General features: G+C 33.6%; 1 non-coding gene and 1 pseudogene across 1 annotated transcript; both read right to left on the reverse strand.

Annotated features, from left to right (window-relative positions):
- Positions 1-22,481: 22,481 nt before the first annotated feature.
- Positions 22,482-26,439, reverse strand: LOC120114430 (annotated as a pseudogene).
- Positions 26,440-42,190: 15,751 nt separating this feature from the next.
- On the reverse strand, positions 42,191-42,307 carry LOC120114460. The gene has a single exon (XR_005515392.1). It is a non-coding gene; the product is annotated as a U5 spliceosomal RNA (small nuclear RNA).
- Positions 42,308-72,089: the final 29,782 nt, after the last annotated feature.

Raw genomic sequence — 72,089 nt, forward strand, 5'->3', positions numbered from 1 at the left:
GTTAATTTCAATTCTAATTCCGGGCTCAAATTCAAGTTAACATAAAAAATTAACTAACATATTATATCAAACTAATAAAATTAATAATTTAATGGTTAAAATATAAACAATCATCAAATAAATTATTAAAATTTAATAAATTAATAATATAAATCATTAAAAAATATTTTTTTATTAATTTAAGTTGATTACAAGTGATAATACATGTTCTTAAGACTCTTAGACATAAGGGTGTTCATAATTTGGTTAAAATCGAATTAATCAACCAAAACAAAATTTTGGTCGGTTAATTTCGGGTTTGATAGATTAACGATTAATGATTTTTTTAAACTTTAATTATCAGTTAATTCGATTCGAAATCGATTAATTAAACGAAATTATTAAATATTTAATATATATATTATATATATATTATTTAACTTTAAGACTACTTAAACTTCAATTTCAAACGAATTAACCGAATAAATAAAAAATATAGAATATTAATATATAATATATATTATTTATAAATTTTGATTAATCCGGTTAACCAACCAATTAATCAAAATTAATTAGATTTCGGTTAATTTTTAAAAAAATTGATTCGGGGTTAATGGTTAAATGAAAAAAATCGGTTAATAAATTTTGGTAATTCGATTCGATCAATTAATCGAATTACCCTATTGAACATTCCAAATTAACCATTTGACAATGATTACTTTAAAAAATGATAATGAATACTCAAATACTTTATAATTGTTAGTGCTCAAAGTTATAACCTTTAATTATAACAATTATCCCTTTAATTAGTGAGGTAACTTAATTTATGCTAAGTATAACTTTTTTTTAATTTAATATGTAAAAAGTATATAAATATAAAAAGAAATGCTTAATACACTTTTAAGTGTCTAAATTATACCTCAAAATATGATTTGGTGCTTAAAGAATATTTTTGTTAAAAATAGGTATCTAACGTTTTCCTTGTTATACTTTTAGATGCCTAATATTTTTCATTATACTTTTAAGTGATTACCGTTATGTTTTTAATTTTTTAATAATAAAAATACAATTTTTTAAAAAAATTAAAAAATAAACCCCTCCCTGCATTCCTCACCCTTCCTCCCCAGCTATCACCTTTGCAGAACCCTTTCCCAAATCCCCTCCCCTGACATGTTAGAATTTTGTTTATCATTTTCAACATTATGTCGTTCTGCATCAAAGTACGGTTTACTTTTTATAATCATTTATTGGATAATTTGATTTTATAAGATTTATTGAATTATCCGAAATTTTAGGGTTAGAAATTTTAAGTTTAAAAATTCATAGATTTAGAGAAATTCAAATAATGATAAAAGAGATGATCGACAATGAAAGTCCGACTACAGGTGGATAGTCGTTTAATAATGACGAAGGTGGCCGGTGATGATCAATGATGGTTGTTTTGAGAGTTGGAATGAAGGATTTTAGAGATTCAATGATATTTTTGTAATTTCAGAAAAAATAAGATTTTTTTAAATTAATAATATTCTTAATTTAAAAAATTCAAGAAAAAAATGAGGACAACACGTATTAGATAACGGTCAAATTTAACAAAGGTTATGATTCATACACTTAAAATGTATGAAAACATTAGACACTTATATTTAACAAAAAAAAATTTAAATACTAAATCGTATTTCAATGTATAGTTTAAAAATTAAAAAGTGTATTAAGCCAAAAGGAAAATGGTTAATCAAATATTTACTCTAATTTAATCTAGTTTAATAGACACCTACAAATGACGTCATATGAATGTAGTTCAGAATATAAAATTCCAATTAAGTGGAGCCAAACGCATCCTCTGTGCATCCACCGTCACTCAGTCGTGCCCATCACCCTTACGCCCCATTGTTTGCAACTCTTCAAATCGATCCACTCCTTTCCTCCATTAAAATTAAAAATGCGAGGTTTTTGCACTGAATAAAAACCCAATTTCCTTACAAGATCAACAATCTCTCTCCCTCTCTTGAAGCACTGTAAAAAGAAAAGAAAAAAACCTCAGGGTGTATTGGCAGAATTCGAGTGGTAGTGTGTACTAGGCAGAAACAATGGAGCTCTTCTATTTCATGGTGTTCGGTGCATTGGGAGCGGTGGTGGCAGCATTAGAGCTGGGCAAGAATAACAAAGATCGAATCAACACTTCCCCTGCCTTCAATTCCTTCAAGAACAATTACCTTGTTTTTTACTCTCTCGTGATGGGTAACTATCTCCCACTCATTTTTATTATTCACCCAGATCTGTATTTCAATTTCTATGTTTTAGATCTCACTTTTATTTTACTATGACATGTCTCTGATCTAGTTCTAGTTTTTTGTTTGTTGCGTGTATATCCAGAACCTAGTCCCTGGATTTGCTTTTTTAGAGTGTGATTGGATTTTTTTTTCTCTTTGTGATTTGGTTTTACTTTTAGTGGATGATGTTTTCGTTACATTAATCGTTTACCTTTTAATGTCCTTACTGTTTTTCTGTGCCTTGGAAATGTAGAACGGGTTCGTCAAGAAAAGTAAGTGGAAAATGGGGGACATTAATGGGGTTTTTTTTATAAGAAAAGGGAAGCTTAAATAAAATGACTTCCAATGAATATAATGTGGCTTTTCGGCCCTTTTCTGTTTTGTGGTTGAGAAACTAATTTTTTTTCTTTTCCTTTTTTTTTGGGTGGGTTGGAGATATGTCGCTATTGCTTGGTTTTACGGTTTGCCTGGTCGATGATGGATTCGATAAAGAAACAACCAAAATGTTGAGGATCATCAAACTATGCAGTGTTCTCAGAGTGGAAGTCATAAACATAAACTCCTGATTCTTGCCAAGTTTTTTTCACCATCACATTAGCTTAATAAGTTTCAGGGCAATGGGTGTAGGAATGATACTCTAATATAGTTGTCTACTTGGGATTAAACAGCCTGAGATGCCATTAATCATGAATTTGAATGCTATAAAAATTGTGGTTATTCGAGCTTTTGATACAAGTCTTTCATGTTGATGTATTGGTAACAATCTTATTCAAGGGCATCATAAACATATTGCCACTTATGTTTGAATGATATTTCTTTTAAAAGAAAATTTCCTAATTCCTATATAGTTACTATCTTAGTCTTATTAGTTTTAGAGGTATGATCTAGTAACTGTGAAGATAACCTTCTTATAATATGGCTATTGGACTGATAAATGGTTGTTTATGTATCTATAGCTGGAGACTGGCTGCAGGGTCCATATGTTTACTATCTTTACAGTACCTATGGCTTTGGAAAGGGGGAGATTGGACAGCTTTTTATTACTGGTTTTGGGTCATCCATGTTGTTTGGTACAATTGTTGGAACTCTAGCTGACAAGCAGTAAGCTTTTACTCTGGCTTCTGTTGCGATCTTTTCATACTTAATCGATGAAAGGTATCATCTTAAATGTTAAAATGTCTTATGTTCTATTCAGGCCCGAAAGAGGGCATGCATTACGTACTGCATAACTTACATACTTAGCTGCATCACCAAGCATTCTCCTCAATACAAAATTTTGATGATAGGTCGTGTTTTGGGAGGTATCGCCACCTCCCTTCTTTTTTCATAATTTGAGTCATGGCTTGTTGCTAAACATAATAAGATGAGTAATTGCTTCTGTGCTCTTCTCTTAGTGCGTATCAGTCTAGCTTACAACTTTCATCATGTTTGTATTCACTTTTGTGCGCTTTAATCATGTTTCTTTAGTATTCTTGATGCTGTCATGCTTTGTGTTGGTTTCTTTCAGGTTTTCCCCCATGCCCTTTTTTTTTGGGGGGGGGGGGAATAACAATTTTAGAGATATATAGTTTACGTCTCATATCACCCATATGTGCCATACAAATATTGTTCTTACTAAAAAACATGAGTGAGAGAGACAGAGACGTGGAGAGAGAAAATTTGAAAGGAAAGTCATTTTCCGATGAAGTCTGGACGGTTTTCGTTGACAATCTTAGCAGGAGAATGTCTCGACGAGCGTTAAGGGAATTATTTTTATTCCAGGGCCATTTAGAAAGAGTATTCATCCCCAGAGAAACAAGAAATCCAAAATACAAATTCTCCACTTTCGCATTTGTGTAGTTTGTTAATGAGGGAGGTTTGAAAAGGGAGATTGATAACTTAAACGGTTCATGGATAGATGGGAGGAGAATTGCAGTTGGAGCTGCAAGATACAGGGAAGTTCGTTCAAGGACAGTTGGGAAGAAAAGCTCTTTGATTACAGCTTCAAAGCCGAATACAGAAGAAACATCGAAGTCAAAGGTGAAAGAGGATATTAGCAGGAGTTTAAGGGATGATAGATCTTATAAGGATGTCTTACTTTCTAACAGAATGAAGAGGAGTGTATCGGAATATCAGGAGATGTCAAATTAAGGTCTTCACAAGGGGAAAGGAAACAAAAATATTTGGGAAATGCATATTCCCTCTGAGAGCTCAAGTTGGGTCAAAAGGTCATTAACGGGGACCATTAAACACTTTTTCGAGTTAGAGTTGGTTCAGAAGGCTTTAGTTGATGAAGGTTATGATGTCAAGATTGCTAGATGGGGTTATGTTTGGAATTCCTGTGCAGTAACTTTTAAATCAACGGAAGAGATGATGGAGGCATGGACAAAGAAGAAAGAAGAATTAGATTTCTGGTTTGATCTATTGACACCCTTGCTGAATAAAGATGGTGTTCCAATGGCATTCTGCCTGGTTGAGCTATTTGGGGTTCTTCTTTTATGCTGGCAGAATTCATTTCTTGAACGGTTAGCAGGGAGATGGGGTACAGTCAAAGACAACCATAAAGACACTAAAAACAGGGAAGACCTCTCAACGGCGAGAGTTCTGATTAGGGTGGCGAGCCATTTTGATGTCCCGGAGCTGATTACTCTTGGATCATATGGAAGGTCTTTCAAAGTGAGTATAAAGCTTGGATCGACACAAGAGTTTTCGACTTTTTTTCCTAACAAATCGCCGGTGGTTGGTTTCGATGGAAAACATATTGGAGAGATGTTGTCTGAGGAAGAAGATGTCAGGGTGATGTCTGACAGTGAGGAAGGTTCTGTTCGATCATCAGAAAATATTAGATAGAAGGTTAACACGAGGATTGAACAAGGTTCTTCTTTAGGTTTTGTTGGAGTTGGTGGGGAAAAACATTTTTCAAAGTTTAGCAAAGATGTGAAAGGCATTAAAAGAGGGGTGTCAGACTTTCAGATTTTTGGGAGTAACAAAGTGGGGGAGTTTGCCTGTTTGGGCATCATAAATTCAAAAATTTCGGCTGCTGGGTCTTAGGCCCAATCAGTATATAATGGGCAATTTGGCTCTAAAGATTTAAAAATAATTCCTTCTGGGCCAACAATCAAACTTGATAAATTTGGGAATATGGAGCAGAAACATAATATGGTTGTGTCTGGCAGTAAAGAGAAAGAAGATAAGGGAGGGAATTCAAATACCTGTTCATCTGATCATGCTGGAACAGAGGATAAAGAAACTGAATTAATGGTGATTGGGTCTAATACAGATTTTACAGAGAGGAATTTTAGGGGAAGATCGTTTTATCTGTCTAAAAGCTCCTTATCTACACAGAGTGAACCGATGGAGAGGAGAAGAATGTGTAATTATAAAAGGGTTTACAAAAGGTTTAGGGAGAGAAAGTTCTGGTTTGGGAATGAATATAATCTTATATCTGAAATATAGGTAGTTCCAGGCAGGCAGAAGGAAAAGGATGTGGACCTAAGCTCAGTTCAACCACTTAATTCAGAAGCAATTTTGAATAAGGTAGGTTGTGTGGAAAATTCTTTAGCGAGATTAATAGCTGACAGGAGCTTGGATTGTGAGATTGAAGGGTGGCTTTCAGAAGGAGACAGTTCTGGTTTCAAATCTAAGTCCTTAAACAGAAGAACTAAAAGACTATTGTTAAGAGAAGCCTTAGTTCAGGTTAGTTCTTCAACAGTATCCTCATCAACCTTCTCGGAGCTATTGGAAGAAGCTTTAGCTACTTGGGAAATTAGTAAGTTATTGGGGGTATTTTTTAAGGAAGGGAAGACCTTTTTGGAAAAAATTATCAACTTGGAGAAAGGCTTGAACTTGGTCAACTAAGGAGTTTTTTGGGGGTAATTAGTTTATTGTTTAATTTATGATGAAGATAAAATTAGTCATAGTTTCATGGAATGTTAGAGGTTTGGGAAGAAAGGAGTAACAGAGGGCTGTTCAAAGATTGGTTTCTAAGAATTCCCCTTCATTACTTTGGCTGCAAGAAACCAAATCTGAGAAGATTCAGAGATCTTTTCTTAGAAGGAGTGGGCTGAATAAACTTCCAGGGTTTTTAGAATCTTCAGCTATTGGTTCATCAGGAGGTTTGTTATGCTATTGGGATGACAACACATTCGAATTGGAAGATCAGTAAATTAACAGAAGATTCATTGCTATCTTTGGGAAATTTCAAACAAGCCAACTTAGGTGTTGATTCATCAATGTTTATGGGCCTTTCGTGGAGGATGAGAAAGCCAATTTTTTTGAAGAGTTATGTGTCTTCCTTAATGGACAGAGTCTTCCTTTATCTATGGGAGGGGACTTTAATGTATACTTATCAGAAGATGAGAAGGTAGGCAGAGTTCAAAACAGGAATTCAATGGGGATCTTCAACCATTTTATTCATCAAACAGGTTTAATTGATCTAACTTTGAATGGGGGTAGGTTCACTTGGTGCAATAATCAAGATATCCCAACTTTTGTAAGATTGGATAGGTTTTTGGTTGATGCTAAGTTCCTGGAAGCTTTTCCTGAAATTGTACAATCCATACTTCCCAGGCCTGTGTCAGATTATAATGCTATAATTCTTGAGTCTGGAGGAGTAAGTTGGGGTAAAAAAATCTTTTAGACTTTTTAATTATTTGATGGATAAGGATGGCTTTGAGGAGCTGGTCGGTGTGTCGATTCGAGATTGTAAGAAAAATCAGAAAAGAGCTGAAATTCTTAGTATCCTGAAAAAAAAAACGAAATTCGCCATAAAAAATTTGGTTGGGAAGAGAGATCAGTTTCCAGGGGAAGTGATTACAGATGTAGAAATGAAAATTCATAAGTTTGAGGAGGAGGTCCATCAGATGTAAGATGTGAGTGGAAGTGAAAAAGTAGTAGAGTAAAATTCCCTACGAACATAATTATGGAGACTTTATAAAATAGAGGAGCAGATTTGGTTCCAAAAATCTAGATCAAATGGGTGGAAGACGGGGATCGCAACACAAGATTTTTCCATACATGTGCTTCAGTTAGGAAGAAGAGGAATTCACTGAATGCACTTAATGTCGAAGGTGAGATTATTCAAGACCCGAATTTTATCAAGGCTACTGTCAGGGACCATTTCTTCAAAATTTTTAATATCCAGTCTACCTTGGAAGTGGAAGATATTAGGCTGGATTTTTCTAGTATTTCCTTGGAGCAAAGTCTTCTATTAGAAAAAGAATTTTCGGAGGAAGAAATTTGGGAGACTTTAAATTCGTGTGACAGTAATAAAACTCCCGGGCCAGATGGATTAAATATGAGTTTTTTTCAAAAGATTCTGATTTGTTCTTAAGGAGGATATTCTGAAATTTTTCACAACTTCTATTTGGGGGAAAGAATGGGAACATGGCATCAATCACACCTTCATTACTCTCATTTCGAAGGACTCTAACATTGGTGGTTTGGATGATTATAGACCTATAAGCTTAGTTGAAGGGTTATATAAGATCCTATCAAAGTGTCATTCGAGGAGATTAAGAAGTTGCATCAGTGATATAATCAGTTCGACACAATTTGCCTTTATCCCTAGTCGTCAAATTTTGGATTGTTCTCTTATTGCTAATGAGGGAGTTGACTTTTAGAGGAAAAAAGGACTTAGGGGTTGTGTGTTTAAGGTGGATTTCAGGAAAGCCTACGACACAATGGATTAGCCTATCCTTTTTATAGTGATGGAGAAGATGGGCTTTGGTTCCAAATGGAGTGGATGGATTAGGAAATGTGTAACAACAACCTCGTTGTCAGTTTTGGTCAATGGGGTTTCTTCTGAGGAATTACCAATGGCAAAGGGTTTTCGTCAGGGCTGCTCTCTTTCTCCACTATTGTTCAATTTAGTAGGGGAAATTCTCAATTTATTGCTTCTCAAGACGGTTTCTGAGAGGTTGTTTTGTGGTGTGAAAATAGGTAGGAATGAGGGTTTCGTTGACTTGTCTCATTTGCAATTTGCAGATGATCTCATCATTTTCTGTGGTGTTACGAAGATGCAAATATTAAATGTTAAGAGGGTTCTAAGAGTTTTTGAAGTAATGTCTGGACTTCAGTTGAACTTAAAGAAAAGCAGATTGTTTGAAGTAATGTCTGGACTTCAGCTGAACTTAAAGAAAAGCAGATTGTTTGGCATCAATACGACTCAAGGGGAGGTTGAGGAGTGGGCGAGGACTATTGGTTGTTCAGTTGGTTGTTTTCCTTCATATTACCTAGGGCTTCCTCTTGGTGCTGACAAGAATTCCTCAGCTCTTTGGGATTCGGTTGTTCAAAATTTTTACAAGAAACTTGCTGGTTGGAAGGCTTGGTATTGGTTAAGTCAGTACTTTGCTATCTTCCTACTTATTATCTGTCATTGTTTAAGATTCCTTCCTCGGTCAATAAAAACCTTAACTCCATTATGTCTAAGTTTTTATGGGGAGGGGGAATTGGAAAAAATAAGATCCATTGGATTAATTGGTCTACTGTTTGCAAATCTAAGAATGAGGGTGGCTTGGGTGTGTTGAATCTAAATAGTATGAACAAAGCTTTTTTAGGGAAATGGTCTTGGAGGTTTGCCAATGATAGAAAATCAGTTTGGAGGAAGATGATATGCAGCAAATACAATCTTGACTCATCATTATTATTGTTCGACATGCAGCAAATACAATCTTGACTCATCATTATTATTGTTCGACAGTAAGGTTCCATCTCAAGCTTTTTGGATTTGGAAATCGATGGTGAATAATTACTATAAACAAGACTCTTTTGGTTCTAAGTTTCGAAGCATGTGGAGTTTTTAAGTTGGTAATGGACAGCTCATTCGGTTTTGGCAAGACCTTTGGGCGATGGACTATCCGCTAATGGTTTTATTCCCTAGACTGTTTTCCATTTCGTTAAATAAAAATGGCAAGTTAATAGAGTTTGGTGAGTTTCAATCAATGGGCTGGTTTTGGAATGTTCAATTGAGGAGAAATTTAAATGATTGGGAATTTGAACAATGTTCGAATTTGATGTCAATCATCTCAATTTTCAGCCTGTCCAATGAGCTTAATGATGGTCTGATTTGGAAAGGTAATGTGGAAGGTGTATATTATGTTAGTTCATGTGTTAAGGTGTGTTCTTCGAATTCGGAGGAGATTCATTTTTGGAAGAACATCATTTGGAGGGGACTGCTGCCTTCTAAAGTGGAGTCTTTTATGTGGCAAGTTGTCCTTTAGAAGCTGGCAGTAAAAGTAGAATTGGCTAAAAGAGGGGTTTTGGGAGATGAAGATGTTTTATGCCCATTGTGTAAGTTGGCGGAGGAATCTTCCTCACATTTATTCTTTACACGTTCTATTGCGTGGACATTATGGAACAAATTCTTGAAGTATTGGAGTCTTAATTCGGTTTTTCAGGAAAATGCTCAGAGATTTCTTCTAGCTTGGGAAGAATTGAAAACTAATTCTGTTATTTGGCCCTTTATTCTAGGCGTTGTTATTTGGACCATTTGGAAACTAAAAAATGCCATTGTGTTTGAAGGGGGAAGTTAGACCAGTCCGAATTATTTTTCTTAGCAAGATTCAGGCTTGCTTCTTGGTTCCTTGCCAAGTTCAATGAGTTTTCTATTCCTAAGGACTCTTTAATAAGTGATCCCTTCCTAGGGAATTTATGTTCATCCATCAAGAATTCTATTGTATCTAAGATTCCTTGGGAACCTCCTCCTAAGGGCTTCATTAAATTGAATGTGGATGCTACAACCAATGGTGACTGGAAGAGGAGTGGTTTAGGTAGTTTATTAAGAGATGATGCAGGTTCGATCTCAGGCTCTTTCCAGGGGGCTTCTGATCCGGGCCCTCCGACCTTGATGGAGCTAAAGGCTATTCAAAAGGGATTATCTTTCTTTGTTTCTTTTCGAGGACGTGTTAGAGGTCGGTTGATAATTGAAAGTGATAGTAAGGTGGCATTGGATTGGGTTAAGAATGTTGAAGTTTGTCCTGATGTGTATGTTTGTAATGTAAAAGACATTGTTGATAGGCTTAAAGATTCAGAGGGTGTTACTAGATGGGTTGCTAGGACAGCTAACTTAGAGGCTGATGCCTTAGCTAAGGCTGGAATAGGCTGAGTAGAGTGTTGATATTAGTTTTTTTTTTTGGTTTTCAAGTTAGTTTGTAAGGGGTCATTATTTGTGTTGTAATCTTTATGTATTTGTTTTATTATTAATGAAACCTTAGGCATTCTTTTCCTCCTTCCGCTGATTAAGGAGCTTTTCTACGAGCTCCATTAATCATGAAGGGGGTTTTTAACGAGGCATTCAATTCTTATAAAAAAAAAATCTCATATCACCCATTGTACATAGGAATTTGCTAACTTCATGTCTTGAGTTTTCATTGTTTTCAAGGAGGTCAAGGACTGAATCATCTGTTTCTGATTAGCTACATTTGTCAACAAGCTTTGTCTGCATCATTGATGTTGATATCCCTTTAAGAACTTTTAATCACGTTCTGACAATACTATTTCTACTTCCAATCTTTCCAGAGAGGCTTCGAGCAACAATGGTCGTCACTAACTTTTTCTAAGGCAATATTTCTTGGAAATGGTCTTGTTGCCATTTTATCAGGGTTGTTTGGGAACCTTCTTGTTGATTCGTTATCCCTTGGACCTGTGGCTCCTTTTGATGCTGCTGCATGTTTTCTTGCTATCGGAATGGCCATTATTTTATCATCATGGACTGAAATTTTGTAGATCCCTCGGAAAATAAGGACCTGTTAACCCAATTTAAGGGTGCTGCTGTAGCAACTTCTGGTAGATTTCAACACTTATCTTAGACTCATACATTCATCTGATTGACATGTTACAGGCCAAGTACTGTCTCTTGATGCCCTGTTGCTGTAAATTATCCTCCACCATGCATTGATTCTTCTCTTTGTTTTCCTTTTGTTCCCCTTCTTAGTCTAATAGTTTCTGTACTTCAGATGAAAAAATTGCTTTGCTGGGTGCCATCCAGTCTCTGTTTGAAGGCTCAATGTATACCTTTGTGTTCCTTTGGACTCCTGCATTGAGCCCCAATGACGAGGAGATCCCTCATGGTTTTATTTTTGCTACATTCATGTTGGCTTCAATGCTGGTTAGCTCCCTTGCATCTCAGTTGATGGCTCGCTCATCACCCAGAGTAGAAAGCTACATGCATATTGTTTTTGTGATTTCCACTGCCTCTCTCCTGCTTCCAATTATAACTAATGTATGTTCTGACATCCTCTCTCTCTCTCTCTATCTCTGGATTATTCTATCGAGTGATTCCTGACTGGGTGAATCTGTAACAGTTCTTGGCACCTTCTACAGTGAAAGGCGGAAGCATCTCTTTTGCAGGTTGTCTTCAGCTTTTTGGCTTCTGTACTTTTGAGGCATGTGTAGGGATATTCTGGCCATCTATTATGAAAATGAGATCCCAGTGCATCCCAGAGGAGGCTAGAAGCACCATTATGAACTTTTTCCGCATTCCTCTCAACATCTTTGTCTGCGTCGTGTTGTACATTGTATGTGCCATAGACGGATACATGCATGCTGTTGGACATGTTAGGCATTAACTCTGTTGCTAATTAGCTGTATCGTCATTTGCTGTGAACGTTAATGCGTTTCCCATCACTGTTATGTTTGGTATGTGCTCGATTTTCCTCTTCGTGGCATCTATCTTGCAAAGGCGGCTGATGGCAATTTCGGACAAGCCAAGTAAGTACGACATCATATATCACCATCCTTCATTTTCCTACTGTTTTCAATTAACATCGGTTGTAAACTTTTTTGATGGTATTTTTCTTTCAGAGGATGAAAACTGGACAGCTATGAAGGAAAGGGACCCAGAGGCAGAGCCACTAAATGATTGAGACTGATATTTTGCCTACTGCTTTGCAAGTGGAAAGCAACAACATAACTCATTCCGTATACAGGTGCGGTTGATGATTGGAAAGCTGGTAATGAGGCTGCATATTACAATTTATATGGAAATGGTTGGCAGGTCATTTTTAGTATTCATGATTTGTTTTGGGCTGTCAGTAGGCCAGCATTAAAAGTACTATTTCTAATTCTGCACTAAATTGTTGAGTGGGTTTAGATTGTCATCCATCTTCCTCCTTTATTTTATGTATTTTCCAAAGTTCGCTACATTGTCCTTTATAGGAGGTATGATTTTGTCTGATAATAACCTCATTGAATATGCAGATATTAAATTATTTAATTCATCCACTTTCCCTTCTCATCCCTCTTATTTTAATTACATTTTCCTGATGAAAAATTATAGTACACTGGAGGTAAAAATAATGATCATTGTCTCCACAAAAGTTTCATACCGAGCTTATACCCCCTGACCTTTGATGTCTATATACGCAACAATATTAAAAATTGTCCACTCAGGTACTTTGGGTCAAAGCCAAAGATGACCCACGAAAAAATGTGTACATAAAAAATTACATTACTTTTCATGGGGATTTTTATGATACAACACCTTAATATAATGTTAATGAAAGACACAAAAATGTTATAAATTTTTTTCTTAATATTTGTTGGATGCATATATTTTTTTTTGTAACATTTTAAGTTACAACTGAAAATATTACATTTTTCGTAAATATTTTCGATCACACATTTTTCTTAATTTTATATTAAGTTGTTGTATCATAGAATCTTTATTTTTCTTAATTTTATATTAAGATGGTGTACCCTAGAATTTCACTTTTTCACGGTCTTTTGCCCGATTCTGCAAATCCCCATCTTGAAAAGCTGCTCCGCAAGCTCATTTATTGCCCTCATTCCTAGGAAGTAGTAACAAGGCAGATTGAAGTGATTTCCCTAACTTTCCTCTCAAGCTTGAAACTTTCTTTAATGGTTCACAACTCGTTCCCGGGGTGAATTTATAAGATTTTAGAGAATAAAGACATTATTAATTGAAAATACAAAGAAAATATTTAAAATATATGTTGATTTATAATTTTTTGGAGGGACGACTGCTCCCATCCTTCCCTTTGGTCATCTCTGTCTCCAAGTATCTTCTAAGACTTGCCTCCACAATGTTGATGATGCGAAATGATACATTTATGTGCACGGATTTTGTGACGACAAATCCTGCCAAAATCAGCTGATCTACCTTGACAAGCTCCAATACGAATATGGGGAACAAGATTCTTGCAAATAGGAACAAGATTCTTGCAAATATAAACAAGATGACTCCTTTGGTGTTTCCATGCTCATTGTTTCCTTTTCTTTCCAAGCCATGGAAATTGTGCTTCTTGGAACTGGCAAGAGAAATTACCCACCAAAAAGCAGACATGCGAGAGAACAGTGCCCAAGGAAGATTTGTTGATTACAGTTGATATAATCCCGGAGGAGACGAGTAGCATTAAGAACTCTTCAACCTGTTTTCAAATTTCAAGTGCGATCAACGACTCCAAAAGCACACAATTATTATTTTCTGCATTAGTTAATACTGCAGAGGCTTCCTCTTCGTTCTTAATCATCAAAATCACTCAGTTGAAAGGTCATCCGGGGAGCTTTCAAAGCCAGGAGAAATGGCTGCCATGATCTGAGGGCAACTAAACTACTTGTAGACCTGCTGGAAGAATCTAATTTTCTCAGGCAATCCCTCATTTAACGTACTACTTGGGTTCTTGTTATTAGCACAGGGTGACTCATCCCCACCCTATCCATGGATGGACATTTAACTGCAGCTCATAAGGTAAACCCTTCATGGTTTTACCAGTGATAAAATTGCATAAGCTTTAGGACATGAACTCCAACATTACTAGCAAGCAACAAATCTTTGGAGAATCTGACAATTCTTTCCTAAACTCTACTTGCTGCCAAGACATTGACATGATATGTTACATTAATAGTTAATATCTCATTCGACCTCTCAATTACAAATTTCACTTTACTATTTTTTCCAATATTTCTAAGGGTAAAGTATAGTAATGGTCACTGAACTTTTCTAAAGCTTTCATTTAGGTCCCCCAACTTTTGAAATTTACAATACAATCCCCCAACATTTAGTCCGTTTGTAATATGGTCCCTCAACATTTAGTCCGTTTGCAATATGGTTCCCGATGTAACTGTTGGGGGACCATATTGCAAACGGACTAAATGTTGGGAGATTGTATTGCAAGTTTTAAAAGTTGGAAGACCTAAATGAAAGCTTTAGAAAAGTTCAGTGACCATTCCTATATTTTACCCTTTAAATTAACATTAACAGTTGTTAGTATCTTCTAATTGATACTAGGATAGATGAATCGATTATCATGCATAACAATTCATCATGATTAATTATCATTTTATAATTTACGATAAGTTAAACAGTAAAATTTTTTACCGAAATTTTATGAAATTAAATATCAACAGAATTCGAGGTATTAAATTTATACTTAAATATATATTATATCATTAATTGATTGATAAATAAGCGTTTCTTAATTTTTATGTAGGTGTTTTCATGCTTGTATAATAATTCGACAGTGCATGAAAAACAAAACAAAGAGTAAAAAGACGAACGATGGCAAGAAAGGTTGGACCACACCTAAAATGGCTACCCAACCTGTTTGAGTCAAACCTAAAGCATGTTGCCACATCATCATTTTTGTTAAGTCTAAGGTTAAATTTAATGACAGGTAATTAAAATAAAAATGAATCGTACTATTAGATATGATTTTAAAAAATAATTGAGTGACCAAAACTGAAATAAAAAATAAGTGGTGATCAATTAAATAATTTATCATATTTATTATTATTTGTCTAAAATTCATATTTAAAATTCTAAAAATAATGTTCAAAATTAAAAAATAAAACATGCAAACTCTACTATAAATTACCACACGTCAATATATGCACAAACAAAGTTCGAAAGATGTTCTTTTAAACATAATTTGTTGTATTAATTACTTACGTTCTTCTTGTGTTGGGTGATATACTGAACCTAAAATAGAAAAACAAACCACTAGTTTAAACATTTGTCCCAGCCATTACCCGAGCTTTTAGGGTATTAGATTGATTCATACATGGATTTCCAAATCAATAAGCAAAATAAGCCAACGGTCCAACGAATGCAGCATTAATGTATGTAGCAGGCTCAAAGGGAAAAATCAGACCGATCATCCGTGAATCCATCATTCTGATCCAGACCTCCAACAATGGCTCCAACTAACAAGTTACGATTTGGGTTCGACGAGTAGAAGTACGGCTGAAAACCAGCATCGCATCCGATGCTTTGAGGATGGCTTGCCATGGAAGGCAATGAAGTGGCTCTGTGGTGAATCCTTTTGGGGAAATTGGGTCCAAAGCTGACTAAGTAGGACATTTTAATTGGATTCTCGCCAGCATGTAATCCACTTGTCTTTTTGCAAGTCCAATAAGTGAATTTGGAGTAACAACGAGACTGCAACAGTTAAACGTATGCATTCCAGCATCCATGTACTTGCCATATGTGATGAGTAAAAATGTTATGAATGCAACATATTCAAGGTTGCTTTGAGGTTGCTTGAATTTGAACATAAGTCCTGCATTTCAATTTATATTCACTTCAAAACAAACCAACGGCTACCATTTACTAATAGTATATAAAAATTCTCCAAATTACCTTGTGTGTATTTGGTGGTTGAATAAGGAGAATCGGGTAAGATTTTACACATTAAACTCTCAACTTGTTGCTTGAATTGCACAAAGTTTTTATCCTTGTCGAGTAATGCATGCTGCAAATAAATAAACTTAGATTTGAGACACATATATAGAGAAAGGGAAAATTGAATGGAAGACTATAAAGTTAAGGGTAAAGTATAGTAATTGTCACTGAACTTTTCTAAAGCTTTCATTTAGGTCCCCCAACTTTTAAAACTTGCAATACAATCCCTCAACATTTAGTCTGTTTGCAATATGGTCCCCCAACATTTATTCCGTTTGCAATATGGTCTCCCAACATTTAGTCCGTTTGCAATATGGTCCCTGACGTAACTGTTGGGGGACCATATTGCAAACGGACTAAATGTTGGGGGATTGTATTGCAAGTTTTAAAAGTTGGGGGACCTAAATGAAAGCTTTAGAAAAGTTCAGTGACCTTTTTCGTATGGTTCCTCGTTCATTTATTTGTGCATACGCCAATATGCATTCACTTATATGTGTATATGTCTTTACGAAATTTAGACATGTACACAATTGTGTATATTTGAGAAGATTTCTTATTTATTTCCTATTTTCTGGAATCTTTTCATCATGAAGAAACTCTGCAAATGAAATCAATTCAAAAGAGGCTGCAGAGCCCAGAGTTGTTGCAATCTCCGAGTGTTCCTCTTGTGGTGACCCTAGTGTCAGGTTTTCTGGTCGATGGTCATGCAAGGGTGGAAACCGGAAGAAGAATGAGGAAGTTACTCAGCAAAAATCTAGTAAAAAAAAAGAAACTATATCTCAATCATAGATGGACCGAGGGATGCTGGGGTGCCGTCACCACATTCCTAGAAGTTTTATAATTTTCCACTCTTAAATTTATAATATAATTTTCTAAATTTATACTTTTTGATATAAAATTTTACGTCCGTATCTATTAATATATATATATATATAAAGCAAATACTACAGAATCATCGTAAAAAGAAAAAAAATAGAGTCGTACTTATAATTATTGATATAAATTAGCACTACCCTCTCAAAGGAATAACCCACTATTAGTTCCCATGCACGCATGAATGCCAACCTACGACTCCGGCGCAAATAAACTTTACCTAACTTTATCTATCATCGAATCTATTACATACCCTACATTTTTATAGATCCAACAAAGCTAAATAATCGTTAAATATCAAATTCTAGGAATAGTTGACGGCCGCGTCCGGCGGCGACCTCAACTGGCCAACCTCCCCAATTCACTTCATTTGCCATGCCAATTGCACTAAACTATATATATATATATATAATCTTCGTAAGGGTTTACTGTAATAATAGAATCGAACACGATCACTAATCACATATAAACGAATTGTTTATTAGATTAAAGCTTCTTCTTTTATTAGGAACCTCTCGTATTACACATGGCCTTTGTTCTAATTTGACGCCTTGCTTGATTAAGAAAGCCGACTAATCAGAGTAAGAGGAGCCTTGAATTTCTCTAAAGCCTACTGAAGAAGATGATAGATCGATTCTTATCTTTTTCTTTTGGTACTAAAAAGTTTAGGTCAGGGACGACTCCCTCAATCTAGGATCAAGGCATACTTAAGACTCAGTTGAGATTTACACATGAATTTACAGATTGTCCACTAAGAGTGACGGTAGTATGATTTGAACTTAACCTTACAAGTTAAAATTTATGAATCCCAACCACTTGTGCCAATACTTATTTTCCTTGATTCTTATCTTTAGAGAGAAGGATTACATGGTTTAAATTTACTTCCATTTATGGCAATATCTAAAATTGATGGTTATTAGTTTGAGAGAAGTTTTTCTTTTAAGTAAAATTTCTTATACTTTGGAAATTGAAAAAAAATCTCTTATAGATATTAAAAAATAAGGGTTTTTTTTATTAATGAAGTTTTTCTTATTTTTCGAATTTAAATAAATTTATTTCTCTAGAGATTAAAAAAAGGAAATCTTTTAATCGATAATCCAACTCTTCACAAGTTGATTTAGGATTTGTGTTGACATATTTTTATGTTATTATTTTAATTTAAATAATGTATTGAAAGTATTAGTCTTCATGTCCACCCACAAGTTTATTTAAGATTTTTTTTCATATTCATTTGTATTTTCAAATGGTTTAAATAATATTGTTACGAGTCCGGCTATACAATCACTCAAATGTGATATTCGTTTCTTAAATTATTTATTTCTTGATATTGGCCAACGTTATTCAAAGGATTTTTAATCAATCATATATTATTGTTTCTTTTAAGTTTTCATATAATATTATAATTTATAAAATATATTTTATTTGTTTTTATGTATCAATTTATCACATATTTTGATACGTATAATTTAACATTGTAATTTTATTTTAAAAAATGTTTTCATATTGTATTCACTTTGTATCTTAATTAATGACATGCTTTTGCATATTTATTTAATCTAAAAATATTTATATTTAATTTTGTTGAATTATAAGGGGTGAGTTGATGATTTGGACGGAAAATTTTTGGTGATGGTGCATAATACTTATGCATAAGGATATTTTGAGAGGATATATGAGTACTCTGCTATGAAGGAAGAAGTGAATTCCTCTAGATCTATTCAAAGAGGGAAGGAGAACCCCTTTTGTTATTGAAAGAGAAGAAATTATTAGATGGTCCTGCTCACTATGTCATATGTGATTCCAACCAATAATATTTGTCCACATCATTTTTTTCCGAGGCGAATTTTCACCTCTTTTCTACATGTAAATAAAAGGTGGGTGATTATTTAAAATTTATTTTAAAATTTGTGACTATTATTCACTAGGACCATGGATGACGCGGTGGGCCGAGTAAGGATTCAAATGAGAATTAATGAGAATTCAAATGAGTCTCACAATTAATATTTATTACTCATTAATTACAGGTGGAACACTTGTCCCCTTTAGAGCGTTATACAATGATGCGATGAACCTAGAAAAAAAATGAATATTAGACATCGTTTGTGTTGGAAAAAATTATAATGAGATTGTAACGATGAACCATCCCTTCTAATTTGGACGAAAGGTGGCGTAGCTTAATTCTTATGTCACTCTAACATTCAGCATCTCTTAGGAGCCTTGAAAGATCAATATGAATGTTTGGAGGCCTTAATAATGTAGAAGCAATTGTTTTGTTGTCTTTGCATCGTACAAAGGGTATCTCGATGCAACTGAAAATCAAGTATATGTCTTAAAGGCGAGCGATTATAATATAACCGATTTCAAATTTGCATAAATATAAATATTATGATGGGAGTATGCCAATATTTTTGTAGTGCAGTATCATGACTGTGTTCGAATGGGGGCATTCTAAAAGGAGCATCTCATACTGAGCAAACAAGGCAACCAGTGTTGTGGAAGACGACTATCGGATAGAGTAAAATCGCAACTAATAATTTGAGAAAATAAAAATAAAGATAAAAGAGACAAAATTTACGTGGAAAACCCCTAAATAATATAGGGTAAAAACCACGGGCAACGGTAGAAGAATTTCACTATGAGAAAATAGGAATTACAACTTCTCTCTATCTACCAAGGAGAAAACAATGACAATTTTCTCTTGATGAAAAAGAGAAAACAACTCTCAAGAAACTCTCTAAATTCTCTAGTATTAGAATAAAGCTAGAATGCTTTGGGACGATTTTGAAGCTAAATGAGCTAGGGTATTTATAGTTGAAGCTTAAGGATTAATATTGTAAATACCCTAAAGTATAATGACAAATTGCATAATTTTACCATCCACATTTTCAACATTTTAGGTGGAATTGTTTTTCAATCCAAACTTTCAGTGCCTGGCAATATTTTTCAACAATTTGCACCAAATAATTTGGCCATTAATTTGGCCACTTATCTTGACTTTTCAACAACCTGTGAAAGGGTCGAGAGTCATCTCAACATTGTAACTACTAGAAGGACCTGGCGGATCATAAGTCATCTCAAACGATGGATATAACACTTTTCCCCTAATCAAAATAAAATACTTTAAAGTGGTGTATTTCGAGAATTCTTCATTCCAATTTTTAGTGCCTTTTCTATCATTTTTTTAACTAATGGTTCATCCTTTTTGATTTGGGCGGAGAGTAATATATTACTTACATCTCATCACGATGAGGCACACCATTTCAGGATAGCATCTTAACTACGTAGATTTATCTCATTTTGAAGCATATCTATGATCTTTTTAACATCAATTTAGTGATGAGGGAGTTTTAGAAGATTCTATGTTTGTATAGACGAAGGCAAAAGATCATGAAAGGTTTTAACAGTTCACACTTTATTGATTCGAGCGGAGATTATTTCACTGGCTTTCATCCCAATGAGGACATTTCATTTAAAGGCATCTCTCCCACATTTATGGAGACATCTCCCGTAGACTAAATGGATCATCCATAGACTTGTGGAAGGATTCATAGTCGTCTCAACACTCTCGATAATAAAAGAATTCACAATCATTTTGATGATTTTAATAGTTGATGTATTATGGTCATTCAAATTTCAAATTCAAGTAGAGAAGTAAAAAAAAAAAAAAATTCTCATACATGAGGCTTTGGCCATGAAGTTTTTCTCATGTATGAGCGGATGTCTCATTTAGAGCTATCTACGGGTGTCTAGCGCCAATCTATTGTTGTACGATCCCAAGCATGTACATGGCTTAAACAGAGGACTTCGAGCAGAAGGATCTATGATACTAGAATCAACGATTTTTATCTAAAGGGATTATATCTCTAGAAAAAAGAAGGGAAGTGCTCTTAATTGTCTAGAACCCATAACCTAATAGAATATGAAGAAACAAAGATGAATAGCTTGATCAACCAATCAAATGTGCTTGTTCGATAGGATGAGGTGTGCATGCCTATGGCTACATGAGGTCTAGGAATAGGAAAGTACGTTCTCAAAACGATGCTGTTCTCATGACGCACATTTATGACACGCATTTATGACGCACATTTATGAGGTGCATTTATGACGCTCATTGCGTGTCATTGAAGCCACCGTCATAAATTAAGATGACACACATTTTTGTGTCATAAATTTATGACACTCATGTATGACTTACATTGCATGTCATTGAAGCACACGTCATTAAAAGAAACGACACACGTTCGTGTGTCGTGATTGTATTTCATAAATTATATATATATATATATATATATATATATATATATATATATATATATATTGTAGATTGACAAATAATCAAACTAAATCACATTTAATGCCTCATAAAGTAAAATCTATGTATCATATTATATATAAGCAATTTGCATACAATATATTCACATTAAGTTATCAAAAATATTGTATTAATCATATGTCGATACAAAATATCACAGCATAATAAAGTTTGCCACATAAGATACCCTTTCTTTGCGAATATCATCAATGTCATCATCCGTGTATTCTTCATTCCCATTGCCAACCTAAGTAAAAAAATATGAAATAAGTATATAATTTATACTTATTTAAAATGAAGTATATAATTAACTATTAAAGAGTACTAAAATGACCAATTTTACATATGCATTCTTTGAAGCATAATAACATTATACAAAGTCATCAAATCAATAGCATTATAAAAAGTACCAACTTTGTTCACAACAACATCAACACGAATAATAACATTATGCACTATATGATCCGAAAATCAATGATGCCTATGCTTTCAATAAAAAAATATATGGCATGAACAACTGAATCGGGTTAATCATATCGCACTGGGACACTATTTGGCTGGTTATATTTGGAGGAATGTCAAACTGAGGTTAGTGGTTTGGCCAAGATTTTTAGGCCTAAGACGTTGTGCACTTGAATCCTATTTCAATTGCAATTAAAAAGCATTTGCATAGATGCCAAAGTACCAAATGGACATATCTTACATATCAAAACTGAAAATTTCTTTAAGCTAGAGAAATGAAGTGTATGTGTTCACTGAAGCTCACCAGGAAGAAGTATAGTATGTGGAGAGAAACAAGCTTGATCTTGCAGTACCAAAAAGACCTTTAGCCAATATTGTGAAAGGCCTACATCAAGCAAAGAATATTAAGTCTAAAAAAATGCTTTGTAATATAAATAACTTGTAGATCTTATAAAGACAATTACAGGACAATCAAAAGAATATAAAACAAAAGCCCTGATAATCGTGTTCTTTTTCCACTTATTGTTACGGTAATTGCTTATAATGACTTTAGAAGAACGAAGAATAAAGGTGTGGATAGATGATCATCGAAATTCAGAAAGATCTTAAATTTCATACTTTCATCTTCACTGGCAGTGGTTAGTTAGAGTCAGTTCGTATGTGGTCAGGTGGTGAAGACGGAAATTTGGTAGACGGGTTCCCAAATTGACTAGTTTGACACAGAAAGCATTTCGTTAAAATGAACAAAAGCAAAAATGAACAAAAGCATTTCGTTAAAAGTCCAAACTTAATAAAAAGAAAGTTTGGTTTTGCCAGTTTTAACTAGTTTTTCAGGCTCTTGGTTTACAGGTTTTATTGGCTCTTAATTTTTTATTCGACTTATATGGTTGAATCGTTAGACCAACTAGGTCTTGATTGAATTGGCTGATCCGGCCAGGCTTGTACTACCTAAATGCTTTAATCATTTTTATGCAAATAGTGATGAAATGGCAACAAATTCAGTCTTATAAACTCTGAACATACCTGCTAGTAGTGCACAATGTAGTCCTGCAGGATATAAAAAGTAATTGATATGATTTTTAGTAAGGATTTCCTAAATGAATCCCCAAGTTACAGAGAATAAAAAAATAGAGGAAGGAAAATCACCATAGCTGAGAGCTGCATTCCGGGAACTAACCTGCAAGAATGCATATATCATTATTATCTTGATTTTTGAATTAAACTATATACAAGTACATTGAAACCTATAGTTATGGCCCATGAATTGCAAATCTTAAGTTATTTTGATACATCCTGGTGGCTCGGTATAAGATGCATATTAATACAAGCTATGCCGATCTTTGGAAATAATTAAGATCAAACAAACACTAGCAAGAAATTTATAAGGGTTCTAGGCTACCATCACCTTTCAGGGCATAATAGAGCTATGATGCACTGACGCTCTTTGACATGGAGTATCCAAATGTTGGAAACAAATATAGCTCTGACATTGCAAAATATGTATCGAACACACAGGGACATATCAAAAGAATAAAATAAGAGTACCAATTTTACATTTTTATTATATATTGTTATATAAAGAATTTTTTTAAAGCTGTTTCCTGCCATACTCCTAATTTTTTGAAAATCCTAGTATGATTGTGTCCATGATGTACCCCCTATTGTGTATCTTTGTCAGTGTATCCGAGATGAATGCTATGAAGTTATAGTCATCATTGGAAGATTTTAACACGTTACTGTGATGCCAATAACTTTGGATGTAAATGCAACAGAACTGTACTGGTATAGAAAGATAATGTCTTCAATATTTGTAGAGTTCTCATATGGCCGTAGCACGCTCATGGTGTAAAAGTTTATTTTCTCAGACTGAAAATGGTTGTAGAAGGGGAAGAGTGTAAGATCAATAAGTTAAAAGGTCAATGAGTGTATGCATGTGCGTGTGTTTTCCCTTATTCCTCTCTAGATGAACATGCCATTAATTGTGAGAATACAATAATGTGTACCTTTGGAAAACAACTTTCATTAAGTAACTCAGTCAAGTGAGTGCACACCAAAACTTGTAAAATACAAATACCGCATGCCCCCAATAGTTTATTGATAACTATTATAGTAAACACACTGCCAATCATTCAATAAGTTACTCAATTTTGCTTAAATTCTTTCATAACTTCATATAACCACCTTAAATATCATGTTTCAATTAAATCAAATGCCAAACAACAAATATGCCTTCCTGAGCTTGGAAATGAACAGTGGTGAATGCTAAAGCCAAGTAATTAAACAAGCTGAGAAAAAAACTGTGAAGTTTTAGTACTTAGCTCCAGATGAGAGTACACATATATTACCAAGGGTGAATTTCGATATGGATTTCGCTATGAACATATTACTTTTCCAAGTTTTTCCATATTTTCAATATCAAACCAAATATACGAGTCCCTCAAATCTCTAAATTTAGTATGACAAAAGTAAAAACTAAAGCAATTACTGATTCGGATATCTGATTTAGAACCAGTTACAAAAGTAAAGCAGATTCAGATAGTGGATATCAGATGTTAATATCTGCATCCACTCCGAATCCAGTCAATTAAAATTGCACTATCCAAATCCTCAAATATCCAATAAAAAAAATCAGATATATGAAAATATCCAAAATTGCACTATCAATCAGTGTACCTTAGCTCATTCCCACTTGATGTAGATCTATCATAAAAGTGGAATGTTATGCAGTCATAAGCTTGCCTCCCATCGCACAGAATATCATGTGAAAATGGGAAACACGATTGACTAACATACCAGATAAAATACTAACAGAGATACATAATTTTAAGAATGAATTTAGCAAAAAGAAGAAGTTACCTATCAGTTAATCCAACTGTTGCAACATCACCAGGTACAAAACTTCCAATATAAGAAAGGGAAACAATTAAACCCACTTAGGAAAACCATAAATTTGTAAGTACAATAAATGGATGATTATGTAGGCTACTAAAGTATTTATCTCCAAAGTATCATGAATTTAGTATTTCAAATAGGTACAATTACATAAATCCATCAAAACTTGGCAAATGCACGAACATAATCACACGCCTTTTACAAATATGCTTCCATTAGAAAAGTACACCAGACTCACATGATTTATATAGATGCTTTTCCCTGAATAATTAGGACCAGTGATGATATGAATCATTCCTGAAAATAACAGAACCTTATAATTTGGAGGGCGGGAAGAACTTCACAGTGAAATATTCAGAACAGGCTTTTCTAGATGAGACGCATTTTCATGAGATTTTTACATGCTACCATTGAACTTTTAACTCAACTTACCTTTATCAAGAATCTTCGTGTCAGTAGGGATAAATGTATCTACTTTCATTTCCTGCAAAACATGCATGTAGACCAGTATGGAGTTGTTATTTCTTATTATAGAAAAAATGATGTCACTTTTAATAACAATTCTCTTGATAGTTTCTTTAAGAAAGAATTGTAAAATTGTAAGTAGATGGTTACTTCCTTCTATTTTGTATATCAAGAATGGTCTCCATGGTTAAAGTAGGCCTCACATAATTGTTCTCAACTACCTCGAACACGTTTATGTTTAGAGAAGAGAGAAAAATAGAGATAAAGAGAACCTTTTATGATTCTTACCAATCAAGTTCAGACACAAAGTTCACAGCCTTGTGTAAATGTGTTGAGAACGTTAATATGTGTGAGACCAAGTCTCTGATAATTGCCCTCTCCATATCTTCGTTAATGAATTTAAGAATTAATGTTACAAAGAAATTCACTAAAATCACGTTACCCTGCTAACTAACATGACCTTTCACTTGCTAGGAGTAGCATGGGCTGGTATACAGCTTGTTAAGATGGGCTACTCGATGAAACTTGTAAATATTTTTTTTTGATAAATGAAACTTGTAAATATATAACACAACTGGACTTAACAACTTAGAAATGAATTACAAAGCATACCTAGAACTTCATGATAAATGTCTCCAAGAAGGTTATCTAATTCTCGTGTCTTTGGAGTACGATAAAAGAATCTTTTTGTTTCTCCATCAACATCAGAGAACTGAGTTTCCATAGCATATTCTCCAATAGATGCAATACAAGTGGGAATAGTAATCACAACTATTTAAATATGATGAAAATGTCAACTTAATTAGCCTTGAAAATCTAACATTAGACAATTACTAATTTATCTAGCCATCTAATGCATGCATCAACTTACTGCAAATTCAAGATCTTCAATTCTCGTTTGTGCAATATCATCAGGTTTCTCTTCAAAAAAACACATCAAGTATCCAATGACAGACAAACAAAAATTATCATGCTAAATGTTAATTAAGATGTACTTGCAGTAGAGTAAGATTATGTTTAGTATCACAAGAATTGATTTGACACATGGATATGCGAAGAGACACAAACCCACCTATTTGATAAATATAAACAATACAAGGGGAAAACTTCTCTTTGCATAAATAAGGAACTTGTTCAAGCTCTAACAATGAAACATGCGAGGATGCTAATTTATGTTAATATACCTGTAGGAACCATAAATGATATTTTGAATTCGTAATATAAATGCTTTATACACTAACAAGTTCCTCTTCCAGAAATTCTTGCAATTCCTCGTATATTTGTCTCAGCTCATCCAACTGCGCACAGATGGAAATAACACTAATGTGAGATGTTTTTTGAAAAAAGAAGAAAAACATTCCTAGAAAAAACATGCTATCATCATCACAGAAAAATCAGAAGTAATGCCTAACCTCATCATATAAACCCTCTTTCACTTGCATCTCATAACCCTTCTCTTTACTTCTGCATCTATAACACCAATAAATGTGGAAACCCAAATTGAATGGTGGAATAGAGAACGAGGAATACCTATAGAAACCCTTGATTTTTGACTCCCTCGACTGCATTGTGGTGAATGGCCAAAACAGTGGGAGGTTGCAAAGACAAAAAGGGAAAAAAGAGAAAAATGGGGGAAACATATGCGGCGTGAACTTTTGTTAACAAGGGGGAAAGATAAAGCGGGAAAGGATGAAAATAAGGGGGGGGGAAATTATAAGACGACTCCTAAAGATGACACACAATTAAAACTATACTCCGTGTTTTTGTAATTTTGTTGGATTATGAATATTAAATATGACACACATTATTGTAAGTCATAAATCGTTCAGATTTTAAAAAACACGACATTTTTATGACACACATGTTTTGCAAGTAATAAATCAGTGAGTGTCATCTTTCGTGTGTCATTAAAGGTATATTTTCTTGTAGTGTAAGAAGCTGCCCGAGCTACTTAAAGTTTAGTTATTGCTCCATCAAAGCTTACTGAGTTTCTTCAAATAGAGTTGGAGTAGTAGATTATGTTGAATATTACAAAGGTTAGTTCATTTCCCATAGATGCAATTAACTGGGATATTTTATTTGGCTCAATTATTTGGTTCTTGTGGACGAGAAGAAATCAAATTTTATTTGATTTGGATTATAAGGCTGATGACACTGTGCTCTAACAAATTCGAAGGCTGCAAATGGAAGCAGTTCATGAATTTGACACGGGGCTAGACTGTCGGCTAGCTGTTTCGCCCGACCCTTAGATGCCTTGCTCGGTTACTCGACTTCTAAGTCAGCCTAAACTCCTCAGTTAATGTTGCTATAGCAATAAACACGACGGATAAGCATTGAAAAACATAAGTAAGAGTGTGTGGGGAAATATTTGGCCCGAACGCCTGAGTTTATTCACACAAAACTCTCTATGTCCAATGGAGGTAGGGAGGCCTCCTTTTATAATGAAGTCTCCTTACATCTCATGACTACTCCTAGTCTAACTACAAGTAAAACTCTTTACTTTAGTTGAAACTCTAATATTTGAGTCATACTCAAACAATGACTATACTACTTGGCTTTATTTTTTAAGTAATGGCCGACCTTGCTAGATGGACAGGCCCTAAGTCGGTGCTGACCTCGGCCCTCGGTGCACCGTCGGTGTACATAGGCCTCAGCCCTGTGTGCTCCGATGTGTGTTTCCCTCGCCCAAGTAGCCCCCTTTGTACGTTCATCTCGATTCTAGGTGCACACCCGATGTGCGTTGGCCCCGACCCCGAGTGTATCCCGTTGCTTACTGGCTAGAGCCCTCGGCTGACCTGGTCGTGCGTTGGCCTCGAATCTAGGTACGGTGGTCACGACCCTAGGTGACCCTTGCTGTTTGATGGTCGTGCTTGTGGGTAGTTTAGGGCGGGCATTTCTTGACCCTGTTCGGTGTTACGTATGCCTTAGTCTCAACGTAGCCCTTGTGGGCTGCCTGGGCTGTGTCTGTCAGACCCTGGTGGGTGTTGGTCTCAGTACTACAGTGGAAGCAGCTTGTATTATGCTGGTTGTGGCCCCACGGGTAGTTTTTTGTGGGCCAACTTCACCCACATGTTCATGGCCCGTCGTATTTTCCCCTACTTGTTCTAGCGACGCCCTTGTCGCTAGGTTTGCTTTGTGGCTTTAAAAGTAGTTCCCAAGTTGTGTTCACTTTTTTTGGAGCATTCTTGACATTTTGAATAACTGTTAAGGTCTTGGTCTCTTCTTGATCACTTTGTATCAACGGGACACTATCTTGCCATCGAGAATCTATGATGCTCATGACATTTGCATAAAGAAGGACAGAGGCTTTGATATGGATAAGGAAGTTCAACCCGATGACGAAATCAAAGTCATCCATAGGGATTATCATGAAGTCTACATTGTCCTTCCATCATCCAATCTTCAATTCTACCTTCCGCGCCATTCCAACGATCATAACTTCTTCAATATTGACGGCCTTGATTGCTCTCTTTGAAGGTTCAATTTTGAGTCCAAGATCGTCGGTGACCCTTTTTGATATGAATAAATCGGTTACTTCGGTATCCACGAGGGAAACTTTGGAATATCTGGCAAGATTGATGTTCACGTAAATTCACCCTTGCTTTCGGATTTAATGTTGTGTGACTTGGAGTAGGTAATTTTGTACCCTTTGTGGTCTCCTCCCTCGATGATCATTTCTTTGTTTAGAACTTACCCTCGGCTTAACACTTGTAATTGAGATAAGTTTACATACTTCTTCCTCTAAATCGCCTTCTTCTTTGACAATGGTTGCGAGTTTTCTAGTGTGGGGGTAATCTCTTGCAAAGTGTCATTCCTCTTGCCAATTGAAGCAGCATATCGATTGTATGTCCCCTTCTCTTTTGACTTGTTACGTCGATAGGATCTACCTTTTGTAGGCTCCTCCTTATTACTTGATAGGCTTTGTTCTTGGCCTTCAACTTGGTTTCTCTTACTAGGACCCTCGACTTTTGATTTGAGAGACTTGGGTTTTTTAACACCAAGTTTGATGAGGGATTCGACGGTTGTCAAGGCTTTAGACAATTCTTTGACGCCCATTTTTTCCAAATCGCTTTTGTAGATGACATATTCTATTTTAATCAAACCTTTTTATATCTTTTCTCTAATGAAGTGTAATCTATTTCATTCTGCTTTGTTCTTTCATGAAAGACAGGATTGGTTGCAATTTGCAAAGCTTCTTTACTGTCGCTATATAATACTTCTGGTTGCTTAGTTTTTACCCCAAGTTCTTGTAACACTCTAATCCAGACTATTTCAACTGATGTTACCGCCATGCTTTGATACTCTGTCTCTGCAGAAGATCTGAAAAAAGTAGTTTGTTTTTTGACTTCAAATATATCAAAGATTCTCATATCTTTACACAAAAACCAGTCATTAACCTCGTCGAGATTGGATAGGATGCCTAATCTGAGTCACAATATGCCACCAAATCATATCTGTTAACAGACTTTAGCAAAATCCCTTGACCTATGTTCTTCTTTAAATATTTCAAGATACTTATTGCAACGTCCATGTGTGTTTCTTTGGGTTATTGCATAAACTGGCTAAGATATTGTAATACAAATGTTACACAAGGTCTTGTATGTGTTAAGTACAAAAGATTCCCAATTAACCTCTGAAATTGAGTTTTATCTGCTAACAGATCATCATTAAAAACCTGATGTCCCTATTGATGTAATTCTTTATCATATTCTATAGTAGTGAAGTGTTGATTTTGTTCCAAATGTGTTGACACTGGTTTTGCTCACACTGAACCAATACTTTCTATAAGCTCTAAAGTATATTTCATCTGAATCAATAATATACCCTATTTGGATCTCAAAATCTTAAATCTTAAACAAATACTTAATCTCTCCTAAATCTTTCATCTTAAACTTTTGATTCAAGAAAGCTTTTAATTCTTCAAGCATGGCCAAATCATTGCATGTGATTAACAAATCATCTACATAAACAAGCATGATTACCAATCTGTCATCTTGTCTATTGATGAACAGAGATAATCAAATTTGCTTTTAGTATAGCATGCTGCCATAAGAGCCTCTATGAGCTTCATATTCCATTGTCTTGAAGCCTGTTTAAGCCTATAGAGTGATTTTTCCATCATACACACTATATTCTCCCATTGGTTGGAAAAACCTCTAGGAAGCTTCATGTATACCTCCTCAAATATGTCACCTTGAAGAAATGTGTTGAATTAATATATTGATATAACATTAAATTGCAAAATTGTTTTTGGACTTAATTGATTAAAAAATTATCAAAAATAATTCAAAGTCCAAATTAATTTGAAAAATATGTTTTAAATGTTTTTAACTTAGTCGGGCCTTTTCAAAAACAAAATTGATCATTTTTGCACTTTAAAGTTAAGTTTCCTAGGATTTTTGGCTCAAAGGATCGATCCCCTAATGAAAGGGTTGATCTCCTTGAAAAAGGATTGATCTCTTTACCAAAAGAATCGATCCCTAGATGAAAAGAGAATCAATCCATTCCCTTAAAGGATCGATCCCTTTGTTACAATGGTCGAACTTTTTGAAAAAGGATCGATCCCTTTTAATAAAGGATTGATCCCTTATACATTAAATGTTGTTTTTGGTTGTAGGTAACTGTTATAATGATCCCCAACGGCTTCAAACAACTAGAATTAATGGAAAAATTATAAATTGAAGGTCAAATCTTCCAAGGTTATCAAGAATCATTTTGAACCAACCTACCAACATTAAATCTTAGTTTTGTGCTTAATTTGTAAAAGTATTTTGCTCAAGTGTGATTTGTGTGAGAGTTTAATTAGTGCAAACTTATTTGCCTTTATTAGTTTTTCTTTAGTTTGCTAAATTTGTAATTACTCTTTGGGAGAGAGTGTATTCAAGGTTTTGGGTATAAACCTTGAAGTTTTTGTATGGTTACATCTTATCCTTAAAGGTAAGTAAATCTAGTGGATTTGAAAAATCCTTAGTTTGGATGCTAAAGTAGTGGATGTAGACTTGGTTTAAAAGTCGAACCACTCTAAATCGTTGTGCAAAAAGTTCTATTTTCAATTGCTTCTACCAAACATTTTAAAAGGCCAATTCACCCCCCTATTAGCATCTTCGGTTGTTCGTACGAGCTCAATAATTGGTATCAGAGCGGGTCTCTATTGATGGTTTAACAACCTTAAGAAGGTCATTGAAGAGCTCTATCAGTATTTTCAATCAACCAATAAAGATGGCTTTAACCTCCGACTCCTACTACATTGAAGATTCTTAACCGATCAACAATCCACCTTATTTCAATGGAGCAAATTATGCCTATAAGAAGAATATGATGATGTTATTCATTAAACAAAATGATCTAGATGCTTGGGGACTCTATAATGACATATCACTCTACTTCAACCAATATGATAGAAGATTGAAGTGAAAAAGAGAAGAAGTACCAAAACATTGCGAATGTCATGCACATTCTATTTTGTGAATTAGGGCAGGATGAAGTGAGAGAAAGAAAAAACAATCTTCTAACCAATTGCTATGAAAATTTCAAGATGAAATCGGATGAAGACATCAAAGCTATGATGGATAGATTTTTCGTGATTTTCAATGGCCTCAAGGGATATGGAGAGATTATCCTAAATGAAAAACTTATGAGGAAGATGATTTACTCTTTTCCAAAGTCTTGGCAATCAAAGAAGACGTCAATAATCGAAGTAAAGAACTTAAACTCGCTCAATCTTGATGAGTTTATTGGTTCCTTGCTCACTCATGAGTTGATGGTAAAAGAAGAGGAGCAAGAAGAAGAAAAGAAAGTTAAGAAGATAAAGGATGTTGATATCACTTTCAAGTCCACCTATAAGGAAAAAGAGGATTCAAGTGAAGAGGTCGATGAAGAAGATGAAGAGATAGCCAGATTCTTCAAAAGATTCAAACAATTCATGACATCCAAAGAAAAAAAAAGAAAAAGGATGAATCGAAGAAGGAAAATGATCCCATCATATGCTATCATTGCCAAAAACTGGGACACATCAAGTATGATTGTCATCAATTAAATAAGAAATGATCCAACAAGCCAAAGAATAAGGATTTTGTTTTTACTTGGAGTGATGATGACATCTTCGATGATGAAGAATATGAAGTAGCCAACCTTTGCCTAATGGCCATCCAAGAAGATTCAAAGGTATCTTCTAACTCAAATGAATTAAATTCATATTCTTTTGATGAGTTACAAGATACTTATAATGAATTGATTTTGGAATTGAAGCCATGAATTCCAAATACAAGAATAATTTCTAAACTCAAAAACGAAAATGATTATCTTTTGAAAAATAAATTGGATTTTGAAAGCAAAATAAAATATTGAAAAAGGATTCAGAGCTTTCAAAATTGAAAAATGAAAATTTTGAAAAAGAAATTTTTGATTTGAAAATAAGCTTGATAGCTTAATAAAAGAGAAAGAAATTATTTCTTACAATTCATCAAAGTCAATAATGGCAAAATGTTCACATTGCCATTATCATGGTCATAATTCCAATACTTGTCTTATAAAGAAAAGAAAATCTTATAAAATAAGACAAGTATGACTTCTTATGAGAACTAGAGTCATTGAAACTAACAATCAAGGATCCAAAGTAATTTGGGTACCAAAAATCATGTAAATGTTTTTTGTAGGTGTGTTGGAGCAATGATAAGCAAAGACAATGAATTTGGAGGCTCTAAAACATACAAAGGAAGGACACTTGAAGAAAGGGAGACAACCTTAATTCAAGTGGTAACAGGTTTTTTATTTCATGCAATTTTGTGCTTTATATGATTTTATATGTTTGTATGCATGATTGTGTGTCCCCATATAGTGCTTAATTGCAATTATATAGAGGGAGTTAGTTTTTGCATGAGTTGCAATTTATGGCCTTAAATACTTATGATGATGTTATTGGCCTTAAATTTTCCATGTTTGTTTGTTGTGGTGAAATCATGTTCTCAATGCTTTGTATTGATTATATATGTTGCTTTTGAGAATAGGATGTTCAAATGTAGAAAAATTAAAAAAATATGCATGTTTAGGATCTTTAGAGCCATTGTATATTTGTGTGACTTTATTTGGCCCTTATTTGTGTAAATTATGGACTAAATTGATCAATAATAAAAATTTGCATAATTCGAAGTTTTAAGTTGACATTCATACACATTTAGTATCCCCTAAGTTACTAATATTAATTTCCTATCAATAATATGACTTAGGTTGCATCCATTTAGTTTCCCATGTCATCAATTTGGTCTTTGGAATAAAAAATGCAATTTTAAAGGAAAATGATCGATCCATTTGATAAAAGGATCGATCCCTTTGATTGATCCCTTTTTGAGAAAAATCAGTCCCTTCAGACCATTTTTGTGGAGAAAAGTCATTTTAAACTTTTTTAGGCGCATTTAAATCCCCATCCCCTATATTTCAAAGCAAATACTCCCAAAACCTCCCAAACTCCGATTTTTACTAAAAGTCATCAATATGAATCAATTGTTACTAGCTTTTGTGTAAAAATCATTCTTCAAACTTCTTTTTAATGTTTTTATCATCAATTTGAAGGAATCAACCCTTTGGGTAAGATTTTTCAAAAACCCTATCTTTTAAAATTTTCAATTTCGGCAAGATTGGGTTGAATTAGATGGTTAGATAACACTTATTTATTGTAAAAATTGTTGTTTTATTGCGGGGAGCTTTACCAATAATCAATCTCTTATAAAATCCCAAATATTTATCTAACACCCACTAAGTGTTAAATAAAAGTCCCTAACCAAAAATCACCCTTTATCCCATTCGACCATACCTCTTTTTTAAGCCCAAAATTCATTTTTAAATTTCCAAAATTCCTTTTTGGGATCCTTAAACACTCATTTTTGTTTAAAAAATATATTTTATCATTTTTCTAATATATCGAAAAGAAAAAATATGGCTTCAAAGGAGGCATCATCGAGCAATCCTACAAGTAACTCTTATATGGATCAATGTTTTCGAAATTACAAAGCTCGTGATTATTTTTGACTCATTCTTTGCATCTCGACAAATTAAAGAAACCCAAAAAATCGATTTTTATTTTTTAAACAACTTGGGTTTCCCTTACGAGCAAAACTTGAAAGATATGAAGCTTTTTACTTTTCTAAACTTCAATGGTCCCATTTATCATTCTTTGATATGAGCTTTTTACTCAAATTCTCGTGTGTCATCCACTTCTCGTGATGACACTATCTATCAGACCATATTTTCATATCTTATGGGTCAGTCCGTCACTATCACTATTGATTTCATCGCCTAGTCTTTTGACCTCCCTCTTACCGGCAATGATAATGAAAAAGGCCATTTTTCTGTCGCCATGCGCCTTAGAAATAATAGAGTGACCCTATTATCCCTTTATGACCATTTACTTCATCACATAATCTCTAATTGCATTCATGCTTGAGGCACAAAATTCTCGACCGTTTGTGAGAGCGACTATTGGTGGATGTTTTGTATCCAACAAAGTCGCAAGCTTAATCTTACGAGCATGATCTTCAACGACATAGTGAGCATCATCAAATCAAAGGCTTGATCGAACCTAGTCTACGACATGTACCTTAACCACTTTGTCACACCCCAGTTTAATTTTAAAAGTTTATTAAATAAAATTATTTGATTTTAAGGACTAAAGTGAAAGTTTTTGGAACGTTTTAGGCTAGTTTCAAAAATCTAGGAAGTTTAGGGACCTAACCCTGAATTATCCCATTTTTTGGTCTATTGAAAAAAAAAAGAAATTAGGTGGCTGAAGACACTTGAACCTGTGACCTAGGGGATGGTTACTCATGTATTAGCCATCTAGCCTAAGTCAATGTTTAAGAGTAAATTAATTAAATATATATTTGATATTTTTGGCTTGGGTTTTAATTTTTAAACCCTAAATCAAATTTAAAACCCTAAATTTCCTAAACCCCAAACCAAGCCTGTTTGTCACACTTCTTGGTTCCCCTTCTTCTGATCAACGATGAATGTCATCACCAGCTTTAACCAAAGCATTGCGACCATCCGACCAAAACCCCTAAGTCCGATCATCAAAAAATGTCATCATTCACCTTGGAAAGCTCGTCGAAGTTTCATTGAGAACCTCTTTTGCCTTTCGATTTTTCTTGATTTCCCGTCATTCAAGGCGTTATCTCATCTCACCATCCAAAGAGGGATGACCTAGCCTCTTATGCCACAACTCTAAAGCATCTTGTGAACTAGAAACATTGTGGACTTAAAACCCTGCCTCCTGCTTGTCACATGACTCCTGGCCATCATATGGAGACAGTTGATATAACCCCTCATCCGTGAGCTTCCCTCGAAGAAGAAGTGTTCTGGTTTGAGCATCCTTCACAAAACACTCAGAAGCATGAAACTCAAGAAAAAAATCATTATTACGCGTGAACTGTGAGATATATAATAACTTCTTCTTAATATTAGGAACGTGTAACATGTTTTGTAAAATTAAAGGTTTTCGACTTGTAGATAAGAATCCTCGACCAACATAATCAATTTTAACCCCTCACCACTGCCCATGAGTAAAGCATTAACACCAGTTAAACAATACCTTAGTCAAAAATAGACAGGTCATTCGAAACATGATGCGTAACACCCGTATCAGGATACCAAACAGTTTGTGAAGGCACTGATGGGCGACTTGAATTAGAGGGAACAACTGAGTTGAACACTGTAGGTGCTGAGCAGGCAAATGATAGTTGCTCAGAAGAACCAAGAATGGAGTTATTCAACAAGTCCCTGGAGTAAACACCACCAGAAGATACGGGAAACTGATAATATCTCAAAACATGAGGAACACTAGTCATTCCTGGTAAACCAGGACCAACCGAGTAAAAAATTGGTGGGTGTGAATAAGAAACAAATGAGTGGGGAACATACAATAAAGGCTGAACCGTATGAGAAAACACTTGCCCTCCAGATTGTTGTTTAACTGGATTCAGTCGAGCAAACTGTTTATGCACATCACCAGTCTGATCTTCACCTCCAGTCGCACCAGTAAAGTCACGATCAAAACGATGATAAACTTTTGTACCACATGGCCAAACTTACTACACAACTGGAATTAAGGCATGTTTGAACTCCTTCCTTGACCTCGATAACGATAGCCACCACCTTGCTGATCCCAAGTCTAACCTAAACGCAGTTGTGATGCATTATTATCTATAGCATCTATCTCAATATTATTTGCCTCATTGGGTAAGCAAGCAAAGTAAGACGTAACACCGTCATTTAGGAACACTTTCTACCGAGCCTCATAATCCAACAACATATCAATTAGAACTTCTAAAGACAAACTCTCATGAGACGCAATAGAAATGATTGACTCAAACTCCATCGACAGACCAACAAGAACAACACTCACATGCTCCTGCTCAGTAACAACACTACTTGATGCATTAAGTAAATCACAAATAGATTTAATCTTTGCAAGATACTCACTAATAGTCAAACCAGACTTTCTTTAAATATGTAAACTATGCCCGAGAGATGAAATCTTGTCGGCAGATCAAGCACCAAACAACTGAGAAACAATAGACCAAATGGAAGAAGCCATTGTAAGACCAGTAAGATGAGGAAGAACCTTAATACCGATCGTGGTGAGAAAACAAGAAGCTAACAACTTATCTTGCTGCCTATGAATCAAGAAAGTCATATTAACCTCAGCCTGACCATCTGACACACTTGCAACAAATTCTTCTGGTAGAACTACATCATTGGAAAGAAAACTTATCAATCCATAACCATCAACTATCAACGCAACTTGATGCTTGCAAAGAAGATAGGTGCTCTCGGTAAGCTTGACAGTATCATGTTTAGGAATATACTGAACCATATTAATGCCTAACAAAACCGTCATCGAGCTCACAGGAGAGGTATTTGGAAACATAGTTTTAGAACCTCGAATTAGATATGCAGTTAGATCAACCATGATGAACAAGATACAAACACAAAACAAGAAACATATTAACAACGGAAAAAACGACCACCAGGATTGGCGAATGATACCATGATAAGATTCTAAAACTCAGCTTAATGAGTAAAGAACAACAATGAAGATAAGAGAGAAGAGGCTCTCTAAACCTTGTTAATGAAAAAAATATATCTCAAGTCTTTATAACTAAGGCTTACTTATAGCTTCATGAATACACAACCTAACTACAACAGAAAGTATAACATCTTCATAACAGAAAACTTAACCAACTCATCCTAACTAACTCATAACCAAATGGAAACCTATTACAGGGAGAATGGTGTTTCCAAGACACGAATATCTTCCTGAAATCATAATAAATTGAAGGGTTAAGTACTTCAAATACCAGTCAACTTTAAGTGCAAACTCGTTTATATCATTAACATTTCAATTTTGTCAATTTTATCACTAACGTTTACATTTAAGTGAAATTATGTCACTCCACCGTTAATGTTCTAACGAGATGATGAAATGGCAGCAGTGCACCATGGTGTTGCTGACGTGGCTTACTCACCAAAACATCGTTTTAGCAAGACTGTGTTTGAGGGTAAAAACTCAAAAAGACATCGTTTTGTTTTGAGAAAATTTAGTAAAATTGTGCACTTGTGGAGAGTTGAACTCAAGATTTTTTTATTCAAAGGCTAAGGCTTAACCGTTGTGCCAGCTTAAAATTTTGGTTTAATCTTACATACGTAATGTACATAACATGAGTCATGGATTTCAAATATTATTTTCGAAAAAACCCATAAAATTATTTAAATTCCCAAAAATACCTAAATTTCAGAAAATCTGAAAAAAAAACTCCTAAGTTCCTAAAAATTCCAAAAACTTATATATTATTGAAAAAAAACTACTATTATTATTTTCAAATGTTAAAAATATTTTATATTGATTTTATAATCAAATTTAAATAGGACTCTATATTATTAAATAATAAAATTTGACTAAATTGTTCCAGATTTATAAATTTTGTCTAGAGCTAGACTAGTACCTATAAATTTATTAAAATTTCATACATATTTAATTAGAATCAGAATCGAACATTTGTTATCCTAAATCAAAACCTACCTCGCCCAATAATAATAATTTAGGGTATAAGGTGCCTTTAAATTTCTAAAGAAAATATTTTTTATTTTTTTCCAATTGAGTATTTAAATTAACAAATTTCATTAGTTAAGTTATTTAACCAATAATTTTTATCATAAATCGCTATTATATTGATTGCAATATTTTTTTAGGAATTTAGGAGTTGTTTAAGATTTTCTGAAATTTAGAAAGTTTTTTTGGGAATTTAAATAATTTTATGGGTTTTTTAGAAAAGAATATTTGAAATGCGTTACTCATGTTATTTATATTATGTTTGTAAGATTATACCAAAAATGTAATTTGCTATAGTGGTTAAGCCTTTTCCTTGGAATAAAAAGATTGAGTTCAAATTCCCACAAGTGTATAATTTTACCAAATTTTCTCAAAGTAAAATTACGCCGTTTAGGGTTTTTTAGCCCCAAACACAGTCATGCCAAAACGACATCGTTTTGGTGAGATAGTCACGTCAGCAATGTTAAGGTACACGGTTGCCATGCCATTGTCTAGTTAGTCATTAACGGAATGATATAATTACACTTAAAAATAAAAGTTAGTGTTAAACTTAACAAAATTGAAACGTTAATGATATAATAGAGTCTACACTTAAAGTTGAATGATATTTGAAGTAACTAATCCTAAATTGAACCCTATCATATCCTTTAACTTTATATCTTTTCGTTAGTGACATCGAATGAATGCATACAACTTTTTTCCGGGAGCAAAATGTTTAAACCAAATTGGAACGGCACAAAGTGGGGAACCGTCGGCTTTTATATATAATATAGATTCTAATTGTTCAATCAACTTTCCGACTGTGAGAATCAACAATATTGCTATGTGCAGAATAATTATTCCAATGGCTCATACGTTCGTCATGACATTTGCATTTTTACGACATCAATGGACGAAACAAATTAATTTTAATTATCACTAATCTTCAAAAATTTGTATACTCAAATTATGAAGTGAAAAACAATTGATATTATCTTTCTTGAAAATAAGAAAATTTAGTTGGAAAAGATATTTTTCTTATGCACAACCGATGAGTAGGAAGCAAAGAACTAATTATAAAGTATAAATGCCGAGGAAAGTAACACTCTATTTAAACCTTTCAGTATCATTTTTCCATCCAATGTGGGGTTCTATAATACAAGTACGGAAATGGACTGCTAAGATAGGCAAATAATTGGTCCAACAATATCTATAAAAGTGATTGGTAGTGAGAATGCCTTAATCTTAATCGTGATAAATGATAAAATTCCATATGCTTAGGACCTGCCATCAACAGTGCAGGGACTTAAAAACCCTTTGCTTCATCTCCTACTTATAGGGGTAAGGTAGTTGAGTTGATGTACAACTAAAAAGCTCATAGAAGCAAATCGGAGTAGACATGGCGTGATATTGCTTCGGATCATCTTTTTGTCGGTAATCTATTTGAAGCTTGAAGACGAGCCGAGTCAATATCACTCTTGTATGCTTCTTTTGATGTTACCGGTTTTTGATGAAGACGGAAGCATAATAAGTTCTGCTACGAAATCATGGTACGTAATCACCATAAAGTTTGGTCTTTCATATTTCTAAATTTTCTCAACCTCGGTTTCTGGCTGAACTTTTAGTTCAGGGATTTCATTTCTTATTCTTTGAGGCAGGGAAGCAGGGCCGGCCCTGATTATTTTTTGACCCGGGGCGAAATAAAAGAAATGGGCCTCTAATTTTAAAAAATTATAAAAACTATATAGAATAAAATTGATATTACTTTTTTATTAAAATAAACAAATAGTAATTAATTATCATCTCAAAAATGTCAAAAAAATATTAAAGCACACAAAAATTTATAGAAAACATTATCTTCGAGCATTTTTTGATACAAAATCATAGTGTCAACATCAATATTTTCCAACATATTTTTTTTTCATTACATAAAATAGCTAGCTTATCCAATCTTTTTTGTGACATTGTTAACTTCAAGTAATTTTTCAACAATTTCAGTTTAGAAAAGCTTCTCTTAATTTATTATGAGAAAAAAAAACAATCTCTAACTTACGAGAAAAAAATAATCTTTAACTTAGAAAAACACTTTCATTTCAGAAAAAAAATCCAACTGTATCAACATTCGACAAATTATTATGAGAAAAAATAATCTTAAAATTATTACAACATTCCCTTAATTTATTATCATCGAGTGACTTCAACCTTATAAAATCAATTAAAAATCCAAAACAAGTTTCAAAAATCTTTAAGTAATGTTTTTGTTTTTAAATTTAAAAATGGTTAATAAAAATTGAAAAAAAAAATGAACAGTTACAATAAATTTCCAAAAAATTTATAATCAAATCGAATTCTGCAAAGAAATGAACAGTTATAATAAATTTCCAAAATGAAATGAACGGTTATTCGTACAATAACTAACGTTTTTTATTTTAAATTAAAAAATGTAAAATTTAAAAATGGTTAATAAAAATTGAAAAATAATTAACGTCTATTGGATTTCCCAAAAAAATTATAATAATTAATGTTTATTGCATTTAATTCAAGAATTTTTTTTAATAAATTTACGGACCCTAACTAACCGGTAAAACCATTCTTTATGCATTGAAAAATAAAACTTTGCAGATACCAATTTTGCCCCTGCCCATGGCCGGCCCCGCGGGGAAGCAATGGTGGTTATCGTGTTGTGCAACAGTTTTTTGGTCCTTAAGGTTTGCTAGGAATGGGGCTGTTTGCAATGGAAGAAGATGTCTCTGGAGGAGGTCTCTTTTTAAGTTGTGATCTTTGTACAAAGTGAATGTTTCAAACAACGTTTCAATACAAGTTTTTATTGACAAATTGATAATCACTGAGAGAAATTTTATTATAAAAACTAAGATTTTTTATCACAAATTTTCGTGCAACACTACTATTATAAATAATTGTAATGTTATTTGATCGTTGTTATAATAGTTATTATGGTGATTAATTTTTTAAGATTAAATTCTCATTATAAGTCTATAATAATGATATAAATTTGACACTACTATTTTTTTTGAAAGGAAATTATTGACACTACTAGAATATAAAAAAATGCCTCCAATTGTTTTCTTTACGTTGAATGATATGATAATGATGACATATTAAGTGAATGTTTTGTGATAATGATTCTTTCGGTATTACGACTTTTACTACAATGGTGTTGTCTATAGATCAAATTATTTCATTAATTGGATTTTGTTTGTCCATCTACGACTCCTGGTCTATTTTAATAAAAATGTTTTTATTTTTTTAAAAAAAAATTCAACAATACCACAACATAACACATATCACTTAACAGATTTTTTTAATGACAATTACAATCTGGGCACCTATAGTGGTATGTTTGTAACATTAGACACCTGGATGAATGGTTAAAATTTAGGCCCCTATTTAATAAAAAGGATATAAATTAAGTACTTATTTTATAATTAAGCCTAAGTATTTTTGATTTAAACTAATAGTATAATAATACTAGATAAACTACCAGAATGATAATTTACTGTTTATATGTGTACACTTTTTTATTTAAAACCAAAAAAAAAAAAATGTTGGTCATTTACATTACCATTTTATCAACGTTTGATCATTGAGACATTAATTATCTTTATTTAATGAATAATATGAGTAAAAAAAATTAATTTAACAATTACAGACTGCAGATCAGATAATTCTTTTTCATTTATCCGATTTTAAATATGATTTTTCTTATATTTTCTAAAACCTTAACTTTCCCCCTAACAAAGGGAAGCGATAAGTGCTGCAGTAAACACGGATAATTTTTCATTTCTACAACTTATATATCCAAAATGTACAAAAAAATACACTAAATAAATTAAAATTTTGTTTTTTATTTTGCGTTAGACTGTGCTCGAAAGATAGGTAATTCGGGGTTAATTAGAAATTGAGAATCTGAAAGATTGTGAATGGGATGGTAGTTTGTTTAACTTTGGAAGCATATATTTTCCAATTTTCAGGTGGATTTTTATCTAATTCGCTATAAGATTTTAAATTTCCCTCCTACCGGCTTTATGCATGCTGAGTCGTTCCTGAGGAAGTCGACAGTTATTTTTCAATTGTTGTTAATCTTTTGTACGATGTTCGAGACTAAACAATGTCTGTAAAAACAAATAATGAATGATAAAAAGAATGCCTAAACTTGATTATCACGAAAAACATCTTCGTAGAGGTAACCTAAACTTTCAAGACTAGAACTTGTTGAGACCGTTTTCAAAAGAAAGGCCCTACAAAAATAGGCGTATGCCGCTTTAGGCGGCGAGCGCACGGTGTTCTTTAGTAAAAGGCGAAAGAAGAGTTCGCTATGCACTCACCACACGGCTCCGTGAGACTTAAAAACTGATTTGCATGAAGTCACTCGGGATGAACTTGTTTATCTCTTAAAGACGTGGGATCCTTGTCTTTCCTGCTTCTGTCACTATTCAAGCCTTCTTTCAACCTTCAATTTACCTACACCATGACTTTGTCCTCCCCTGATTGAAGCATTTCTTCCTGAAAACAATAAGACATTTGCGTACATGACGAAAAGGATTGTTGCGAAACCTTTTTTGTCTTCTTCGGGCTTTGCAGTTCCATTAGCGTGTAGCATTTCTGTCGTAACCGTCTTTCGGTTGGGCCCCGGAATTGGGCTTCGACTTGAAAAATGTGATTGGAGTCGCCACCGATTATTTATTTAAAAAATAAATAGGTTAATCGGATATCTTATATCTTACCTGATCTGCGTCTTACCAAAGATATGTCGGATTCGGGAGTCGATTACGGTCAAGGAAGGATTAGCACCCTTGAACCGCCCTTTCGGTACTACGTAATTTGCCGGTTGTCTTAAATTAAGAAAATTGTAATTTAAAATTAAAAGGTAAAAATACGATCACAATTACTTACCTTAAATAGTTTTAAAGGTGTGGCCTTAAGAAGGTCAAAAAACCATGTTAGATAAAAAGGTAATAGATTAAAAGGTAAGAAATAAATTAATTAATTAAATTAAAATAAAGAGAAAACAAATTAAATAAAAGATAAGATAAAGAAAACAAAGATAAAATAGTAAGTAAAATAAATATAAAAAATAAAGAAAAAAAAGAAAAAAAAATATAGAAATAAAACAAATAAATAAAATAATAAAAAAGTAAAAATAATATATATATAAAATAAAAAAATAAAAAAAGTAAATATATATATATAAATTAATAAAACTGATAATAAAAAATAATATATTTATATATAATCTAAAAAAAATAAAAATATATACTAAAGTAAAAAAGAAAATACATAAAATGTAAAAAAATATTACATGAAAAAAAAAGAAAAATAACAAAACAATTAAATAAAATGAGTAACAAGGGAAATGTTCTTATAAATAAAGTTAAATAAATAAAATAATAATAATTAAAACGTAAATGTAAGAGACCAAATCAAAAGTAAAAAAGATACTACCTTTTATTTATTTTTCGAATCGTTTACAATAGCTTTGCCTTTGTATCTTCTCGTGCTTTCCTCTATGTTTTGTGTGTAAATCGTGTCTTACAATGGTGAGTTACAATGGCTATTTATAGTGCTTGTGGATCCTATCTTTAGGAGTTTAAATCATAAAATTCGATCCCATTTTTTGAATCCTAGCAAAATTCTATCATATCTTTAGGAGTTTGAATCCTAAAATTCTATCCTATTTTTAGGAGTTTGAATCCTAGTAGGACGAAAAATGTGTGTTGACAGCTGCCCCTCTTTGCCCATAGTCGTGTAACGGGGATAGGGCAAAGATTAAAAGACACACTTTTCGTTCAGTGGAGTTGAAAATTAACTCTGATGTTTCAATAACTCCCTGTCGAATTGAGTTACGGATGACTCCTCCATCGTGAAGTCGAGTTCATCTTGAAATGATATGAAATTAAAGCCGTAGTTCAGAATTTGAATCAGCACGTGGCTTCCCGTTACCCTTCGGTCTTCTTCTCGGTTTAAAGACCTTGGATCGGAATAGAACTGAGAAATCTTCATTGACAGATAGCTTTTTCTTGACTTAAGCTATGCTGTTTGAAAATGTTTGCTTGTCACTAAGGCACGGCTAACCCAGGTCCTCTCCTCGACTTGAAAACCTCGACTGCAACCGGAAAGTAGTGCGATTGATGTGTCATCGAGCTGAATGGAGTCGAACTCGATAATTTTGATGGCAAATAATCCTTCTTTGAGTTGGATATCCTTCGTCGTGAAGTTGAAATCCAAGTAAGTAGCATAATTCCAAGTCCAATATCCTCCGTCGTGAAGTTGAAATTGGCTCTGGAACCGGAAAATTGTTTGTTGACAACCAGCCGTCCCTTCGTTGTGAAGTTGAACTTGTGTTGTCTCGAGTCCAATATCCTTCGTTGTGAAGTTGAGATTGGCTCCGAAATTGTTTGTTGATAGTCAGCCGCCCCTTCGCTGTGAAGTTGAGCTTGTGCTGTCTTGGGTCCAATATCCTCCGCTGTGAAGTTGAAATTGGCCCTGAAACTGGAAAATTGTTGTTGACAACCAGCCGTCCCTTCGTTGTGAAGTTGAACTTGTGTTGTCATAGGTAGCATGATATCCTCCGTCGTGGAAAATCAGCTTTGAAATTGGAAAGTTGTTCGTTGACAACCAGCCGTCCCTTCGTTGTGAAGTTGAACTTGTGTTGTCTTGAGTGGCACGATATCCTCCATCGTGGAGTTGAAATCGCAGATGGCCCATTCGTTTTGAAGTTGAGCCTTGACTTGAATATCCTTCGTCGTGAAGTTGAAATCCAAGTATTGTATGTTGCGGGTGGACACAATTCCCTTCGCCGTAAAGTTGAAACCGTGGAGACCCCTTTATTGTGAAGTTTGGCTTCGAGCTAGATATCCTTCGTCGTGAAGTTGACATCCACTCTCGAGCAAATTATGTCGCTTTGAGTTCAATATCATTCGCCGCGAAGTTGAAATTGACTCTAGCTAAAACCTGAAAAAGTTATGCATATATGTGATGCTATGGATGCAATGCTCTTAGGTGTGCCTAAAATGCATATGCAACATATGTTATTTTTTGGGCTCAGGAGAGAAATCTCGATCTTCGGTTGCTTCTCTGGAATCTTAGTTCTGGAATCTTCAAGTTCTGATCCCTGATCTCGAATTCTTCAAATGTTCAAATCTGATGTGCACATTCTATTTTTTGATTTGAGAAATGCTTCTCGACCATCCCAAGTATGTGCCTGAGCTGAGTGTAACGGTTTAAATGATGCTTCAAGAGAAGTTGTCTTAAAAAAGACAAAATTCGTTTCAAGGGAAACGATCTTAAAGATATATGTTGTTTCATGAGAAACGGCCTCAAGGGAGACAAAATTTTGTTTTAAAGGAAATAAACTCAAAGATTTTGTGTTTCAAGAGAAACTGTCTCAAGGGAGACAAAATTTGTTTCAAGGGAAACAATCTCAAAGGTTTTGTGTTTCAAGAGAAACATTTTCAAAGGTTTTTTGTGTTTCAAGAGAAACAATTTCAAAGGTTTCTTTTTGTGTTTCAAGAGAAACTGTATCAAGGGTGACACAAAAAAACATATTCAAGGATTGATGTTTCAAGAGAAACTGTCTCAAGGGAGACAAAATTTTGTTTTAAGAAAAACTTGTCTTAAGATAGACAAAATTTGTTTCAAGAGAAACTGTCTCAAGAGAGACAAAATTTGTTTAATGTAAAACATATTCAAAGATTTTGTTTCAAGGGAAACTGTTTTCAAAGTTTATGTTTCAATAGAAACTGTCTCAAAGGAGACAAAATTTGTTTCAAGGGAAACTATCTCAAGAGAGACAAAATTCATTTCAAGGGAAATGCTTTCAATGTTTATGTTTCAAGAGAAATTGTCTCAAGGGAGACAAAATTTTGTTTCAAGGGAAACTATCTCAAGAGAGACAATTTATTTCAAGGGAAATGTTTTCAATGTTTATGTTTCAAGAGAAACTGTCTCAAGGGAGAAAAAATTTTGTTTCAAGGGAAACTGTCTCAAGAGAGACAAAGTTTGTTTCAAGGGAAACTGTCTCAAGAGAGACAATGGTGAGCATGATTCCCTTCGTCGTGAAGTTGAAATCGTGGGTGGCCCCTTCGTCGTGAAGTTGAGCCAGGAATTGGATATCCTTCGTCGTGAAGTTGAAATCCAACTTGAAAATACAAACTGGATCGGTTCTGAATTATCTCTCGAACTCGTCTGAAGTTGATTCTAAGATCTGTCGATCTTTCAATATGTCAAATTGGTTGAAGTGTAGCTTCTTGCTGCTGAGTTAAGCAACCAACATCAATCTTTAAAGGTGCTTTTGAATCGAGTATCCTTCGTCTTGAAGTCGAAACTTGACTCTAAAAGCTGCAAAAATTATGTATGTGGGAAAAAAATGATGCTCTAAAATGTATGCATAAGATGCATATAACATGAATTGGTTATATTTATCTCCTGAAAAAGGCCTGATAATTCGCATTAGGATGTTGAATCCCCAAAGATGCCCAAAAAAAATGCCCCAATATTTCATGTTGAATCTTCAAAGATGCCCCAAATGTTCCTCATTTCTTGCTTCAGCATTGATTCTGAGCATGAGTTTTGTGCCTAAGAGTCACATGTCATTTACCAAGATCCACTCTAGAGAGACTGTCTTGTTTGAAAAAAAATGTTTTTCTTTCTCTTTTAATATCAATTAAAAGAGTTTCAAAAAATGTTTAATCCCAAGTTTTAAAAATATTGCCCCTTTCACAGTTTTACAATTGAGACGAATCATAAAACTAGAGTTCATTGGATATCAAAGAATTAATTACAATGTTAATCCTTCAATAAATTATAGCTATTTGACAAGTGTCAAGATCAAAGCTATCTTTGAGAGATGGTCAAGTAAGGAAAGGATAAGAAGTCTCAGGTCATTGTGTTTGGTCAAAGGTTTGGCATTTGATGCTCAAAGGTTTGGTATTTGATGCTCAAAGGATTGATGGGGTAGCTTGCATGCTTCTCTACTGGAAGTGTTCTCTGACTCCCAACCTTCGTTGTCACACTCGGATTGTGCGATGCCTTATCAAGGAATTTGTGTGATCGCCTCAGTTGCACAATTTTTATATTCGAGCCGCCTTTTCAGGTTTTCAACTCGAATCCTCCTTTGGTTTCAAGACGTTATTCAGGATTTACGTCTTGAACCCCCTTTTTTATTTTTCTCTACCATACATTAATTACATTGTTTTTTTGCAAACAAAGATTAATCCTGATGGGCGGGATGAAATCTGAAGATAGTCTCTTCTATTTAGAAATCCATGTATGATTAGAAGGGACTTTTAAGGCACGTAATGTAGGCCAGGGTTCGTGGTTATGAAAGAAAAGGATAAATAGGCCCAAACAAGTGTTTCAGGGTATTGAACCAAGGATCAATTCATTCTGATGCCATCGATCTTGTCTTGCTCAAAATGTCTCTTTCTCTTGATGCTCTATGATCTTCGAGTGAAGGGATTCAGTGATTCGAGAATGATTGTGCTTGATCAATCTCATTAAAGCTTGATGCACCATTTGTCTTTAGGGAATCTTTGCATGTGCTTTTTGTCCCTTTTTCTTTTTGATTTTTGCTCTTTTTTCCTTTTGTTCTTGTTTCTCTTTTTCTTTGTTTTTTTTTTTTACTTTTTTGCTTCTTTTCTTTTTTTTTCTTGATTGGATCTTCGCACTTGCCATTTGGTCCACCTTTTGGTGTCTCCTTTTGATTGATGTCTTCACTCATGTGAGCAGATTTCTTCCACCTTGCCCCCCAATGTGGAGGGTGATCCTTGGTTAGGGTTGAATCAAAAGAAAAATACTACAGGCTCAAAAGGGGACACAAGGGATATATATTTTCTCCTGTTGTAAAGGGATAAAGAAAGAAAGCCGTTCATTATTTCATACATGGAAGTCCTCACAGAAGAGGTATCCCCAGGGGGATAGATTTTCAGGATTAATTTCATTCACATGAAAATAGTGTAGTTAATGCGTGATAGAATTATTTCGAATGAATTGTTTTTTTTCTCCTTGCTCCCAACATATCTCAATGTTCAGGCTCCTGGCGAGATGCCCCAAATTGTGTCTTAGAAGAATGCTCATGTTCAAATGAACAACTCAATACCTTGGGTATTAAAATGTCAATTTTGAGTCTAAAAAGACAATGGTGTGACTTTATTTGACTCAAAGAAAGGTATGGGTGTAACAAAAAGATAAAGACAATGTTCAAGAATTTCAAAGGGAGGTAATGTCAAAATTTGGTCTTTTTGATCAAGGTATTTCATTTTGGGGGTTTGAGACAAGATAAGAAAGGTCTAATCTTGTCATATGTCAAAAATCTATAATTCTTGAAGAATTAAAAGAATCCTTAATTCATTTAATATTCGAAGAACTAAAGATTAAAATTTGTTCAATTGCTCTACCTTAGAAAGTAGCATAAATTCAATCATTTAACAGATTAAGCGAAAGATCAAAGACGTGTTCAAACAAAACAATCCTCTAAGTGCAAATGGTATATGCCATGCCCCCTTCTTCGGCAAGCGCCTTACAGGTTTCAGAGGAATGTTTGGGGCTTCTTACGTGGTAACAGCTAGCAGCTTCAATATCGTGGCCCTGAGGATATGGGGATTCTTTTCTTAGATCATCCTGGCAAGCTTTGTCCTACAATCAGCTGATCAGGCTCCTACTGTTACAATCTTGCTTCCATGTGGTTAAATTCGCTTCATCGAGCCCTTCACGACTTAATTTCATGTTTGTGAAAATGCTTAAAATGTAGATGAAAATGCAAAAAGGCGAAAATGCAAAATGCAAGAATGCATGAAATGTTCGAGGCATTGATCCAGAAAAGTGTCCATTATCATAAATAATCCTTATTCAGACAAAAATGTTTTATCTTGTAAGAGACATAAAAACAATAAAAGGTATGTTCGGACTAAATCTTCTAGACATCCATCCGAGATACTTTCTTCCATGACTCGACTGCTTCTTTGATCATCTTCTTATAACTGTCACCGTGATACATAAACTCTGATATAGATAATCCATATGTTGCTGGGATAAACTGATGTGCCCCATACTGTCTAAGTGCCAACAACGGAGCATACCCAACTGCACCTCAAAGTCCAAATAGGGTCATAGTGTCAGAATTCCCACACTTGAAAAGAACATCACTGAGGAACAACCATGGGGCTCTCCAGGTAATATCCCGGTCCTGTAGATGAGTGAAGACTTTCATCCATTTCTCTTTTGAAGCGCCTTCATATCCTTTCATGGTGATGAACTCTCTCAAAGGTGAATACGTAGTGTTAAATCTACAGTAGGCAACCCCATTAGTCTTCTAGAAGTGGATGTGAATCCAGACTTGAAGGAACTGAACACATCCAATGAATCTACCTCCACCAGCTCTTCGGTAATGGTTGAGAGACCAAAAGGTCTCGGCTGAGATGGTCGGTGATGGGTTGACTCGTTTCGGAAGTTGCTCAAACAGTTTCACCACGGCTGCGTCAATGCATCCTAAAACCTTCGGAAAGATGATCAAGCCATACAGACCTAGTGCAAAAAGGTCTATAGTCTTGCCCGTTACCTTTGTTTCGGAGTCGGTCAGTCACCCATTTTTCATCAACTCCTGCAATCTTAGCCAGTCCGTTCTTAAAAGGCTGACTCTTGATGTGTTTGATGTAGGCTCGCTCCAGTTTAATGCTTTCACAGTGCAATAGTGTAGTATACTCCTCGATGGTAGGTACCATGTCCTCCTGGTTAAAAGTGAAGCAACTGTATCCCAGGTTCCAAAATTGAACCAAGACTCTGATTAAGGGCTCATTGGTCTTAACATGAAGCAAAAGTGCAATGTCACAATACCGCTGATTGAACTTCTGTTTCCGATCATTCTTCCAACTATCTCATATGTCTCGAAGTTCTTGCACATTATTCTGTTTTAAACTGATAGAGGCGTAGCTAACTAGCTCTGACACATAACTTCCTTGAAGACTATCTCCATTTTCCTTCTGAGTCTTCTCGGACCATAGTCGTACCTTGGGGTTTTTAATCTCTTGTATTACAACACCTTTGTCCATGGATTCAGATTATTTGAGTTTTAACAAACACGTTTTAGTGGATCAATGACCTCTTTTATGATGCAAGTGATGAAAATAAAATAAAATAAAAGAAAGATGAAAAGAGTTAGTGAGGTGAAAAAAATAATAAAAAAAGATCATAAAAATGAAAGTCCTACCCCACATGATATCTACCCCACATGCTTATTATTCCTACCCGGACATGATCTCTATCCTGCATGCTAATCTCAAACAAATCCTAACCGCATATTTGTCTAGTTCGCATGCTTTGAACAGAAAGTAAGGCATGAAATAAAATCAAAGCAGCCTAAGGTTTGGAATGAGATTTTGGGGTGGGCTCTAATTCTCCATCGTCTCCCGGTTTAGGTTCTAAAAAATGTACCCGAGTTATCCTTGCCGGTGCCCCATTGGGCTTGCCAGACCCTTAGTCCTAAACCCATCACAGGCTTGTGTGGACTAAGTTAAACTCGAGAGGACACATTCCCTTATGCCCGTACGGTGAATAAATTCACACGAAGACATAAGGTATATGAATCCCGAAGGTTACTTGCTAGGCCCATACGATGAATAAATTCACACGAAGGCGTCGCTTTCACCCCCACTTAAACGGGTTCGGAGCTCGGGTATAGAGCCTTTGGATGAAAAATCTTTAAGGGCTGAAATCATTAAAAAAACGGTCAGTACAACTATTTACTCGAAAATATAATCAAAAGTAAGTAATAAAGATCGAAATGTTACCTTAAAATTTAAACTTACCATTTTCGTTAAAAAGACAACTGGAAATTACCTTAGCCTGACTCACTTACCTGTGTCCCTAGCGGAGTCGCCAAGCTGTCGTAACCGTCTTTCGGTTGGGCCCCGGAATTGGGCTTCGACTTGAAAAATGTGATTGGAGTCGCCACCGATTATTTATTTAAAAAATAAATAGGTTAATCGGATACCTTATATCTTACCTGATCTGCGTCTTACCAAAGATATGTCGGATTCGGGAGTCGATTACGATCAAGGAAGGATTAGCACCCTTGAACCGCCCTTTCGGTACTACGTAATTTGCCGGTTGTCTTAAATTAAGAAAATTGTAATTTAAAATTAAAAGGTAAAAATACGATCACAATTACTTACCTTAGATAGTTTTAAAGGTGTGGCCTTAAGAAGGTCAAAAAACCATGTTAGATAAAAAGGTAATAGATTAAAAGGTAAGAAATAAATTAATTAATTAAATTAAAATAAAGAGAAAACAAATTAAATAAAAGATAAGATAAAGAAAACAAAGATAAAATAGTAAGTAAAATAAATATAAAAAAAAAGAAAAAAAATATAGAAATAAAACAAATAAATAAAATAATAATAAAAAAGTAAAAATAATATATATATAAAATAAAAAAATAAAAAAAGTAAATATATATATAAATTAATAAAACTGATAATAAAAAATAATATATTTATATATAATCTAAATAAAAATAAAAATATATACTAAAGTAAAAAAGAAAATACATAAAATGTAAAAAAAATATTACATGAAAAAAAAAAGAAAAATAACAAAACAATTAAATAAAATGAGTAACAAGGGAAATGTTCTTATAAATAAAGTTAAATAAATAAAATAATAATAATTAAAACGTAAATGTAAGAGACCAAATCAAAAGTAAAAAAGATACTACCTTTTATTTATTTTTCGAATCGTTTACAATAGCTTTGCCTTTGTATCTTCTCGTGCTTTCCTCTATGTTTTGTGTGTAAATCGTGTCTTACAATGGTGAGTTACAATGGCTATTTATAGTGCTTGTGGATCCTATCTTTAGGAGTTTAAATCATAAAATTCGATCCCATTTTTTGAATCCTAGCAAAATTCTATCATATCTTTAGGAGTTTGAATCCTAAAATTCTATCCTATTTTTAGGAGTTTGAATCCTAGTAGGACGAAAAATGTGTGTTGACAATTTCAATTGGAAAAAACCCCACTCTCATTTCAGACAGACTTCATCAATCAAGAACCCATTTTCAGTCAAAGTTGAAAATTCGAATTTCATAATATGATATCTGAAAAGGAAAACCATTTACCTGATAACTAGTTCAAAGACATGTAGAGAATATTTAACATTATCATTGGATCAAAATCTGCAACCCAGAAACTTCAAGCTCACAATAAGATTTGTGAGTTTCAGTGGGTCATTAATGGAGTTAACCAAGTTGCTTATATAGAGGTTCTTTTTAGAAGATATGAACATTCGCCATTGTCAAATCTGTTATCCAAGGAAGTTTTTACTCACTACAACAAAACATGTTTTTAGTGGCGTTTTTTCAATCAATAGCGGCGTTTTTAAGCACCGCTAAAATCTCTTGTGGCGCAAAAACAAACGCCGCAAAAGGTTGCGACATTTGTGAACGACAAACGCAGCTAAAGGTTGTAGCTTTTGGTGGTGTCTTTTTTACAACCAAAGGTTATGATATTTAGTTTTGTGACATTTGTTCCCAAAAACGCCACTAAATGTTCTGAAATTTAGCGACGTTTGTTTCAAAAAACGCCGCTAAATGTTATGACATATATTGACATTTTTTGTATAAACGCCGCAAAGGATCTAGAACTTTAGTGACATTTTTTTAAAAGTGTCGGTATTGACAATGTATTTAGTGACGTTTTTTATAGAAACGCCACTAATTAAAATTGATTTTTCAAATATTGTTTTCTACTCTTTTGTTACCAAAATTTAAAATTTTAACCTGTAACATTATCTAACAAACTTGACTTCCATAACAACAAACTTGAAATCCATAATAATAAATAAAAGATAACATTAATGTAAAATATAATGTAGTTTAACATTGTTAACTAGAATAAACAAAGCATATATCTAAAATAACACCTAAGATGGTGGACTTTGGGGTTGATTTTGTTGTATCATCTGGATCATAGCTTGAAGTTGATTTTGGAAATCTTCACATTTTTTCTAATATGTTGTTTCTCTCTCTGCTTCCCTCGTTTCGGTTTCAGCTTTCATTTGAGTAATTTTTTTATCAATTTCAGCCAACTATTGTTTTAAACGACTAACTTCTAATTGGGAAGACTAACTGTGTGATGACATGTACTGAGATGAACTGGATCCAAAATATTTGGTTGGGGTAACGAATGATCCTTGACAGTGAACCCGACCATATCTTTCAAGACCCAAAATTTCATTAATATCTTGATTTTCGATCTCATCGGCATTAACAATACCATGACTTGAAGCCGTAGCTTCATACTTCGCCCTTTTATCCATCAATTTTTCCTAATAATCAATTCAATAATTATTTTAAATAAAAATGTCATACTATATATATAAATATAACATAATTCAAATATCGTGTCCAATAAATGTACCATAATTTCTGCAGCTTCATCAGTCATAGGAGTGCCATCCTTTTTTGTATGTGTCAGGTCGAAGAGCTTTATTCGTCCAAATTTATTACTAGACGTATTTTACTACAATGATGAATAAAAATTAAGTCTCGCAAAAAATTAATTAATAATATAAGTAATTTCTGTTACTATATGCTATCAACTGTAAATCACTATGTGAATAATCAATAATACCTCATCATTAGCTATACAAGCAAATCTCTTTGATCCAGCTGTGTGAGTAAACTTTTGTTGTTGTCTGCTAGCAACACCAACATGTTCTCTCTCCTAAAATTTAAAATTTGTACTTATAAAGTCAATATTATAATGAAATTATATTATTTTTGAAAAAATGTCGTATATGTCCTTTCTTTGAACTCCAAAACCTTACTGCATCTTTCCATTGATACATGAGCATTCCAGGTGGGACAATTTGCAACTTCTCTTCAAGGCTGAGATCATTCTTGAAATATTTCTTTTTTTAAAAAAACTCTTGTGGTCTCTCCATTTTTCCCTAACGCTTGCTTCAAATAATCGTTTGAGTCTTCTAAAGAAAATTTCTCCTATGAATAACATAAGTGTTTAAAGTAAATATAAATTACTATTGAACTATAATATGGATTATCTATTATAATGACATTATTACCTTGACAAAATCCACAACATGATTTTTGTTACTATTTGACATTTCACGCCATGACTCATAATTGATCAGTAAAAGATTAGCATTACGTGTAACCATGCCTAAGTAACCAAATAGAAGACTTGCTTCTGGGCCAATAGGTTGACCGACATCATTTCTTGAAACTTTCACACGGTTCCCATTAGGATGTTCGTATAACTCCTTAAATGTTGTACGTCCTCTTGTCTTGCGTCTTCCACTATTTTCAACTATATAAGAAACAATTCAATGTAAGTTTTCAAAATCAACCAGCAGTTAAAGAAAGTGTCGAACATTACCTTTAATTTGTACAACTTCTTCAACAGTAATCGGAACTTCCGAAGATCCAACACCAATCGATTTCTCATTATTCGTTTCTTTCTCGTCTTGAGAAGCTCGAACAATCCACAAATCACTTAATTTTCTCATGGGCATAATATCTACAATAAACAAACAACAATTTTAGAAAAGTTTGGACTCCATTTCATTATTCGTCGCTTACCCTTGACAAATCCATCCAACTCTTATCCATTTTGTATTTCTGGAATATCAATTTCTAATGTTAATTGCTAATATTATAATATTTTTTTGGCAATATAAATTTATTAGTTTTTGTTCAAGTAGTAATGTATAAGATTGAATAGCTACTCCTTTAGGTCAAGATTAGTAGAATTCAAGGATGCAATTTATTTATATCAGTGTAAAATTAAATAGTATTACATATTATATAAAATTATTATATTTATAAATGTTGAGGAACAACCCTAAACATGTATAAACTAAAATGTGAAAGGGAGCTAATGCAAATCATTCAGAGGACTGCTTTAAAAAACAAGACTTTGGTGTCTACATTGATGATCCAAGTATTGCTGGGGACACAAAATATTGAAGTCAAATCATTCAAGGCCATATCCCAGCGACAAATGACTTTAATCATCATGAATTAATGGGCTCAATCCCTGTAAGTAAATTCAGGGAAAAAAAATTCTTTTCAAAGCCTAATTAAAATTCCCCTTGGTTTATTAATGATTAAACCCCAAACTACAAAATGTGGAAAAATTTTGGCAGTGTCCTTTAAGTGATGGCTAATTTCTGACCAAGAGCTCCACAATATGTAATATCATTATCATCCACCTCATTGGTTCATCTTCTGGATTTCATCCAATAATAAATATCAGTTGAGTTTGCTAAATTTTATGAAATGTTTGTTTTTAAAATCTTATGTCCTAACTGTAGATACCCATTTTTGTTCGGGTCTACAAAAAGATTATTATTTATTATTATTATTATTATTATTAAATATTTTATTATAATTTTTGTAGGCTTTACCTAAAGCCCAATATTGGAGATCAACCCAATCACAACTACAAGCAGACCCTTCCTAGAAGCCAAGCCCATTACAACTCAAGCTCAACAGACCCATTTTGCAAGACTCGAAACTCCACTCGAACTAGCCCGAGATCCAGGCCCAACAGTTGACCCAGATCCTCTAGGGTTTCCCATTCTCTGTCCTAGCACTGCATCATCAAGACCGACTGATCTAGACCCATCCAATGGTCCAGATCAACGGCTAGGGGTATGAGACCCTAAGCCTAGCTGATGCCACCGCCACTAAACCTCTGTCACCGCCGTTTCAGCTCGATGTCAGTAGTCAATCAAGGAAAGAAAAGCAGTCAGAAAAAACTAAATAAAAATTGAAAAGTAATATGTGATATCCAAGGCAAATCCCCAGGAAATCTCAGCAAATCCAAATCTATCATCAGTCACACATAGAGAAAGAGGCAACATAAAAGAAAGCAGAGGAGAGAGATATCAGGGATTCTATTCGAGACTTGAGAGAGAAAAAAATTAGGGAATCGGGGGAAAAAAGAGAAGATTCGAAAGGAAAAAAACATTCGGGAAGAGGAAATCAGAGAGGGGATTCGATGAGAACCACAACAAGAGAAAAAAATAGAGAGAAAGTGGAACCCATTCGAATGAAAAAACCAAAGAAAAAAACTATTTGAACCAGAGAGCAATCAAAGAAAAATAGAGAGAAAACTTACTGAGAGCCAATCACGTCGGAGGGAAGCCAAAGGGTCATCGGGGGCTTCGATTTTCCGAGAGGTAATTCCTAGATCTATAAGGCTAGGGTGGTTTTTAGATGAAAATAGGTGGGGTTTTGAGTAGAGGGGTTGAGGGGGAACCATTTAGGGTATTTTGTTATCTCCGGCCACCTCCGACCGTCATGCACCGCCGTGCGCCACCACAGCTCCTACGTGATACCCTCTCTCCGACGAGAGAAGTTGAGAGAGTTTTTTTTAACTCTCTCTCCTGTTCCATTTTTTGAAATAGAACCAAATGAGAAATGAGGAGCAAAGAAAGCCATTTTGGGCTTATATAGTCAAACCGAACGACGCCGTTTGGGATAAAGGGGGTTCAACGTGTTTTTATATTTGGTGTTATTAGCAATTTTAATCCTTCGCATTTTGTAATCTCACCCATGTCATTTTAATTATTATGGGTTAATTACTGTTGAGGTCCTTCCTAGTTTGTAACATTTTATTGTAGCCATTAATGAAACTTTTGTAATATTCTACTTTGAGCACTTATCTTTCAATGTTTCGATTTATGCCATTATCTCATATATTATGTATTTTTGTTAATATTTGATCCTGTTTACAATATTTACGATTAGTTCGTTTTAGTCACTAATTTTTATGTTAGGATATTTTCTTTGATGTTCTAATCTGGCCATTACATTTATAATTATTTTATTTTAGTCAATGTTTGGCCTGTGGTTTAATTATTGTTTGTTCCTTTATGTTTCTATTTTATTTCATTTTAGTTCTAAATATTATTTGCGGGTTATTTTTATTTTTAGTGCCTTTATTATTTAACATTTATTATTTGGTCTCTGGTTTATTTGCATTTACTATTTCAGTCCTTTAACTTTCTATTTTTACTATTTTAATCCTTTAAGTTTCTATTTTTTGTTGTCTTAGTCCTATAAATTTCTATTTTTGCTATTTAGTCCTTTATTTAACTAAGCATGTTTATTTTTATTTGTATTTTAGTCTGTCATGTTTGTAAATGTGCATTTTAGTCCAAATTTGTAATTGTGTTCTATCGATCGTTATAATTTCATGTATGTATGAAAAAATGGAAAATTTATTTGTGCGGGAAATCTACGAATACATCTTCTGACTATAAGGGAAGGTGTCTTTTCGATGGTTTTTTGTATAAACGTTGTTTTATATTCGATAACTTTATTTGTTCCACGTTTATTTATTTCGAGTATTTTTCATCACTTTTCAATTTTATTTTGTTTTATTTTATTTTATTGTATTTTATTTTATCTTGGTGAAAATTGCGAAATAACGTTTTTGTGAGGGGAATCAATGGTAAAGTCTCATAACTACAAATGAAGTGCGTTCCCGAAGATTGTTCACACTTTTTAAATAAATTCAAATAAATTAAAGGATCATAATTTAAATACATTTTTAAGTTTGTAATTCCCAATATTTAAACAATATATAATCTTTTAGGTACCAAAATTTGGGCGTTGTGGGGGTGCTAACCCTTCCCTACACGTAATCGACTCCCGAATTCTTAAAAATGATTTTTTGGTAAAACACATACCATTTTCTTCTTTTAAGGTTTACAACCTCCCTAACTTAAATGTTGGTAGCGACTCCAAAATCAAATCGTTTTCCAAATCATATTTTATAGCTTTCCCCGAAAATCAATTTTTAAGTCTAACAGATCCCCCCGGGGAAATGTTATGACAGCTTGGCGACTCCACTGAGGACTTTAAGAGTCAGGCCATAAACGATTATACTTTGTTTTTTATTTTGGGAATTGTAAACTTAAATTGTATTTAATTTATGATCCTTTTATTTATTTTTGAGTTTCAACATATTATGCATTATTTTTAACTAATTGATTTTTTGATTTTAGTGGTTTTCAATTTGAACAGATTTTAGAAATTGTGAGAGTGTTATTTTTGTCGTGTTTTCAAAGGTTTGTGAGTTTCTGCTCACACATAACACGTACATTTACATAACATAAGCTTACTTACGAGCTTTGTCCCTTTTAAGTTCAGGTGAAAGCTTAACCTAAGTGAGATAATTTGTTTCTCTGCATGGGTTTTAGCTAGTAACCTTTGGGGTTCATATACCTTATGTCTACGTGAGATAAATTGTTTCTCCGCACGGACATAAGGGAATGTATCCTCTCGCATTGAACTCGATCCGCATGAGCCTGTAAATAGCCTAAGGAGGCACAAACAAGGATAATTCGAGTACCCTTTTACACATAGAGTCGAAACCATGCATACAGTGAATTGTGGAATGGTCACACTAGGTATAGTCATACTGAATCTCTTTCCGTCTGTAGGTACCCAAATTAAGTGTACACAGAAGAGGAGCGTTTCGAAACCTTTCCTTTTACTTTAAATTTTCTTGAACAAAAGCATACGAACTAGATACCATGCGATTAGGATCATTTTATTGAAAATAATTATTTTGGGTAGAAAACATGTTTGGTTAGGATCGTTATCTAATAAAAGCATGCTAGGGTAGATATAATGATTGGGTAGGCGTTATATTTATCTGTAGATAACATCTTTTAAATCTATTGATTATCTTGCTAGTACTAATTCGTTTTTCTCTTTTGATTGTGTTACTAACTTATTTATTTTATTTTGTGTGTGTCCTTTTTTCATCCTTTTTTACATTGCATTTAAGAGGATTGTCACTTTTGCATCTGCATTTGCGTCTTCTCATTCTGCATGACCATCATAAATAAAAGAAAGGTGTTGATTAACCGAGTAATCATTAGATTAGTAGAGCGATCATTGAGATGCAAAAGAGTTTTCATAACAAGGAAGAACCTGATCCGAAGGTTCAAGCTTGATCTGAAGAAACGAAGGGAAAAAGGAGATAGTTTACCTGGAGATAACGTATCACAGATGTCCACAGATGCTAACGTCAGTTTCAAACAGATTCATCTACAAGAGCTGATAGAGATTTGGGAGATTTGAAGAGTAGTTACCAAAGAGAAATTTCACAATAAATTTGGTGACATGGCCTATCTCCTCTGCGTAAAGATAGATGAGTCGTTGCTTAAAGCTCTAGTTCAATGTCAGAATTCTGCATATAAATGGTTCACTTTTAACATACAAGATTGGACACCAACAATAGAGGAGTATAAACCTCTATTTAACTTTGAGAGGTGATTCAGAGGCTGCGCTCAACTACTCATCTTCTGGATTCAAAGTCATTTATGGAATGAAGAGGAAACTGTTGGGGTCATAACTGAGATCATGGAGCTAAATAAAAGGGTCGAACCGCATTCGTAGATTGATCTCTCTTGTAAAGATAAAATCTCTTTTGAACGAATGAAACTCTTTTTAATAATGGTTACTTTTGTGAAATCGATGTCTTTTGCATTTTCATTCTGCATGGAATTCATTTAAGCATTTTACATGCATCATTCATGAAAACATGATATTAATATGTGGAGGATTCGATGAAGTGGTCCTAATCATGTGACATCACATTGCGAATAGAAGCAAGATTCGAATAATTAAAAGAATAAGCTGAAATCTGTATAGTGGGAGCTTGTTTAGCTGGTTGTAGGGCTGAGCTTTCCAGGATGATCTGAGAAAAGAGTCCCCATATCTTGAGGGCTACGAAGTTGATCTCATGTGTAGTTACCATATAGGAAGCTCCAGACATTCTGCTAAAAATCTTAAGGCACTGAAGCGTAAGATCCAGAACCTGATAAATTCAGGGGTATGGATAATCGAAGAAGGATGGGGACACTGCATATACCATTTGCATCCATAGAGATTGTTTTGTTTGAACTCGTTTTGTTCTGTCTTTAACATGTGCTTAAATATTTTTAATCTTAATGATTGAATTTATGCTACCTTCTAAGGTTGAACAATCGAACGAATTTTAATATTTAGTTCTTTGAATATCGAATGAATTACATATTCTTTTAATTCTTCAAGAATTATAGGTTTTTGACATATGGCAAGATTATTCCTTTCTTATCCCATCTAGAACCAGAAATAAAATCTCTCGATTCTTTACCCAAAGTAATTTATGGTCACTTTCAAAGACCAAATTTTGACATTACCTCTATTTGAGACCTTGAAATATCGCCTTTATTTTTTGAGACACAAAAAGTCATACCCATACCTTTCGTTGAGCCAATAAATTCACCATCATCTTCTTAGACGCTAAACCAACATTTTTATACCAATAAAACCTAAAGAAAGTGAGTACAAGAAGTTCACTTGAACATGAACATTCATATAAGAGGACACAATGTGGGGCATCTCGACTCAAACCTGAAGTTGAGCTTGTATAATTGAGACATGCTGGGAGCAAAAAGAAGAAAGAATTAATTCAAAATAATTTTATCATGCATTAATTACATTGTTTTCATGTGAATAAAATTAATCCTGAAAATCTATCCCCCTGGGGATACCTCTTCTGCAAGGACTTCTGTGTATGATATGATGAATGAACATTCTTTCATTATCCCTTCACAAAATAAGAAAATATATCCATTGAGTCCCCATTTGAGCCTGAATGATATTTTCTTCTGATTCAATCCTAACCAAGGATCACCCTCCACACTGGGGGCAAGGTAGAGAAAATATGCTCGCATGAGTGAAGACCATCAATCCAGATAAGATACTAAAATGTGAACCAAATGCCAAGTGCAGATATCAAATTAAAGCAAAGAAAAAAACAAAGAGAAAAGAATCAAAGAAAAAAAAAATTGCAAAGAGGAAAAAATCAAAGAGAAAAAAAAAGCAAAGAAAAGAAAAAAGAACAAAGAAAAAAACAAAAGAAAAAAACAAAGAAAAAGAAGTCAAGAAGCACACGCAAAGAGTTCCTCGACTTAAATGGCACATCGAGCTTCAAACCATGAGATTGATCAAGCACAATAATTCCATAATCACTTCACTTGAAGGTCATGGAACATTAAGAGAAAGACACATGCGAGCAAATTCAAGTTGAACAAGACAAGATTGAAGGCATCAAAATAAATTGACCCTTGGTTCAGTTACCCTTAAAAGTCCCTTCTAATCATACATGGATTTCTAAACAGAAGAAACTATCTGTAGATTTCATCCCGCCTGTCAGGATTAATCTTTTATTTATAAAAAGGTTTTATAAAATCATTAATGACTGATAGAGAAAAATAAAAAAGGGGCTTAAGACATAAATTTTGAATAACATCTTGAAACTAAAGGAGGATTCGAGTTGAAAATCTAAAAAGGTGGCTCGAATATGAAGACGGTACAACTATTGCATAGGAGGCGATCACACAAATCCCTTGATAAGGCATCGCACAACCCGAGTGTGACCATGAGAGTTGGGAGTCGGAGAACACTTCCGATAAATGAGTACAAAAGCCACTTCATCATATCAGTGAACAATAAATAAATGAGAACACCATACCTTTGACAAAAAATAACAACCTGAGACATTTCTATATTTTCCTTACCTAACCATTTCTCAAAGATAGCAATAATCTTGACACTTTTAAATAGCTATAATTTATTGAAGGATTAACAGTGTAATTAATTATTTGATATCTAATGAACTCTTGTTTTATTATTTGTTAATTGTGAAACCTCATAAGGGGTAATATTTTCAAATCATTGATTAAACATTTTTCAAAACTCTTTTAATTGATATTTTCATACTTTCGAATATACAAGAAGAAGAAAAACATTTTTCAAACAAGACAATCTCTCTGGAGTAGATCTTGGTAGTTGACATGTAGCTCTCAGACAAAAAGCTCATGCTTAGAATCAGTACTGAAGCAATCAACGATGAATAATGGGGCATCTTTGGAGATTCAACATCGAATGTTGGGGTATCTTTGGGGATTCAACTTCCTAATGCAAACGATCAGATCTTCTGAAGGCATTTCCTCTACCAGCAGGAAAAAACAGACTATCAGTATCCTTTAATGTTGTTCTCTCAAAACAAAATGTCGTATAGCCAGAGACAATTTTCTTTAAAAAAAAATTCTCTCTCTTGAGACAATTTCTTTTGAGGAAAAATCTTTGAGTTTGTTTCTATGAAAACAAATTTTGTCTCTTTTAAGACAGTTTCTAATGAAAAACCAACCTTTGAGTTTGTTTCCTTTAAAACAAGTTTAGTATATCTTGAGTCATTTTCTCTTAAAACACCTATCTTTTAGTCTGCTTTCCTTGAAACAAAGCAAACATCTTTGAGTCATTTCCTTGAAATGAATTTAGTCTCTTTTGAGACAGCTTCTCTTGAAGCATCATCTTTAAGTCGGTTTCTCTTGAAACCATTCTTCTAAAAGATGGCTTGCCGTCCTCATCGTGTAGGAACCGTGTCATCCCTGACCAGACCTTCTCACCACGTATGAGCTATGTCACTCCTGATAACTAACCATCCTCATCACTTAGGAATCGTGTAATCATTCCTAAAGATGGCTTGCCATCCTCATCACGTAGGAACCGTGTCATCCCTTGACCAGACCTCCTCATAGTGTAGGAGTCGTATCAACCCTAGATAAACAGTCGTCCTCATCACGTACGAACCATGTTATCACCCTTCCTAAAGATGGCTAGAACTCTTCATCACGTATTAGCCGTGTCATCCACCGACCAGATCTCCTCATCACGTAGGAGCCGTGTCACCTTTAGACGACCCGACCTCTTCATCATATATGAGCAGTGTCGTCCCCAACAACAACCACATCAAATTTTAAACTAAAAAAAGATAACCGGGCAAAAACTGGTTGCCTTTTTTGTCTTTACCCTATTATTGTTAACACAAGAATGTGCAAAGAGGGGTAGCTGTAGACACTCGTTTTTGTCCGAGTCTACAAAAAGATTATTTATTATTATTATTATTATATTTATTATTATTATTAAATATTTTATAACAATTTTTGTAGGCTTTACCTGAAGCCCAATATTGGAGCCCAACCCAATTACAACTACAACCAGACCATGCCCAGAAGCCAAGCCCTTTACCGTTCAAGCTCAACAGACCCATTTTTTAAGACTCGGAGCTCCACTCGAATCGGCCCAAGATCCAGGCCCTGCAACTGACCCAGACCCTCTAAGGTTTCCCATTCTCTATCCCAGCGCCACACCATCAGGACCGTCTGATCTGGACCCATCCAACGATCCAGATCAACAGCTATTTAGGGTATGAAATCCTAAGCCTAGCTATTGCCGCCACGGCCAAACCTCTGACACCGCCGCAACCAAACCTCTGACGTCACCGTTTCAACCCGATGTCACCAGTCAATCAAAGAAAGAAAAGCAGTAGAAAAAACTAAATAAAAATTGAAAAGTAATATGTGATATCTAAGGAAAATTCCTAGGAAATCTTGTAACATCCTCAATATCGGGTTAGGGATCAAATTGTAAAGTTTCAAAATATGGTGACTAGAGTAAAATAATGGATTAGTTTAATGATTTATTTGGAAATAAATCATAAAAGTTGTTAGTAATTATTAGATTAAGTAAAGGGAAAAATGGTCATTTGATAAGAAAGATTTTCATTTTTCCCTTATAAGATAATGAACCACGTGGGAAGAGGGAAAAGAAGTTCCAGAGTTCTCTTCATCTTTCTTTTTCCTTTACGCGTAAAACCAAGAGTCAAAGGTGAGTTTTCTGATTATTGGGTTTTTGGTTAAATTTAAGATTATTTTTTGATTATAAGATGATAACTAAGCTTAGGGAAAGCTTAAGTTATCGTAAATTCAAAGTATGATGGAGTTAGGAAGGATTAAAGATTTGAGGTTCTTAGAAGAAATCTTGGAATAGAGTTCATAACTTGAAATGGAAGTTAAATTTGACTTGTCATTAATATAATTAAGAGATATGAAGTAATGAAATGGAATTTGGAACATGTTAGAAATTGAGTATGATTCTTGAATTTCATAAGGAAGATAGGATTTTGAGGTTAAAGATGATTTACATGGATATAAGTTGGTTCAAGTAATGGTAGTTGAGTTTAATGACATAATAAGGGCTTAAAATAGAAGAATTAAGGGAAGAGTTGATGATTTTCGTGCTAAAATGACAGTTCTGGGCTATGTGCATCAATGCACATTAAATGTGTACCGATGCATCAAGGTTAAATTTCCAGAAATTGTTCAGTGTGTATCGAGGCACAAGAAGTGCATCGATGCACATGAAGTGCATCGATGCACCCTTAAAAATAGAAACATCGAATACAATTAATGCATCGATGCATAAGGAGTGCATCGATGCACATATTAAGGGATGCTTCGATACACTGTAGAATGCATCGATGCACTTCAAAGGGAAATTGAAATACATATTTCTTTTGATCTAAAAAATGATAGATTAGAGTATATCCATGGAATACTGATATATGTCAATGTATAAACATGTAGAAATCGAGCACGAACAAGTTACAGGATGACCATCAAGTTAAGATTCGATCGGAAGAAAGGAAATCATAAAAAGGGATTGGAACTTAGTGAGGCCCAGGTGAGTGTATACAAGTTAGTTTATGATGTTTAATGGAAATAAGACTTGCGACGAGTCTATTTCCTATATTAGAATGCATGAATTTATGATCATATGCATATGTTTAATTTGGGTATATATGATATGTATTACAAAATGTATTAAATGATTTGTGTGAATATATGTATTGTGATAAATTATAGGAATTAATATGAATGATCTATATGATTACATGGGAATGTGAAATAGGTTATGTGATAGGTGACCATATATGTTACATAGTATATGTGATCAATTATAAGAATCAATATAATAGATTTATATGACTACATGAAAATGGTGATGAGTTAAATAAGATTAAACTCTAGAGTAATATGAGAATGATATATTAGTGAAGGGAATTGAGTATAAATGATGATACCAAACCATAAGATAAGTATTTACTTATAGGATAATATGAGATTATATGCATATATAGTATAACTTTATGAGGAAGAATTAGGTGTTATATGATTAGGTATGATAATGATCTATGTGTAAGTAAATTAAATAATATATATATATATATATTTATTTATTTATAAGTATAATATAGGTTATGTAATGTAAGTGCATACTAAGAAATAAAGAATAAGATAGATGATACGATATAAATTATATTATAAATTAGTGATGTAGGAATGCGATATAAATAAGAAATAAATCTTATGTGTTATATGATAAAAATGAACATATGAGAATAAGAGATAAGATAAGTGACTTGGTGATAGAAGTTATATGACCATGAATTATGTAAATATGAATAATTTAAGTGATATGTAACTATGTGTACTGGAGTATGTATCTATGTGATGTGATATATGAGGTTATATGAAATATTATATTATATGATTATATGAGTATATGAAAAAGAATATATATTCATGTAAGTTATATAGAAATGAGTTGTGTAAACATGCCTGATATATATGACATGTTTATAGGAACACATGAGAAATGTTATATGATATGAGATATATGAATACGAAATGATATGAGAATTTACATGAACTACGTGATTACATGTATATGTAAATGAAGCTACGAGTTTATATGAATATGTGACATGTTTATATGAATATGGAAAAAAAGATAAAAGATAATGCACATGATATGTGTCATGAGAGCTAGGGCTATAGTTGGGAAGCCAAGAGTCGAGGGTGGTCTACGCGGTCCTTCGGGACATATATGTATTCTTTGGAACATGTATGAGGTCTTTTGAGACACATATTTGGTCATTGGCATATGTATATGTTTCTTAAGGAATTTTCTATGTGGTCCTTAGGGACATCTTATATGGCACTACGTTGCATTTCTATGCGGCACTTCGGTGCAATTCTACGTGGCACTCCGATGCATTTATACGAGATGTGGTGACATCATTAGTGCACAACCTCTATAGACTCACATATCTATAGTTCTCACATGTGTACATAGGCTAATAAAGAAGATGATATAAAAGAACCTTGTATGATATTATGTGCCTTGTTTGTAATCTTTATGGTAAAATGATATAGGTGATATGATGGTGATGTGTATATAGATTAATTAAAAAGAATAGGTACAAGAACATATGACTAAAAGATAAAGAAGAAAATGAGACTATTAAAGAGATAATGAGAAATTCACTACATATGCTTTATATGTTTTGGGTTAGGAAATATGTTACCTGAATTATATGATGATATAGGTATTTCTTTGTGAAGCAATATGTATATACTTAATATATATATATATATTTATGTTTGGATGCATTTTATGGGTTATCATGATTACATGAAATGTGCATAATAGGAATTAGTTATAATATGCTATAGTCAGTTTATTTATGCCTCACTAAGTCATAGACTTAGCGTGTGATTGTTTCACAAGTAGGTTACAGAAGCGAGAAGAGAAGCGAAGAAGAGCAAGACAGGTCAGCATCTCCCTTACAAAATTTCAGATCAGAAAAATAGATGATTTAAATGTGTTTGGTTATTTTGAATACAATTGGCATGTACTAATTGATTGAGTTAACTATGCTCTGATCGATTTTGGTTATTGTTGTCAATTTATGTAATTAAACTTCTTTGATTTTATGAAAGCTTTAAATTTTCTTTGAATTTTGTCAAGACTCAAAGTTTGAAAAGTCAATGTGACATCTCAAACTCGTATTTGGGTGGGGTACGGGTTGGGGGCGTTACATTTAATGGTATCAGAGCTAAGGTTTAGCCGATTCTTCGCATAAACTGAAGTCTAAAGTGTCATAAAATGTGTACATGCCAACACAGAGTGAAAATATCTGATCTGATAGGGTAAGGAGTATGATGTCTTACCAATAGAATAAGATTTGTATAATATAGTAGAAATTGATTATAGAAATTATCGAAGTGAATCAATAACTGACAAATCTGATGGTGATAGAAATTCACCTGCCCTGGCCAGGCATGATGAAGAGCAAAAACCTCATAAAGTGTTTTATAAGATTAAAGGTTGATTTTAAAAGAATGAAATCATATTAGAATAGTGATAGAAGATTTTTATTGTTTTGAATCAGAAAAGCGATATGGATTAGTTTTGTTAGTACGTGGATAAGATAGAATATGGTGAATAACTGTCACCATAAGAGCGTTAAAAGATCAAATGATGCAGTGAGAATTGCTAAAAGAGTTCAAGAATAAGTGTATTAGTGACAAGTGTATACGATGTATAAAGTCAGAGCTTATGAGTTTGAAATGAAGGGATAGTATTGTGTATAAGGAAGTGTGTATATAATAAGGATTTGCAGTTAAGATTGAAAAAGTTAGCGTTGGCTAACAAGAATATGTGATGGGAATGTACTGGAAGTATAAGATTATAAGATATTGTTAGGATATGATAACCAAATATGAAATGGATCTGGATACAGTTGTATATTTGGATCATAGTACTGTGGTATAGTAAAGGGAATAAGGATTTGTATATTTGAGTAAAGCTGAGGATTGATAAGAAGAGTTTAGGAATGGGTATATCGATGATCAGTTTGTAAGACAAAGTAAGTCAGAATGTTTAGTTGAACAACGAAAATTATAGGATGTATAAGAATGGAGGTGAAATTGACTAGTTAAGTAAACAAATTTTGAGATAATTTCGATTGGAAAAGATGTATGTGATTGGTTGACTAGGGTTTGTGCCCTAGATTGGACAGATGTTATTTACTAACTGTCAGAGTAAAGGTGATAGAGTTATAAGATTGGAAGAAAAGGTAAAGTTGAGTTAATCAATTATGATGTGAATCTGAATATAGTTGTGTATTCTGATCAGATAGCTATGATGTCAAGAATGAGATAAGTATTTGTATAAAACATTAAGGAATGAAAACACAAGTATAAGAAATGATAAAAAATGAAGTTCTGTATAAGTAAATGGGGTTATTAAAGTTATGAGGATGCAATGAAGATTGATACACAGAGATGAGTATAGGTGATAGGACAAGAGTATGTGAACATGAAAGGAAAAGTATGATTTGTGTATAAGGAATAAATAAAGGAATAATGGAGTAAAGAAATGAGAGGGATTGAGTTAAAGGATCAGATACGATAAAGGTTATATGGAAGCGTCGATGATAATTTTGATATAGAAGTAAGAAAATGTGTAAGGTGATGTGAAAAGATTGTTTGATTCCGTAAAGTATATGTTTAATTACATTTGAAGAAGATTTAAGGTCGTGTTTTTGGTTAAATGATGATGGAAAACGAATTTGGTTATTATTGTAAGGTAGTTAGAGATGAATTTATGATGTTGAGTGATGAAAATGGATGTTACTGTAATGAGTAACGTTATATGGATTTTAGAAAGGTCGAAGGAAAATGCAAAATTGAAAGAGAGAAAAGACATAAATGGATTGAGGTTATGGGTTACTGTTTATATGATAAGTAACAGTAGATAAATGTATAAAGGAAAAAGGTAGTTGAAGAAATTAAGGAATGAAAGATTAAGTAAAGGAAGTAACATGAGAACAATAGAATATATGTTCTTATTGATATGTTTAGTGAAAATTCGAGGGCAAATTTTCTTTAAAAGGAGGGGAGATTTATAACATCCTCAATACCGAGTTAGGGATCAAATTGTAAAGTTTCAGAATTTGGTGACTAGAGTAGAACAATGGATTAGTTCAATGATTTATTTGGAAATAAATCATAAAAGTTGTTAGTAATTATTAGATTAAGTAAAGGGAAAAATGGTCATTTGATAAGGAAGATTTTTATTTTTCCCTTATAAGATAATGAACCACGTGGGAAGAGGGAAAAGAAGTTCCAGAGTTCTCTTCATCTTTCTTCTTCCTTCACGCGTGAAAACCAAGAGTCAAAGGTGAGTTTTCTGATTATTGGGGTTTTAGTTAAATTTAAGATTGGTTTTTGATTATTAGATGATAACTAAGATTAAGGAAAGCTTAAGTTATCTTAAAATCAAAGTATGATGGAGTTAGGAGGGATTAAAGATTTGAGATTCTTAGAAGAAATCTTGGAATATAGTTTATAACTTGAATTGGAAGTTAAATTTGACTTGTCATCAATCTAATTAAGATATATGAAGTAAAAAAATGGAATTTGGAACATGTTAAAAATTGAGTATGATTCTTGAATTTCATAAGGAATATAGGATTTTGAGGTTAAAGATGATTTACATGGATATAAGTTGGTTCAAGTAATGGTAGTTGAGTTTAATGACATAATAGGGGCTTAAAATAGAATAATTAAGGGAAGAGTTGATGATTTTCGTGCTAAAATGATAGTTATGGGCTTTGTGCATCGATGCACATTCAATGTGTACCGATGCATCAAGGGTAAATTTCCAGAAATTGTTCAGTGTGTATCGATGCACAGGAAGTGCATCGATGCACCCTTAAAAATGAAAACATCGAATACAATTAATGCATCGATGCATAAGGAGTGCATCGATGCATAAGGAGTGCATCGATGCACATGTTAAGAGATGCATCCATACACTGTAGAATGCATCGATGCACTTCAAAGGGAAATTGAAATAGACATTTCTTTTGATCTAAGAAATGATAGATTAGAGTATATCCATGGAATACTGATATGTATCAATGTATAAACATGTAGATATCGAGAATGAACAAGTTACGGGATGACCATCAAGTTAAGATTCGATCGGAAGAAAGGAAATCATAAAAGGGGATTAGAACTTAGTAAGGCCAAGGTGAGTGTATACAAGTTAATTTATGATGTTTAATGGAAATAAGACTTGCGACGAGTCTATTTCCTATATTAGAATGCATGAATTTATGATTATATGCATATGTTTGATTTGGGTATATGTGATATATATTACAATATGTATTAAATGATTTGTGTGAATATATGTATTTTGATAAATTATAGGAATTAATATGAATGATCTATATGATTACATGGGAATGTGAAATATGTTATTTGATAGATGACCATATATGTTACATAGTATACGTGATAAATTATAAGAATCAATATAATAGATTTATATAACTACATGAGAAAGGTAATGAGTTAAATAAGATTAGACTATAGAGTAATATGAGAATAATATATTAGTGAAGGGAATTGAGTATAAATGATGATACCAAACCATAAGATAAGTATTTACTTATAGGATATATGAGATTATATGAATATATAGTATAACTTTATGAGAAAGAATTCGGTGTTATATGATTTAGGTATGATAATGATCTACGTGTAAGTAAATTAAATAATATATATATATATATATATATATATATATATATATATATATATATATATATATGTTTATAAGTATAATATAGGTTATGTAATGTAAGTGCATACTAAGAAATAAAGAATAAGATATAAATTAGTGATGTAGAAATGCAATATAAATATGCAATAAATCTTATGTGTTATATGATAAAAATGAACATATGAGAATAAGAGATAAGATAAGTGACTTGGTGATAGAAGTTATATGACCATGAATTATGTAAATATGAATAATTTAAGTGATATGTAACTATGAGTCCTGGAGTATGTATCTATGTGTTGTGATATATGAGGTTATATGAAATATTATATTATACGATTATATGAGTATATGAAAAAGAATATATATTCATGTAAGTTATATAGAAATGAGTTGTGTAAACATGCCTGATATATATGACATGTTTATAGGAACACATGAGAAATGTTATATGCTATGAGATATATGAATACGAAATGATATGAGAATTTACATGAACTACGTGATTACATGTATATGTAAATGAAGCTACGAGTTTATATGAATATGTGATCTGTTTATATGAATATGAAAAAAAAAGATAAAAGATAATGCCCATGATATGTGTCATGAGAGCTAGGGGTATAGTTGGCATGCCAAGAGTCGAGGGTCTACACGGTCCTTCGGGACATATATGTATTCTTTGGAACATGTATGAGGTCTTTTGAGACACATATTTGGTCCTTGGCATATGTATATGATTCTTAAGGAATTTTTTATGTGGTTCTTAGGGACATCTTATATGGCACTACGGTGAATTTCTACGCGGCACTTCGGTGCAATTCTACGTGGTACTCTGGTGCATTTATACGAGCTGTGGTGACAACATTAGTGCACAACCTCTATAGACTCACATATCTATAGTTCTCACATGTGTACATAGGCTAATAAAGAAGATGATATAAAAGAACCTTGTATGATATTATGTGCCTTGTTTGTAATCTTTATAGTGAAATGATATAGGTGATATGATGGTGATGTGTATATAGCTTAGTTAAGAAGAATAGGTACAAGAACATATGAATAAAAGATAAAGAAGAAAATGAGACTATTTAAGAGATAATGAGAAATTTACTACATATGCTTTATATGTTTTGGGTTAGGAAATATGTTACCTGAATTATATAATGATATGAGTATTTCTTTGTGAAGCAATATGTATGTACCTGGTATATATATATATATATATATATATATATATATATATTTATGTTTGGATGCTTTTTATGGGTTATCATGATTACATGAAATGTGCATAATAGAAATTATTTATGATATGCTATAGTCAGTTTGTTTATGCCTCACTAAGTCATAGACTTAGCGTGTGACTGTTTCACAAGTAGGTTACAGAAGCGAGAAGAGAAACGAAAAAGAGCAAGACAGGTTAGTATCTCCCTTACAAAATTTCAGATCAGAAAAATAGATGATTTAAATGTGTTTGGTTATTTTGAATACAATGGCCATGTACTAATTGATTGAGTTAACTATGCACTGATCGATTTTGGTTATTGTGGTCAATTTATGTAATTAAACTGCTTTGATTTTATGAAAGCTTTAAATTTTCTTTGAATTTTGTGAATAGTCAAAATTTGAAAAGTCAATGTTACATCTCATACTCGTATTCGGGTCGGGTATGGGTTGGGGGTTATAAATCTCAGCAAATCCAAATCTATCATCAGTCACACACAGAAATAGAGGCACCATAAAAGAAAGAATATGAGAGATATATCAGGGA

Source organism: Hibiscus syriacus, unplaced genomic scaffold, assembly GCF_006381635.1.
Source record: "Hibiscus syriacus cultivar Baekdansim isolate YM2019G1 unplaced genomic scaffold, ASM638163v2 tig00110223_pilon, whole genome shotgun sequence".
NCBI lineage: Eukaryota > Viridiplantae > Streptophyta > Magnoliopsida > Malvales > Malvaceae > Hibiscus > Hibiscus syriacus.